This window comes from Miscanthus floridulus, chromosome 16, assembly GCF_019320115.1.
Source record: "Miscanthus floridulus cultivar M001 chromosome 16, ASM1932011v1, whole genome shotgun sequence".
Classification (NCBI taxonomy): Eukaryota; Viridiplantae; Streptophyta; class Magnoliopsida; order Poales; family Poaceae; genus Miscanthus; species Miscanthus floridulus.
Genome location: NC_089595.1, coordinates 30108179 through 30167130, shown reverse-complemented (window position 1 = coordinate 30167130; position 58952 = coordinate 30108179). Strand labels below are relative to the sequence as shown.

At 45.7% G+C, this 58952-nt stretch overlaps 4 protein-coding genes and 1 non-coding gene across 5 annotated transcripts; 2 read left to right on the top strand and 3 right to left on the bottom strand.

Annotated features, from left to right (window-relative positions):
- The first annotated feature begins 33063 nt into the window (after positions 1 to 33063).
- LOC136513168 (probable ethylene response sensor 2) lies at positions 33064 to 38389 on the top strand. The gene is made up of 6 exons (XM_066507157.1): positions 33064 to 33990; positions 35848 to 36216; positions 36301 to 36567; positions 37169 to 37296; positions 37401 to 38184; positions 38274 to 38389. Exons 1-5 carry the CDS (start codon positions 33085 to 33087, stop codon positions 37627 to 37629), a joined length of 1899 nt encoding a protein of 632 aa, XP_066363254.1. The 5' UTR covers positions 33064 to 33084; the 3' UTR covers positions 37630 to 38184; positions 38274 to 38389.
- A 19-nt stretch (positions 38390 to 38408) lies between these two features.
- LOC136513169 (large ribosomal subunit protein eL18x-like) lies at positions 38409 to 41314 on the bottom strand. Its single transcript, XM_066507158.1, has 5 exons — positions 41175 to 41314; positions 40995 to 41084; positions 40492 to 40620; positions 40068 to 40253; positions 38409 to 38720 (listed from the first exon to the last, which is right to left on the bottom strand). Exons 1-5 carry the CDS (start codon positions 41175 to 41177, stop codon positions 38562 to 38564), a joined length of 567 nt encoding a protein of 188 aa, XP_066363255.1. The 5' UTR covers positions 41178 to 41314; the 3' UTR covers positions 38409 to 38561.
- On the bottom strand, positions 39707 to 39792 carry LOC136514666 (small nucleolar RNA snoR53Y). The gene has a single exon (XR_010773808.1). It is a non-coding gene; the product is annotated as a small nucleolar RNA snoR53Y (small nucleolar RNA).
- A 3690-nt stretch (positions 41315 to 45004) lies between the features above and the next one.
- On the top strand, positions 45005 to 46800 carry LOC136513170 (mediator of RNA polymerase II transcription subunit 28-like). The gene is made up of 3 exons (XM_066507159.1): positions 45005 to 45251; positions 45700 to 45812; positions 46476 to 46800. Exons 1-3 carry the CDS (start codon positions 45062 to 45064, stop codon positions 46608 to 46610), a joined length of 438 nt encoding a protein of 145 aa, XP_066363256.1. The 5' UTR covers positions 45005 to 45061; the 3' UTR covers positions 46611 to 46800.
- A 621-nt stretch (positions 46801 to 47421) lies between these two features.
- On the bottom strand, positions 47422 to 54260 carry LOC136512372 (U1 small nuclear ribonucleoprotein A). Its single transcript, XM_066506336.1, has 5 exons — positions 53979 to 54260; positions 53220 to 53392; positions 52669 to 52762; positions 48457 to 48548; positions 47422 to 47949 (listed from the first exon to the last, which is right to left on the bottom strand). The coding sequence occupies exons 1-5, from the start codon at positions 54094 to 54096 to the stop codon at positions 47659 to 47661; spliced, it is 768 nt and encodes a 255-aa protein (XP_066362433.1). The 5' UTR covers positions 54097 to 54260; the 3' UTR covers positions 47422 to 47658.
- Between the last annotated feature and the right edge of the window lie 4692 nt (positions 54261 to 58952).

Here is a 58952-nt window from a genome sequence, read left to right as displayed (position 1 = left end):
GACTAGTCCTAAGTGTCGTTTGGTGTTGAAGAGACACTTAGAGTAGTTTAAGACTTTGTTTTTCCTTTGGCCGTACTATTAGGGGGGTATGGAGTAGCTTGACCTAGGTGAGTCTAGTGGGTTAGGTGTGGTGCACACTTATCAAATCTAGCACTAGGTAGCTCAGGAATAGCCCTAAGATCAATTGGAGCAAACTTTATTCACATATGATGTCGAGTTGGAAGTGAATGGAGGGTCAAATGACTGACCGGACGCTGGTCTGGTCGTGACCGGACGCTAAAGGGTGAGTCCGGTTAGTTCACTTGATCAACTGGAGCAGTCTAGTTGTGATCGGACGCTGAGTGAAAAGTGACCGGACGCTAGGTGCCAGAGTCCGGTCAACTCCAGAGAGGTTTCAGAGAGGGAAGTTCCTGATCGGACACATCCGGTCAGTGCTGATCGGACGCTGGTCAGGATTCGGTTACTGACCGGACGCTGAACAGCAAAGTGACCGGACTCTGGACGCCAACGTCTGGTCAACATCAGTAAGGTTCCAGAGAGCAGTTTCGTGACCGGACACGTCCGGTCAGTGCTGACCAGACACAGGTCAGAGTCCGGTCACAACTTAACGGCTCTATGGCGGGGATAACTGACCGGAGCATCCGGTCACCCCGCAAAGTGCTGACGCAACCTCCTAACGGTTTATTTTGAATGAGAGGGTATAAATACTTCCTCTATTCATCCAAGGGAGGTCTCTTGCCCATTTGTTCAGCTGAGAAACCCCCTTGAGAGTGCTAAGAAGAGCAAGAGCCTAGTGAGGTGATTGAGATTTGAGAATCCAAGATTAAGGCCTCATTAGTGCAAGGAGAGTAGCAAGTGTGCATCCACCCTTCTCATTAGGCTTGTTGTGGTCAAGTGAGAGTTCGTGCTTGTTACTCTTGGTGATCGCCATCACCTAGATGGCTTGGTGGTGATCGGGAGTTTGATGATCATCCGACGGAGCTTGTGGATGACCCAACTCAAGTTGTGAGCAGGTGTGGGCAGTTCACCGCGATGAACTATCGAAGAATCAGCCCATAAAGAGCACTTGATCCTTACACGGATCAAGGGGAGCTACATCCTTACGCGGGTGCTCCAACGAGGACTAGTGGGGAGTGGCGACTCTCCAATACCTCAGCAAAACATCGCCGTGTTCTTTCTCCTCTCTTTACTTTAAGCATTTATATTTGAGCAATTCAATTCTTGTCTTTACATTCTTAGAATTGCCATGCTAGAGTAGGATTGGAACCTAGGGTGCAAAACTTTTGTGCTGTAGATAAATAGGAACACATTCTAGGCACAAGGGGTGAAGTGGGCTAAGTGTAGGGTTTAATTATTGCAAAGAATTTTAGAATTAGCCCAATTCACCCCTCCCCTCTTGGGCATCTTGATCATTTCAATTGGTATCGGAGCCTCATACTGACGAATTTAGGCTTAACCGCCTAGAGAAAGATGTCCCATAGGGATGGACCTCCTCCTATCTTTGAGGGAGATGATTTTTCTTATTAGAAAATCTGCATGGAGGCTTATTTAGAAGCCTTAGATGTTGGAATACTTAGAGCCGCCTCACAAGGCTTTCCAAAACCTAAGGATCCCGCCAACCTTCAAGGCAATGAAGTGAATTACAAAAAATGGAATGCAAAGGCTAGAAACACCATCTTTAGAGGCCTTTGCAAAGATGCGTTTAATTATGTGCGGAACCACAAGGACGCCCATGCACTATGGTCGGACATTTATGCGCTCCATGAGGGAACAAAGAGTGAGCATGAGGAACACTATCATCTCATCATGAAAAAGCTTAATTCTATTGAGATGCTTACTAAAGAAAGTGCTAATGAGATGTACTCATGCTTAAATGTTCTTATAGAGGAAGTCAATGGGCTCAGACTTATATAAATGTAACCATCTGATGTTGTAAGAAAGATCTTGAGTGTCCTCCCCATTGACAAATATGGGCACATTGTGACCATGCTTCATCAAGGTGATCTTTCCACCGCTACACCAACTTAAATCTTAGGAAAGATCAATGCACATGAGATGTATATGCATATCACACCGCAAGATGGCTCTTCTTCCACCAAGAAGAAAGACTTGGCATTCAAGGCTAACCAAGAGAAGGGCAAAGCAAGAGTTGAATATGAGAGCTCAAGTGATGATGAAATTGATGATGCAAGTCTTGCTCTCATGGTGAGAAGAACCACCAAGATGCTTAAGAAGCTCAACAAGAACGGTGTCAAATTTGATGGCAAAAAGAAGTTCTTCACTAGCAATAGAAGTGAAGGGACCGTGACGCCTAAGAGGGGGGGTGAATTAGGCAACTTAAAATTCTAACTCCAAAACTATGGCCTCTTTTTCTAACTCTAGCAAAACCTATGCAATAAATGAACTATCTAAATGTGCAACTACGGTTTTGCTAGTGAGTTGCTATCTTTACCGCAAAACAAGTAATGTAAACAATGTAAATGCGGAAGCTAAAGAGCAAGGTAGAGATATGCAAACTCCCATCGATGACTCTGGTATTTTTACCGAGGTATCGAGAAGCGCGCAAGCTTCCCCCTAGTCCTCGTTGGAGCCCCTCGCAAGGAATCCCTTGCAAGGGCCAAGCTCCCAGTCGGGTAACTCTGTGGATAGCCTCAGGCCTTCCCCACACGCAAGTGGGTCTCCGACGTGCCTTCTGGCAAGCCTCTCCCGGATGCTCCCCACCGTCTTCACTATCAAGCTTCCGGCCGAAACATCGCGGGCCTTGTTCCCTCCGGTACACGGTGGCGGCCACACCACAAACGCGATTGGTGTGATCTCGCAAGACTTCAAGCCCCTCCGATGTACAACAATGGTGCTCGCAAGCACCGAGTGGTAAGAGATATGCAAACCTCACTAAACACTAGGCCTAAACCTAGAGCAAGCGCATGAGCGGTGGTCTAATCAACCTAAGCGCTTCGCAAAGTACCTACACTAATCACCTAATGAATCACTAAGCTCTATGCAAGTGGAGAACACTAAAATAGTATATCAACACCCTTGGTATGTTTCCTCAGCTCCCCTCGTTCCAAATGGCCAGTTGGGGGGTCTATTTATAAGCCCCACTGAAAAAGTAGTCGTTGGGGTTGAACGCGTCCGGACACTAAATCGTTGGTCGGTTCTGCTACTGACCGGACGCTGAATCGTCCTGACTGGACGCGTCCGGTCGTCCCGACTGTTGAGCCGGCAATGTACTGATCGGACGCTAGCCAGCGTCCGGTCGCCTACCACCAGACGCGTCTGGTCGCAGATTTGCCGCTCTGGAACCTCTCTGTACTCGATCGGACGCTGCTTCCCTACGTCCGGTCGGTTTCGCCTCCCGCATCCGGTCGTCCCGACTGCAGAGTCGGTCCAGTGTCCGGTCACCCCGACTGCAGAGTCACCGGTCCAGCGTCCGGTTGTCCCGACTACCGAGCCACCGGTCTAGCGTCTGGTCGTCCCGACTGTCGAGCCACAAGCGTCCGGTCCAGTGTCCGGTCGCCTCTGCGAGCTCGTTTCTTCGTGATCTTGCATACGGCTTGGTTCCAGTCATCATGCTTGGACTTTGCTTGATCTCTTAGGTCTTCTCTTGTGCTCCTAAGGTCTTGCTTGAGGTGTTGATCATCAGATCATCATGTCACCTTCGTCCAAGTTACGTCTTGCACCCTATTGAACTACAAAACAAACACTTGCAAATTCATTAGTCCAATTTGATTGTGTTAGTCATCAAACACCAAAATCCAAAGTAAATGGGCCAAGGGTCCATTTTCCTTACAATCTCCCCTTTTTTGGTGATTGATGCCAACACGACCAAAGCAAGTAAATAATAAGAATTTGGAAGTTAAAAACTACCTACTTGCTAGGATGCAAATGCAAAGGGCAAGTTTATTTGATACTTAAAGATACCAATTGAAATCATATATGATATTAAGGGATACCAATTGAAATCAATTGTAAAATATCAATTAAAACTAAATGAAAGGTTATCTTGCCCTTGCAAAAATCCCCATGTGGCATTATGGATTCCTACAAATTTTATCATTACTTAGACTAATCCATAATCCACTTTCCTCCCTTTTTCGGACCATTGCCACTTGTAGCATCAAATTTCGTGATCCTTTGTGTATAGAGTGAAATGGATCACAAAATTTGACTCTCACATTATATAGACTAAGCTCCCCCTAAATGTATGCATACATATGGTAGAAAGCAAAGCATATGCATAATTAGCAATTTATTACACAAGAGAGTTTAATCTATATAATGCATGGAGAAAGCATATAAATATGAAATGAAATCAACATGATGATGCCAATTGAAGAATGATGCTTAACTCCGGAGACTCCAATTTCCTTACAATGAGACTACTACACATGTGATAGGTTTGAAAAAATTGATACTATTTGAAAAAGTGTTAGTCTCAAAGCATCCAAGTTGTAGAATTACCCCCCCCTAAATATGTGCACACAAATGTAGAATGCTTTATAGAAATCATGCACATTGATTTTAGAATAAAAAATACCACTTGAAAGATGACATCTCATGAATGTGAGAATCATTTTCAAAATAGATATTCAGGAGATATTATCTTCAATTTGGACTTTGGCACATATTAGATGAACAATAGTAAGACAAGCTATGTGCCGTGCTTCTAAGCAATTTTAAACCATGTAGGTTTGCTCCAAGGGTTAAAAATGAGACCGAGCAAGCCTACCATAAGATATACCTAGTGTATGCATGATAAAAGATATAAGTTGCAAATGCAAACCTAGGCATGAAGAGTAACTAGATGCTTAAAGATACCAATTGTAGGAAGAACTAATTGCAAGATGTACCAATTGAGAAGTAATAACATCTAGTTACCTAACATGGGAAGGGGAATTTGGGTCCATAGTATTCACTAACCCACTTGGCAATGATTTTGTCCATCATGATGCACCCCATGAAATGCACCCACACTTTGCCAAGTCTCCAAATTCCCTGAAGTCTGACGGACTTCTCACTTCCCTTTCGGGATCCAAACTTTCTTGGTGCTCTTCATGTTTGAAATGGTTTCCTTTGGCACCTAAAAGCGTTTGACCCCATTGTTGGCTTGCTTGTTCACCTTGATGGCCACCACCTTGTCATTTTTCTTCTTCTTCAAGAGATAAGGTGTGGAGGCCTTCTTGTCCACCTTGTTGGTGTAGGTGTTGGAGAGCTTGCTTGTTTGCTTTTTCTCCTTCTTTGCTCCTCCCCCATTCTTCACCTTGTACTCATAGGACTTATGACCTTCCTTGTGGCACACATAACAAACCATGGTTTGTCCTTCATCAAGCTTCTTCACTCCCTTGACGGTGTTATCTTGATGAAGTTGGATTTGCTTCGCCTTGCCTTTCACTTGAGTCAAGTCCTTGGTGAGGCGAGCTACTTCTTGCTTGAGTTGTTCATTCTCCTTTGCAATCTCTTGTGTGCATGTATCTACAACAACTTTCTCAACACAAACTTAGTTGCACAAAGGTGAGTCTAAACATAAATCATTACAAGAAGTAGAGGCATCCTTTTTAGACATGTTAAAGATAGAACTTTTCTTTTTAGATGCCTTGGTGGGGGTTGTGCTAACGGCTTCAAGATTAGCAACTTTATTAGTTAGCTCATCACAATGTTTGCACATGGTTTCCATTTTAGCAAGCAAACTATTATATGCTTCTTGTGAGCTAGCTAACTTTTCTTTTAATTTTTCATTTTTCTTTAAGAGTTGCTCATCATTGATTGTGCATGCATTTGTTGTTGCACTAGTCTCAAGTTTCTCAATTTTAGTAGATAGTTCAATATTGAGATTAGCAAAGTTCTCATATTGTTCAAGCAAAGTTTTGTATGCTTTTTGTGAACTATCTAGCTTTTCTTTTAAACTTTTGAGATTCTTTTGTTGACTAGTGCAAGCTTTAGCATAATTAAGATTTTCTTGCACAAGTTCATGATAAGAAGGCATATCATCATCACTATCACTCTCACTAGAGGAAGAGCTTTTGTTACCTCGTGCCATAAGGCACACACAAGAAGAGCTTGATGATGAGTGCTTGCGGCCTCACCTCTTGTGATGGGGTTCTTCTTCACTTGAAGAATCATCCCATGATCTTATTGATGTGAGGGCATGGTTCTTGCATGCCTTCTTCTTTGTCTTGGGTGTGGGCTTGTTTGGACAAACTTCCACAAAGTGCCCCAACTCGCCGCATCCATAGCATCCTCTCTTTCTTTGATCTGTGAAAATGAAATCTTGAATTTGGATGGGCACACCCTTGACATTGAGCCTTTGGATCATCTTCTCCACCTTGTTGATCACTTTGATTGATTCTTCATCAAGATCGAAGGTGGAGGAGGAAGATTGATCATCACTTGAATCTTCATCATAATCATCATCGTCCTCTTCTTCTTCTTCTTCTTCACTTGAGGAACTTGAGCTTGAGCTTGTCTCAACTTGCTTTCCCTTCATCTTCTTTTTCTCGCTACAAACAAGAGCTTTGCCTTTGCTTGATGAAGAAGCTTCTTCTTGACCCATCTTACGTGACATTTCAAATGCCACTAACTTGCCAATGGCTATGCCCGGGGTCATGTAGCTCAAGTCTTCCATGTTGTGAAGGATGGTGATGATGCTTGCATATTTCTTTTATGTTAGCACGGAGATGATCTTCCTCATGATGTCCGCATCATCTAGCTTTAATAATCCTATAGAATGGAGCTCATTGATAATTAGATTTAAACGAGAATACATATCACGAACAAGCTCATCATCATTCATAGTAAAGGAATCATAGTTTTGCTTTGCTAGACAATGTTTTTGCTCACGGACATTGCTTGTGCCATCATGGAGCTCTTGGAGTTTTAACTAAATTTCATGTGTCGTATTTAAAGTGAATACTTGGTTAAAAACATCCATACTAAGTGATTCAAACAAGCAATTTTTAGCTCTAGCATTGAAGTGCATTTCTTTTTCATCACTCTTTGTGCGTTTTTCGGGATTCTTGATGGGTTTCATCCCGTCATGAGTGACTCTCCATACACCCAAATCAACCGCCTCAAGGTGGCAAGCCATTCTAGCTTTATAGTATAGGAAGTTAGTGCCACCAAAGTGCAGAGGCCTAGCGGTATCCATCCCAACCACTCTAAATGGCGTCGGCTCAACGGCGGTTAAGCCAAAGGTCCAAATTGAGCCAACCGGCTCTGATACCAATTGAAGGGACCGTGACGCCTAAGAGGGGGGGTGAATTAGGCAACTTAAAATTCTAACTCCAAAACTATGGCCTCTTTTTCTAACTCTAGCAAAACCTATACAATAGATGAACTATCTAAATGTGCAACTACGGTTTTGCTAGTGAGTTGCTATCTTTACCGCAAAACAAGTAATGTAAATAATGTAAATACGGAAGCTAAAGAGCAAGGTAGAGATATGCAAACTTCCATCGACGACTCTGGTATTTTTACTGAGGTATCGAGAAGCGCGCAAGCTTCCCCTTAGTCCTCGTTGGAGCCCCTCACAAGGAATCCCTCGCAAGGGCCAAGCTCTTGGGTAACTCCGTGGATAGCCTTAGGCCTTCCCCACACGCAAGTGGGTCTCCGACGTGCCTTCCAGCAAGCCTCTCCTAGATGCTTCCCGCCATCTTCACTATCAAGCTTCTGGCCAAAACGCCGCGGGCCTTGTTCCCTCCGGTACACGGTGGCGGCCACACCACAAACGCGGTTGGTGTGATCTCGCAAGACTTCAAGCCCCTTCGATGTACAACAATGGTGCTCGCAAGCACCGAGTGGTAAGAGGTATGCAAACCTCACTAAACACTAGGCCTAAACCTAGAACAAGCGCATGAGCGGTGGTCTAATCAACCTAAGCACTTCGCAAAGTACCTACGCTAATCACCTAATGAATCACTAAGCTCTATACAAGTGGAGAACACTAAAATAGTGTATCAACACCCTTGGTATGTTTCCTTAGCTCCCCTCATTCCAAATGGCCGGTTGGGGTCTATTTATAAGCCCCACTGAGAAAGTAGCCATTGGGGTCGAACTCCCGCAATTCTGCTACTGACCGGACGCTGAATCGTCCTGACCGGACGCGTCCGGTCATCCCGACCGTTGAGCCGGCAATGTGCTGATCGGACGTTGGCCAGCGTCCGGTCGCCTACCACTAGACGCGTCTAGTCGCAAATTTGCCGCTCTGGAACCTCTCTGTACTCGATCGAACGTTGCTTCCCTGCGTCCGGTCAGTTTTGCCATCCGCGTCCGGTCGTCCCGACTATAGAGTCGGTCCAGCATCCGGTCGCCCTGACTGCAGAGCCACCGGTCCAGCGTCCAGTTGTCCCGACCGCCGAGCCACCGGTCTAGCGTCCGGTCATCCCGACTGCCAAGCCACCAGCGTCCGGTCGCCTCTACGAGCTCATTTCTTCGCGATCTTGCATACGGCTTGGTTCCAGTCTTCATGCTTGGACTTTGCTTGATCTCTTAGGTCTTCTCTTGTGCTCCTAAGGTCTTGCTTGAGGTGTTGATCATCGGATCATCACGTCACCTTCATCCAAGTTACGTCTTGCACCCTATTGAACTACAAAATAAACACTAGCAAATTCATTAGTCCAATTTGGTTGTATTAGTCATCGAACACCAAAATCCAAAGTAAATGGCCCAAGGGTCCATTTTCCTTACAAGAAGGAAGCCAATCTCCGAGATGGATTGCTATAATTATGGAGAGCTTGGTCATCTAGCACATTAATGCCCCAAGCCAAAGAAAGACAAATACAAGAAGAAGAACAAGGGCAAGAAAGATGACTCAAGTGATGAAGATGAAGATGAGAAGAAGAAAAACAAGCCATACAAGAAGAAGGATGGCAAGAAGAAGGATTTCCACAAGAAGAAGAAAATGGCATGGAATACATCGTCGGTGATTGGCTCACGGATATTGATTCATCAAGTTGTTCATTTGATGATGATAGTGAGAATGAGAAGGTGGCCGCTATTGTGATTGACTCTTCATCATCTTCACCGACACCACCGCCACCATCCTCTACACATCTATACCTTATGGCTAAGGGTGAACGAAAGGTATCAAATGATGATGATGGTAGTGGTGATGATCATGCTAGCAATGATGATAGTGATAGTGATGATGAATTTGAATCATCTTCTTATGATGATCTTGTCAAGTTGCTTAACCAATATACTAAGATCATTAGAAAGACGAGCTAAAAATGAAAAGCTAGAACTTAAAAATGACTCTCTTTTAGCTAAATGCGACATGGCAGAAAAGGCTAGTGTTGAGCTTAGAGAAGCAAATGAAGTTATGTCATCTAAATTCAAGGAGCTCAAATCTTCTAAGAAAGAGCTTAAAGAAAAACATGATAAACTTGAGGGGATACATAATGAGCTCATCACTAGCTACAATATGCTAAAAGAAGAATATACAAATCTCAAGATCAATCATGATAATCTTGTTGTCTCTAATGACCTATTATCCAATGAGCCACATGATGCTACTAACCATATTGTTAAGATTGATATAGCTATATCATGTGATGATTTGATCATTGAGAGCATTGAGCAAGGTTCTAGTAGCAAAGGCAAGCAAGTGGTTGAGTCCAACAACTATGATGAGTATGTCAAGATCAAGAATGAGAATGAAAAGCTTAAGAAAGATCTTGAAAAGCTATCGACCACCAACACTATTGTGATAGAGAACCTTGATCATGATAGTGATCTAATTCTTGAGAATGAGAAGCTCAAAGAAGAGAATAAAAGACTCAAGAAAGAGAAAAATCATGATGAGCTCAAAGAAGAGAACAAGAAGCTCAAGTTAGAAAAAGAACATCTCAAGACCAGGTTGAGCAAATTCATAAGAGGCCAACATCTTCAAAGTGAGCTACTCATGAACACCGTCATGAAGATGAATAGAAGTGGAATTGGATACTTGGCACATCAAGAGAAGAAGGCTCAAGCTCAACACCAACAACAACATAAGCCAAAGCCAAAGACAAAGAGATGTTTTGAGTATGGACAAGAAGGTCACTTTACCCATGAGTGTCAAACTCCTCCACCACAACCCTTGCCCAAGCATGCTAGAACTTTTGCTTTCAATGCTCATTACATGCTTAGAAAGGATTCTAGTGGTAAAATGAAAGTCATGTTCTTAGGACCTCCCAACAAGAATAGGCCTAAGAAGATTTGGGTTGCAAAGTCACTTGTTGAGAAAGTCAAGGGCCCTCAACAAGTTTGGGTCCCTAAACAAGCTTGATCTCTTGTGTGTAGGTGAACTACAAGACCGGTGGAAGTCATTGTGTAATTGATAGTGGTTGCACTCAACATATGACCGGTGATCCTTGTATGTTCACCTCACTAGATGAAGAAGTTGATGGCCAAGAAAGGATAACATTTGGTGATAATTCAAAGGGCAAAGTGGCAATATCAAATGATCATTTAATCTCAAATGTCCTATATGTTGCCTCATTGAGCTTCAACTTGCTATCCGTTGGACAATTATGTGATCTTGGCTTCCAATGCTTGTTTACCGAGAAGAAAGTGGTTGTATCTAAGAAAGATGATGATCAAGTTATATTCAAGGGATTTAGATACAACAACCTATATCTAGTGGATTTTACCTCCGAAGATGCTACTTGAAGACATGCCTATTCACCAAAATATCACTTGGGTGGCTATGGCATAGAAGACTTGCTCATGCTGGGATGAGTTCACTCAAGAAGCTTATGAAGAATGAATTGGTGAGATGGTTGAAGGATGTAAAATTTGAAAAGGACAAGCTTTGTAGTGCATGTCAAGCCAGCAAACAAGTTGCAAACACTCATCCTACAAAAGCTTTCATGTCAACAACAAGAGTGCTAGAGCTCCTTCATATGAACTTATTTTGTGGTAGAACCACCCAATCTAATACCTCCCAGGAGTGCTTGTCTTCCATTAGACACTAAGCACCCAAGAGAACACACCAAATTACTCTGTTCCGCCAGGCACACCCTAGGGGAGAACCCAAAAATCCATATTTTTGCCATCAGGATCACAAATGAGAGAATAAAGCTTACATCATTCTTAACCATTTCTCACATCACTTTTAATACAACATCAGAGTATAACCTTTATTATTATAACAGCGGAATGTAATCATATTATCAGAGTTATGGACAATTTAATATAACAGCAAAATATAAACATGTGATCAGAATTACAGCGGAAATAAATATCTATTCATGACATGATAAGTATTGATATATAAACTACGACAACAGATTATGAAACCTTTATTTATAAAAGCATTTGGTGAGATTTATAAATAAAAACTACGATCACGGCGTAAAGGAAATCCTCTCCGAGCCCACCAGGAGGAATCCACACACAAGGTCAGCTCTAGCATACACCTGTCACCTGCAACAGGGGGAATAAAACCCTAAGTACTCAATTGTACTCAATAAGACTTACCCGATAGGAGGAAAGAAAAGACTCCAAGGATATGCAAGGCTATCTGGCTTATGGGTTTATTGCATCTGTAGGAAGGATTACTAAGCATACGTCCTTATATTTGATTTTTATTAATAGCCACATTGGTTCATTAACTAACCATTCTATGTAAGCACTTGTGCTACTTTCAAGTAGGTGGTAAGCAATCAAAATTTCCTTCTTCCATCTTTCATCTTTCAGTTATTACTATGGTGCTAGAGGTAAGACAAGTCGTACCGACTCGGCAGCGATTTGCGAACCAATGTGCCCAGCTGGGTGCCCCCGAAAACACACGCCCCACTTATACCCCAGGCACAAGCAGGACCAACCCATCACCCTCCTGTCCTAGGTGTCTAGGTCCCCATCCAAACTGAGACTCCAAGCCCCCGTCTCTGAGTCCCAGACTCAGTACGGTGCAAGGACCTCCTCCACCAAAACAAAACCCTGATAGTCAGTCCAGCAAGAGCCGGATCCACGACAAGAGAGCAACAAGTCTTCCAAGCGCCCATACCCAAGTATGTGCTCGGGACAATAGATCTGTGACTTGCCTCGCGTCCATTGCAACGGTCGGTCCTTAACCGACACAGACAGGGAAAGTAGTGTAACAAAGCCATGCCCCGCGTCCACGGCAACACAACTTCTTACACCCACCAATACCCAAACCATATCCCTACCCGGTCACCATTTTTCTTTCCACCATTTTTATATATTCCAAGTGATAATGATATAGTAACATATTTTCTATATCTCGCGAGTGACAGGCAATCACTCGACCTCTACCGGTTCCTGTAGCATAGCAATCTACACGATCCTGTCATACTAGTAAGACTCATAGGATAAAGATATATATATGCAAGTGGGTTTCATTCAACTCCTTAAAACTTAATGCACAAATATAATTTAAACTGTAGAAAAGTAGGGGTTATGCACCGGGGCTTGCCTGGGTAAGATATATATTAAAAAGTTAGTATCTGCATCTTTAGATCATCCACCATCATCTGAATAGAAAGCCCATTGCATCATCTCCTAGAGAGAATGCCATTACACCATCTTTGGATTCCCAATCATCCTTTAATTGATCCATTGAGCCATCATCGTACCTATATGATATGCATTGATGCAAATGCATAGATGTAAATAATCGACGACAGCCGAAATGCTTAGAAATCCGATTACGTCTCACAAGCTAACGAGATAGTTCTAACGCGCTAGTCTACGTATCCATATTGTCAAATAAGGCGTTACTTCCCAACCAAAGTTTTAGTTATACAAACCCAAGTTGTTTCTTTATTTTATTCTATCAATTTAATCATTATTTGGAATAGGGCATCATTATCTATCTAGTAAACTAATTATTCTAGTGCTACAGAAATTATCTTGAGCAGCTAATAATATTAGGAATCTACTGTAAAAATTTCAGATCCAACACTATTACCAATTTACCACAGAAATTCCTACAAGTTCTCTTTTTAACAATATTAAGTGCCTTAAATTAACTATATAGCTTCCAAGAATATTATCACACTATGTGAACAGAATATACGAACAGGTAGATCATGATTTTAGGAGACTAACAAAACTGGTTTCACCATTTTTGGACACCTACATAATTTTATATTGATTTTATGAATTTATTTTCAAAACTAATTTAACAAGTGCTCAGAAAACTAAAGGCCAGCGGCCTGGCTCGGCCTGCAGACATGCACGCGGCCCGCTGGCCAGACGTAGCCCAACGATGCGGCACCAGGCCTAGGCAGGCGACACAAGCCAGGCCACAGATCGGCCCAGCGCGAGGGTAGGCCAGCCTAGGCAGGGCGTGCGGCCAGCGGCCTAACAGGTTGGCTCACGCGCGGTGAGCGCGTCCCAACACGGCGGCGGTGGTAAATTTGCAAGAAGGCCCCCATGCTTTCCTTAAATTAATCTACGGTACTACGTACTATTTACATGAGTCTAGTATTTTGCAATAGGGACCCTGTATAAACTTTCTCCTTGGATTCATACCCTTTTCTACCTTCTCCAAAGCAGAACACAGCACAGAGGCATCGACCAGCAGCGGCGGCAATGGCGTGGTGGACCACCCACCGGTGAGCCACACGAGGAGGTGTGTGGACACGACCATGCTCGGCCTAGCCACGGTGCGGACCGGGGCGAAGCATGACACGGTGGCTTCTAGTGCAGATGACGGTAGACCCTTCGACACCGACGGACCCGGTGCGGATGATGGTGGGTGCGCCTGGGAGAAGTAGCGCCATGGAGCAGCCATACCAGCGCGTAGCGTGGAGCTCACACGCGTAGGAGGTGATGGCATGGATGCCAGGGGCAGAGCACAGACGCTAGGGTACCGAGCACGGAGGAAGAGCATGGATGAGCCAGCTGGCGAGGCACGGCTCCTCGGCGACGCAGACATGGCCGATGGTGGGCATGCCGGTGAGGCAGTGCGGAGGTCGGCACGAGACAAGCGTGAGCCTAGGGCGCACGGTGCCACCGGGGCGCAGGAAACAGGCCAAGGCAGCGCAGACGGCGCTCCCAATGATCCAACACAGCTCCGGCGAACCAAGCGAACAGGAAGAGGATGAGGGCGCAGGCGCGGGAGCCTCCCAGCTCGAGCCCATGGTCGTAGCAGAAGCAGCAGCTGGCGACCATGAGCATGACCTACGCGGCGATGAGGAGGAGCAGTACGTCGATGTCGTAGCCCATGGTGATGTCGGAGCCGTAGACGTGGTAGTCGTACCCTTGACGGCGTCCAGGGTGAGGGTGGCCTGGCTCCGGCGCTGCTCGGCGGCCATGCCCAAGCCGAAAGCGATGACGTCCAGGAGGATCACCATCGACCGCATGAGGACGAACGCCATCATGAGCTAGCGAGCTAGTTCGGCTTGCTCTTGTCGGTCGGTCTCTACTAGCACGCGGTTGAGCTGCTGGTTTGGGTTGGGCACTGCTGGGGTGAGCATGGCGAGCCGTGGCTTGGCTTCCTCAAAAAGCAGGGGTAGGAGGCAGCAGCAGTTCAGAGGACTTGCCTGCTTGCCTGGTAGAGCAAACAGTGGAGCAAAGACAAGCAGAGATAGACAAGACCAGCAAGGTCAGAGACAAGCAAGGCAGGCCAGGGTAGAGGCGTGTGAACTCGGTGAATTGGAGCTTTGCTCGCCAGCCACGGCAGACAACTAAGGCAGGCAAGGATGCGCAGAGGCTGATGCAGGTCAAAGTGATGGAACTGGTAGTGAAGGAGGGAAAGCAAGCAAAGCAGTACATGGTAGCAGTAGCCCGACCAACTTTCATTAATGCAGGAGCAGCATGGCAGCAGCAAGGACGGCACATGTTCCACGCGCTACGGCACGGTAATGGCGCCCCTACGCGCGGCCTATGCGCGAAGTAGTAGCGACATAGCTCTTTCTCAATAACGTGCACCAGGGTACGTACGTGAGGGAACACGCTGTAGTAGAACACGTGGACACCATGTGGCTCTATTGGCTGCATGCCTGCGCGTGATACGACGCGATGCGGGGGTGACAACGATACGTTGCTGACAACTATCAAAGAGCTAAATCCTATTGACTTTCACCAATAAACATCGCACGCGATATATCATACTCGTACCAAGCCATGGAACAAAATTTTAAGGCGTTATGTAATTAATTTGCGCAAAACAATTTGCCACAAACAATGCTTTAAAATATAATTTCCGATTTTTACCGTCGACGCGAAAAGTTGGCTTTTATATATATTTTTTAAATCCAAGAAAATCGTTTCGATAATTTTTCTTAGGCCTAAATCACAGTGCTAAACAAGATCATAACACTAGAGGTGTTACATATTTGGACCAACAACTTACAAGAGTTTGGGAGGAAATCTTTATTGTCTTGTGATTGTTGATGACTACTCTAGATATACATGGATGTTCTTCCTTCATGACAAGACCAAAGTTGCATCATATTTCATGAAGTTTGCCAAGAGAGCGCAAAATGAGTTTGAAGTGAAGCTCAAGAAGATAAGAAGTGATAATGGAAAAGAGTTTGACAACACAAACATTGAAGCTTATTGTGATGAAGTTGGGATCAAGCAGGAGGTCTCCGCAATATATACTCCTCAACAAAATAGTGTAGTTGAGAGAAAGAACCAGACACTTATCACACTTGCAAAAACAATGCTTGATGAGTATAACACACCCGAAGCTCTATGGGCGGAAAATATCAACACCGCATGTTATGCATCCAACCGCCTATTCCTTGAAAAGTTTCTTGGCAAGACACCTTATGAGTTGCTCAATGGAAAGAAGCCGGACGTCTCAATCTTCTGGGTGTTTGGTTGTAAATGCTACATCTACAAGAAGCGGCAACACCTAGGGAAGTTTCAAAAATGTTGTGATATTGGTTTTCTTGTTGCTTACTCATAAAAGTCCAAAGCATATCAAGTGTTTAATCATGCCATCTGCTTGGTTGAAGAAACATATGATGTGGAATTTGATGAATCTAACGGCTCCCAAGGAGCACATGAGAATCTTGATGATGTAGGTGATGAACCATTGAGGGAGGCTATGAAGAACATTCCGGTTGGAGACATCAAGCCTAAAGATGATGAAGATAATGTATAAGTGATTGATCCACCTTCTTCATCAAATATGCCACAAGCTGGTGATAAAGATGGGAGAGTAGAAAATAAAGATACTCATGTCTCTCATGATCAAATGATGGCACAAGCACAAGATGTTGATGCTTTACAACATCTCCCTCAAGTGGTTGATAGAAGAAATTCACCTCTACTACAAACTCATCCACAAGATCTCATCATAGGGAGTCCTTCAAAGGGTGTAATAACTCGATCTTAAAAACTTGCTTCATTTATTGAACATCACTCTTTTATCTCTTGTGTTGAACCTAAGAATGTAGAAGAAGCTCTTCAAGATTCCGATTGGATAAATGCCATGCATGAAGAGTTGAACAACTTCACCCGCAATAAAGTTTGGACTCTTGAAGAGCAACCACAAGGTGCAAGAGTCATTGAAACAAAGTGGGTGTTCTGCAACAAGCAAGATGATCAAGGCATAGTAGTGAGGAACATGGCAAGACTAGTTGCAAAGGGGTTCTCTCAAGTTGAAGGATTAGATTTTGGAGAGACCTTTGCACCGGTTGCAAGACTTGAAGCCATTCGTATCCTCCGTGCATATGCATCGCATCATGAAATGAAATTATATCAAATGGATGTTAAAAGTGCATTTTTAAATGGCTTCATAAATGAACTAGTCTATGTTGATCAACCTCCTAGGTTTGAAGACCCTAGATATCATAATCATGTTTATAGGTTGTCCAAGGCGCTATATAGGCTTAAGCAAGCCCCAAGAGCTTGGTATGAACACCTTCAGGATTTCCTTATTGAGAAGGGCTTCACCATTGGGAAGGTCGACACTACACTATTCACCAAGAAGCTTGATGGAGAAATCTTCATTTGTCAAGTATATGTTGATGATATCATCTTCGGATCATCAAATGAAGATTATTGCAAAGAGTTTGGTGAATTGATGTCGAAGGAGTTTGAGATGTCTATGATTGGAGAGCTTACATTCTTTCTTTGTTTTCAAGTCAAGCAAATGAGAGAAGAGATTTTCATCTCTCAAGAAAAATATACCAAGGATCTTATCAAGAGGTTAAATATGGATGAATGTAAGCCAATCAAGACACCAATGCCATCTAATGGACATCTCGACCTAGTTGAGGGAGGTAAAACGGTTGATCAAACTCTCAACCGCTCTATAATTGGTATCTTGTTATATTTAACCGCATCTAGGCCCGACATCATGTTTAGTGTGTGTATGTGTGCTAAATTTCAAGCTAATCCTAAGGAAGCTCATTTGGTAGCCGTTAAAAGAATCCTTAGGTACCTTAAGCACACACCAAGCATTGGTCTTTGGTATCCCAAAGGAGCTAGATTTCAATTAGTTGGCTATTCCAATTCAGATTATGCCAGTTGCAAAGTTGATAGGCAAAGCACATCCGGAGGGTGCTATTTTCTTGGTAGATCACTTGTGTCTTGGTCATCCAAGAAGCAAAATAGTGTGGCTTTGTCCACCGCCGAAGCGGAATACATTACCGCGGGTGCTTGTTGTGCACAAATACTTTACATGAAGCAAACTTTGCTAGACTATGGTGTAGTTCTAGAAAAAAGTACCTCTTTTGTGTGACAAAGAGAGTGCGGTAAAACTTGCTAATATTCTGGTTCAACATTCTCGCACCAAGCACATAGATATCCGCCATCACTTTCTTAGAGATCATGTTGCTAAAAATGATATATCACTAGAAGGTGTAAGGGCCGAGGATCAATTGGCGGATAGCTTCACTAAACCGCTAGATGAGGCAACCTTTTGTCGGTTGAGGAATGAGCTCAATGTGCTTGATTTTAGTAACTTCACTAAAAATGAGCTTGTGTTGTCCCTTGTATTGCATTGTAATATACAACATGTTTAATTTTTGGTAATGCATTTAGGGCTTGTCTAACATGGTTAAAATAACCACCGAAAAGCGTGTGAAGAAGCTTAACCATGGATCAAACTTGACAAGCAACTAGAATTACTTTCAAGTATTGCATTGCATATGAATATATGTTGTTTTGTTGTTTCCTTTCGATTACCCTTTTATTGCCTATTTTCTTAAAAAGAATTATAGCCTCAGGTAAAATACTTTAAAATTTTTGAGGGTTTGAGAGAGGTCACTCACATCAGTCCTAATTGGTGTTTATTTGGGCCTTATTGAAGTTGGGACTTGATTGGGAACAGGCAGCGTGAAGGAACATTGAAGATTTGCTGAAAAAGGGCGACCAGACGCTGCACCGAACTTTGAATTCTAGTGTCCGGTCAGTTCACAGGAGGTGAACAGAAGTGCAAAGGAGTGACCGAACGCTGAAACAGTGTTCTTCCTATGTTCGGTCAGAAGGTGGTCCTACGTCCGGTCAAGCGAAGAAGGTGTACACAGGACCGATTGGACTCTGGCTACGTCCGGTCAAGGGCAACTAGGCACGTCTAGTCATGACTTGAGGGGATTTGGACCTCTCTGTAGTCGACCAGACTCTAGGTGGCAGCGTCCGATCGTTGCCACCGGAGCATTTGGTCAGTAGAAATCATGTGGGTCTCCAACTCTTTATCCTTTCCTTATCCGTCACGTGGGGGCCACCATATAACGTCGCCGCGGTTTGACCTAATCCTCACCAAGCAACCGCGCCTACGCTAACTTCGCCGGTTCCCTAGCCACTGCGCTGTATCCGCTCTGCCCCAGCCATCACATGAGCCCATGCCCTAGCCGCACCACCGTAGTCGTGCACTGCTCGTGCCCTGCCCGCGCTGGCTACCTGCACCGCCAGCCCTAGTCGCTATGCCGTCTCACTCGCGCCACGCCTTGCTCCACGTCACCGCGTCACGTAGCAGCGCCAAGCGCCCGTGCCCTAGTGCCTCTACCTCACTGTGCCATCATAGTGCCGCCGCCAGCAGCATCTCCATTGCCACGCCTACATCTCCATGGTCCATCTAGCGCCGCATTGCCTCGCCAAACCCTAACCCTAGCTTTTGCTGATTTCGGTGGTGCCCCACGGTTCTTTCCTCTGCTGATTCGTCGCCAGGTCATCTAGGTTCGATAGGTAGCAAGCCATCGCCTCTAAATTCGTATCTAATGCTTGCTTCTTAGGGTTTCACATCTCTAGATGTATTTTGTAATTATTCATATATCCTATCTATTCTATCGTGTAGCGAGTCGGTGCCTTTGTGGTATTCTTTGTAGTTGTCAGTGAACTCGGGGCCAAGCCCACGAGTATGGATCGAGGCCAAGCCTCACGAGTGTCAGTGACAGTTGATTCTTGTCCATGACAGCAGTTCGTTTTAGCTCCAACAATGGCACGTGTCAAGAATGCCGAAGGTGGTCCAGGTGATGAGGATCCGAGACCTTCGCCTCGCTTGACTGCTCAGGAGAAAGGCAAGGCTAAGAAGACCACAACAAAAAAGCGGAAGCTTATTGATGTTGAGGCTAAGAGAGCAGCAGCAGTTGTAGCTGCCGCAGAGCATGCAGAGAGAGGAGGAGCTCGGAGTGGTGTCTGTATTGCAGATTAGCTTTCTCCAGCATAGAGGGCCACCATCGAGAGGGTTGAGAGTCTTCATGGTAGTCCAGTTGGGACTGTCATGCTTGGAGGACGGCGTGTTGCTATAGATGAGAGTCAACCTTAGGGGGAGACTATTAAGCAGCAGGCACAGTCAGTAGAGCAGTCAGAGGGTACCTAGCAGATAGAGCAGACTCAGGAGGCAAAGCAGACTGAGGAGACAGCGCAGGCACCTTAGCCACAGTTATGACACTCTGGTTGTACTCGTACTCAGGTGACACCGAGGCCTGAGACATAGAGGAGGGGTTCTTGTCTGCCTCCCAGACCACATGGTCCGCCCCTAGTGACTCACCTTGACCTAAGGGCAGCCACAGCCAAGTAGGTGCAGCAGCTTAGGTTTGTGCAGTTCGAGGACTGGTTTCCATCGAGGTAGGATGAGCGTGCTTCATAGCACTTCTACACACCACTACAGGAGGATTTCTATCAGGCATATCTTAACAGTGGGGTTGCTATCAGATCATAGAGAGTGTGTTCTATTAAGGCACTTGTAGCAGTAGTAGGAGAGCAGATTCATCCCCACCTATCTTATCTACTAGGGTTGACTGATCTACTTGGATGGACTGGCCGATATGTTCCATCATGGGTCCGTGAGTTCTACTCGTCACTTTGGATTGACCCAGGGCATAGGTTCATACACTTTGCATTTAGAGGCCATGACTACAGGCTATAGAGCTCGAGGGTCAGAGAGATCCTCAAGATTCTAGAGTCACCCATCCACCTTCACGAGCTTTGCTATGGTTAGATAGAGCCTCCCATATGCTCTCACGATGGTCTTATGCCTCCTATAGATCTAGTCCGACCTTGCTTCACAGAGCCTTTTGGTGAGGGATCGAGCAGGACACCTAGAGACCTTACTCCTATAGCTAGGCTGCTTGATGCTATCATGAGGAGGACTTTGCTCCCGATGATGGGTTATCACGAGGGATTGACTCACATCCAGTTGTGGCTAGTGAACTCTCTGATACAGCAGACAGTGTTTGATATTTGGAATGTCATACTATCAGAGATGGAAGACACTCTTGTAGTGGGGTTCAGAGGTCATAGACAGTTGTCTTATGCTCATTGGATAACATTCTTGATTCACAAGGCAGTTACAGTGAAGTCCCTAGAGACGATGGGAGAGTATACTGGTGCCACTACAGAGTTCCCTCCTTATAACATGTCCCAGATGCTCCATCATAGCCATGCGAGGACGCCTAGCTAGCCACACCGTCGCCCAGAGGTGCTAGAGACTACAACCCAGCAGGATGAGATCATCAGGGGTGTAGTAGCGATAGAGGAGGAGGAGCTAGATGCTCAGTAGGAGGGTATGGTTGAGAGTGACCCTAGTGACAGTTCAGATGATGATTATCAGGCTATCCCTCAGATGCCTCCTAGACAACATGACAGTGAGGTCGGTGGCTCCAGCTCAGCTCCACCACATCCACCATAGACATACCCTGCTCTTCTTGCTATTCTTGAGCGAATGAGGCAGGATCAGGCACGCCAGGCCTAGGAGACCATAGCAGCCCTAGCACAGGTTCAGGCCAGACAGGATGAGTTCTAGAGACAGCAGCATGCCATATAGCAGCAACAGCAGGCCATGCAGCAGCAGCAGTTACTTGGATTTATGCAGCATGTTGTCACTACTATTGGGGTTGCTCCACCACCGTCTACACCTCAGCTCGGCCAGCCTACCACTACTTTAGTAATTCCATCTATACAGCCCAGTGGTCTTCAGAGTCAGGGACAGCCAGCTACATAGTTTGCTTCACCGATAGAGCAGGTGTCCCAATGGTTTGCTTCCTCAGTGACAGCTCAGGGTCTTTCCTTCACACCTATTATCACAGGCTTCACACAGGCTCAGAGTTCCTCCGTGCTTATGACTGACACCCCAGTTTCTAGGAGCCTCGGTGCTACTTTCAGTGAGTTAACAGGGCAGCCTACACCACCAGAGCTTCATGTCCCTGCTCCCACTACAGTCGCTCCAGTTACTAGGACTATAGAGACGCTCCCATCATCCGTTGCATCATCAGAGCCAGCTGCTATAGTGATACCTACCGAGTCACAGGCCGTGCCAGTCTGAGAGCAGACCCAGATCGCTTCAACTTCACTTCCAGCGATAGAGGGTCAGACAGCTCAGAGCTTCAGATCAGAGGATGATGCTACACAATTTCAGATCGCTCACCGCACCTCAGTGCCCGACTCGTCTGCTCCTACCCCACCGACCGACCCTTAGGTTTTGGTGCTTGACGCCAAAGGGAGAGAGGGATCGAGTATGTTAGATCTAGGGGGAGCGCTATATCTAGGGGAGCTTATTTATTACTTTTGGCTTTTTATGTGTGATACATCACTATGCATTCATGTTTACTTTCATGCATTGAACTACATATGTGTGATTGTGATATGTGTGGTACTTATGTGATATATGACATGTGTGCTCTCTACTTTGATCTTTATATATGTCATGTCACTTCATTATGCTCATTTGGTTTGCTTCCGCATTTTACTCTGATTCAAATGGGCTTTATTTCTTGTACTCATGCTTATTTCATATCTATTGAGTACATTATGTTGGCTTGGGTCATATAAGCATGCCTAACTCTTTTGTTCTTATTGTCAAAAGCTTATATGAACCAAGCATGTTGAAAACCTCATCTCTTTTACATACTCGATGTTGTATTGTCATCAATCACCAAAAAGAGGGAGATTGAAAGCATCTAGGCCCCTAGTTGGGTTTCGGTGATTAAATGACAATACGTGATTACTATGACTAACGTATGTTTTGCAGAGGCAATTAAGTTAGGTCATGGTAATGGCAATTGATTGGGCAATCATGGTTGTCATGTCCCTACGATGGAAATCATTTTGGTTTTCAAAGGATGGACGATAAGGTTAAGGATGGACTAGTTCTAAGTGTCGTTTGGTGTTGAAGAGACACTTAGAGTAGTTTAGAACTTTGTTTTTCCTTTGGCCATACTATTAAGGAGGCGTATGGACTAGTAGCTTGACCTAGGTGAGTATAGTGGGTTAGGTGTGGTGCACACTTGTCAAATCTAGCACTAGGTAGCTCAGGAGTAGCCCTAAGATCAATTGGAGCAAACTTCATTCACATATGATGTCGAGTTGGAAGTGAATGGAGGGTCAAATGACTGACCGGACGCTGATCTAGTTGTGACCAGACGCTGAAGGGTGAGTCCGGTTAGTTGATTTGATCAACTGGAGCTGTCTGGTTGCGACCGAACGCTGAGTGAAAAGTGACCGAACGCTGGGTGCCAGAGTCCGGTCAACTCCAAAGAGGTTCCAGAGAGGGAAATTCCTGATCGGATGCGTCCGGTCAGTGCTGACCGGACGCTGGTCAGGATTTGGTTACTGACCGGACGCTGAACAGCGAAGTGATCGGACTCTGGGCGCCAGCGTCCGGTCAACATCAGTAAGGTTCTAGAGAGCAGTTTTTGTGACCGGACGCGTCCGGTCAGTACTGACCGGACGTAGGTCAGAGTCTGGTCACAACTTAATGGCTCTATGGTGAGGATAACTGACCGGAGCGTCCGGTCACCTTGACCGGAGCGTCCGGTCACCTTGACCGGAGCGTCCGGTCACCCCACAGAGTGCTGACGCAACCTCCTAACGGTTCGTTTTGAATGAGAGGGTATAAATACTTCCTCTATTCATCCAAGGGAGGTCTCTTGCCCATTTGTTTAGCTGAGAAACACCCTTAGGAGTGCTAAGGAGAGCAAGAGCCTAGTGAGGTGATTGAGATTTGAGAATCCAAGATTAAGGCCTCATTAGTGCAAGGAGAGTAGCAAGTGTGCATCCACCATTCTCATTAGGCTTGTTGTGGTCAAGTGAGAGTTCGTGCTTGTTACTCTTGGTGATCGCCATCACCTAGGCGGCTTGGTGGTGATCGAAAGTTTGGTGATCATCCGGCGGAGCTTGTGGATGAACAGCTCAAGTTGTGAGCAGGTGTGGGCGATTCACCGTAATGAAGTGTCGAAGAATCAGCCTGTAGAGAGCACTTGATCCTTGCGCGGATCAAGGGGGAGCTACACCCTTGCGCGGGTGCTCCAACGAGGACTAGTGGAGAGTGACGACTCTCTGATACCTCGGCAAAACATTGCCGCGTTCCTTCTCCTCTCTTTACTTTAAGCATTTATATTTGAGCAATTCAATTCTTTTCTTTATATTCTTAGAATTCTCATGCTAGAGTAGGATTGGAACATAAGGTGCAAAACTTTTATACGGTAGATCAATAGGAACATATTCTAGGCACAAGGGGTGAAGTGAGCTAAGTGTAGGGTTTAATTATTGCAAAGATTTTTAGAATTTGCGGACATCTTGATCCTTTCAATAGTGTTTACATAATTTCTACGCAATTTATGGTGAAAAATAAGGCTTGCATACCATTCAATGTTTTCAGAGTCTTAGCTTGTCACCTGCTCTGCAGATTCTAGGGGGAAAATAAAAATACTATTATCAACAATATTTTATATATTATACATAGAGTTAAATATATACTAGAGACTTATAAACTTATCATGATGTGTCATTTAAGTCCATAAACTCTAAGAGCATATTTATAGGTTATTAATCTGTCTAATGGCACTGTGGGTCCATATTAACATCCGACAGCCTCTACTGTTTACTTCTTCCGTCTTAAAATATAAGGTACCTAAACATTCAAAATTTGTCCTAAATTATAAGAAATTATAGGTGAACTTACCCTTCGTCTCACTTTAAAAAGACAACATTCACATGCATATAGCTGTCATTAGTTTCTTTTACTAACTCAAATGTGGCAAATAAGTTTGCCACATAATGTCTTCGAATTCGTAGGATACTTATATTCTAGGATAGAGGAAGTATTTTGAAAAGAGGAAATAACTAGATTTTTTACACTACTATTGTCAAAAAAAAAAAGAAAAAGAATGGAACCTTGCATTCTTGGTTAATATGTATAAAGTTTGACCAAATATATAGGTAAAAATATTAATATTTGTGACACCAAATAAGTATAGTATGAAAATATATCTCATGACAAAACTAATGATATTTATTTGCATTATAAATATTAATATTTTTATATATAGTTAGTCAAACTTTAGATACTTTAACTTGTTATTGTGTTAGAATTGCATTATTTTCTGGACAGAGGGGGTAGAAAGAGAGAGAAATCAAAGCACGTGGATCTCTTTGAAACCCACATGAAAAACTACCCCTTTGTTAGCACGTGTGTGCTGGTATCCGGACGCATAGCACAATTTTGTTTCTCTCTCCTATTGTTCATCTTGCTTAACTGATCATCTTCTTCAATGAACCACGTCAGCCCATGACCGCCTCCGGCCTCTACATCGTCGGTCACACCGTCAGCTGCCCACCCCTAAATCCAATCGGAGAAGAAAAGTTTGCCACATCGCTCCCTCCTACGGTACTTATGAGTTTGAATCAGAAAAGAAAAACAAAAATACCGCCGCTGGATTTTCATCTTCACCACACTCTTCTCTTTTTAAGCCCGCTCGCCATAGAGGACTCTCTGGAAATCCAAACCCTAACCCTAAATACTACTGCCACTGCTGCCGGCCTCCTTCCTCTTCTGATTTTTGCCAGCGTCCTCACGCTTGTGTCACTTACGAGTAGGGACGCACACGTACCAAAAATAAAGATTGCTCGCTGCACGGCCCTTGGATTCAGTGACGTGGAATACATTTATCATCAATTGGCACGAAAAAGGATGGTTAGAGCCGCGTAGACGGTTGACATCACACACATGGGCAGGGTCAAAAGAAAAAGGGCATTCGCTGTCGCTGCCGGCCCTTCCTGGCCAAGTCTAAATAACCCACAGCTCCAAAGGTCCCCTTCCCAAATGTCAGATCTCTCATCATCTCCCATACATTAAGCAGGTGCAATGAATCCAGTCCCCCCTGTCGCTGTCACCAAGGATTGCCCTAATCCACCCACTAAAAAATAATCTGTTCCATAATTATTTATTCCCTACGGCAGATGGTATCTTAGTTCACCGGTAAGGCTGGAGATGATTTTGTTTTTTTAAAAAAAAAAATGAGTTGTCCAAAATTTAGAGTCTACATCATGTGGCCAAATAATAAACCGGTAGAAAGTTCTTCTAGATTGTCTGTATTATAGATTTGCAGTCTTTAGACTCTAGGCCACCATTTTTTTTTTGATTAAAACTCTAGTCCACCATTGAAATGCTGGAATCGTATATATATAGTAATAGCAATGGGCTCCATTTCTATACCCTTCGTGAAAACAGAAATCCTTAAAGAAGGCCCTTAGTCATATAACAAGGTTTATGCTTGAGTTTTAATATTTTAGGAAAAAAAGGTTTAGAAAGTGTAGAATGATGAAAAAAAGGATCAAAAGCAAACTGTTACAAATAAATTATCTACAAGAACGCTTTTCTAGCTTAAAGATATAAGTAAAAGTAATGTCACCGCCATCTATAAACTTAAGCATTTTTGTTCTCCAAATTTTGTCAATAATAAATATATCTTATCCATCCCACTTTTTCATTATTAATTAATGTACCATAGGTAATTTGGTATCAACAATCTAAACAGGCATACTCCCTCCTTCACATATTATTTGTCGTTTTAACTACATGAGAATTAATGAGTAGTAGGAAACAAGAAGTAGAGAGATAGAGAGAGACATATTGAGAAAAAGACAAATGAGAATGACAAATAATCTTAGACAACTATAGAAGGCTAAAATAACTCTTATTATGAGACGTAGAGAGTATGTTAATTAGATCACTATATTCTTTGAGGTTATTGAGGGGCATCGAAGCCATTTCTTCCCCCTTGGTTTTGTTTTATAAAAAAACTATAAATACTTACATTTGTGGTTACTACTCTTTTCGTTCTTAATTATATGTTATTTTAGCTTTCCTAGACACATGGTATTGGTTATGTATTTTTGACATAGCATATGTTTAGGTATACAACTAGAAAAAAAAAACAAAATGACTTATAATTTAGAACGGATAGTGTAAATATTTAATGAAAGCATTTTTTTCTGAAAAAAATGGCTATAGTAGTTGACAACAATAGCATAGCACAATTAACCAAACCTACACAGCTAACACATGCGACGGAATTCATAAGTTACATTATTATCAAGGCAGGTCCGTGTTCGACGTATCTAACCGCAACTTGGAATAGAGCAGAATGGGGTCCCCGTGTTGCTTGTAGTATTTTATATGATCATTTCTGGCGCCTTCCCAACGCCGTTTTTTACTGGTAGTTCTACGTGCAATTTAGGACCGCATAAAAAAAGTAAGTGCTTTATATTTGTCATAATGACTTATAGAAGCTATATATTATTAGAGAGAAAATATGATCTATGCTAAAAAAAAAAGAGCGAGAGGAAATAAATATGAGGTATGATAAAAGAAAAAAGTTTTTTTTTATAAACCATAAGTAATGATAAGTTTGTATTGTGTAAATAGTAATCTTAATATTTTCTGGTCTAAAAAGATTATTTTATTTATACTAGAACCACCGATAGTGGTACGGTGCACTGAACAAAAGGCAGCAGCAGCGTGTAATTAGCAGTCCCTGCTTCCAATTAGCGGCGGAGTTTCTCGTCCGGGCTTTCACATCCAAGTATCCAACCATCACCGAAAGGACGCCCTTTTTTTCCTAGTCACTTGACTTGCAGCCACCACGCTTTCGCATCTCCATCTTCTTCCTCCTCCGCTGCTCCACGCCGATCCAACACGGAGGCCGGAGTCCCCAGACTCCCTCGAATCGTAGAAGCTGCTGCTGCTGTGGGCCTGTAGCAGAGCTCGGCCGTTGGTTCAAGTCAACTCCCGGGGTATTGCCTCAATTTGCGGGCGAAAGCACGCGTTTTTTTGGTGGTTTCTGGCGCCGAGCGGTTCTTGATTCCGGCGCTGGTTCTGGTGCGACTCAGGAGGAGGAGCTTTTCTTTCGATTGGAGGGGTAAAAGTTGCCGCCTTTCTTGCATTCCGCTCTGTTCCTGGACTGGATTCCTTCTCCCTGCACGAACTCGAGCTCGAGCTCGAGCTCGAGCTCGGCTCGGGCTGCTCCAACGCGTAGTCTCGTCTGGTCTTCTTACAGGTTATTAAGCTTGTTTTTGCAAGCCTTCGGTAATTTCACTTCAAGCCATCGTCCCCAGTTTCAGACAAGTTAAGTAGTAAATCTGAGTATATATGGTGCTATGTTCTCGCAGGTGGCATTGTCATGTACGGCAGGACCTACGCACGTACACGACGCGCAAGGGACGTGCGCAGGGCCGCAGCTCGCGAAGCGACCGGAGGAGCGGAGCAAGCGGACGGGCAGCAGGCGCACGACCAGATCAGTGGCTGATCTTCCAAGAGATATTTACCATTTACTATTTATTAGTTTCCTTCATTTTCATCCTTAATTCTAGGAGCCTGTTGCTCCCGTTAGTTTGGACCGATGGCCATATATGCTGTAAACCGTGGGATGAAGAATTCAAGCAGTGATTAAACCCTAAACTCTCTTCCCCTCTATCATTCTCAAGCCCGAGCCGCCGTGAGGGGCATAACCTCCGCGATCGGAAGACAACGGCAGGAGACTACGAACTCCGTAGTCGAGGGCCGCCTACCCTAGATCACTACGCCCTTGACAACCTGGTATCGCGATCCAATCGATCCTCGTCGTCATCCGCCGCCGCGCCGCCATCTCCGACCTCTTCAAACCCTCCAGCCACCATCCCATCACCGACGCCACCCGCAGCCGCCCCCTCCACCTCGCGCACCATGGCCGAGCCAACCCTAGCGGAGATCATGGATATGCTAAAAACCATGAACTCCAAGATCACCACCGTGGAGTCCGACATGGCCGCCATGAAGGACAAGACGGAGTCATCCTCCGGTGCGGGCGACGACCGCCGCCACGAAGGAGGGCGCGGCCAAGAGTTCCACCCCAAGCACAAGAAGTGGGACTTCCCCCGCTATGATGGCTCGACGGACCCCATGCTCTTCCTCAACAAGTGCGACGCGTACTTCCGTCAGCACCGCACCACGGGGGACGACAAAGTGAACATCGCCTCGTACCACCTGGACGAGGTCGCGCAGCTCTGGTTCCATCAGATCCAAGAGGAGGACGGCACTCCGAACTGGACACACTTCAAGGAGCTACTGAACGTGAGATTCGGCCCACCGCTCCGTTCCGCGCCGATGTTTGAGCTTGCCGAGTGCCGGCGCACCGGGACCGTGGAGGAATATGCCAACCGGTTCCAGGCGCTGCTACCGCGCGCGGGCCGCCTCGAGGAGGCGCAGCGTGTTCAGCTCTTCACCGGGGGACTCCTGCCACCGCTCAGCCATGCCGTCCGCCTCCACCACCCCGCAACCCTCGCGGAGGCGATGAGCCTGGCTCGTCAAGTTGAGCTGATGGAGTCTGCACGCCCAGCACCGCCACCTCCTCGCGCCCTACCGCGCGGACCCCCTCCTCCAGCGCCCCGGGCCGCGCTTCCGGCGCCCCCACCGGTGCTGGCGCTTCCCGCCCCACCGGTCGCCGCAGCGCAGCAGGGCCGCGCCGACAACCGTCCACCGCGTCGCCTCACGCCGGACGAGATGGCCGAACGGCGTCGCCTAGGTTTGTGTTTCAACTGCAATGAGCCTTTTACTCGGGGCCACAACCGTTTTTGCAGACGCATTTTCTTCGTGGACGGCGTCGAGATCGACGAGGCCGCCGAGGGCGCCGCGGTCGCCGAGGACACCAAGGAAGCCCCCCTGTTCTCACTTCACGCGGTCGCAGGCGTGGCTGTGGGCGCCCCCATCCTGCTGCGGGTCACCCTAGGATCCACCACGCTCGTCGCCCTGGTGGACACAGGGTCCACGCATAACTTCATCGGCGACACGGCGGCGCACCGCACGGGGCTTCCCATCCACCCTCGCCCACGACTCACGGCCACCGTCGCCAACGGCGAAAAGGTGACCTGCCCCGGTGTCCTCAAGCGGGCAGCGATCTCCATCGAGGGCATGACGTTCGACGTCGACTTATACGTCATGCCCCTCGCCGGCTACGACATGGTGCTGGGCACCCAGTGGATGGCGGCCCTGGGGACTATATCCTGGGATGTCGTCACCCACACCCTGTCCTTCCGTCACGAGGGGCGGAACGTGTGCTGGTCAGGGGTGGCGTGCACCGAGACGCCGCTCGCCCATGCCGTGACCACCGACGCGTCCCTCCTGGAGGGCCTTCTGGACTCGTTCGGCGACGTCTTCGCGGAGCCGTCCGGGCTGCCACCACCACGCAGCCGCGACCACTCCATCGTCCTCAAGCCCGGCGCGGCCCCGGTGGCGGTCCGGCCCTATCGCTACCCAGTGGCTCACAAGGATGAGCTCGAGCGACAATGTGCATCGATGATTGAGCAAGGCATTGTTCGTCGCAGCGACTCCGCGTTCTCGTCCCCGGCCCTCCTCGTCAAGAAATCCGACGGCACGTGGAGGTTCTGCATCGACTACCGCGCGCTGAACGCGCTCACCGTCAAGGATGCTTTCCCAATTCCGGTGGTCGAGGAGCTGCTCGACGAGCTCCAAGGGGCTCGCTTCTTCACCAAACTGGACCTCCGTTCCGGCTACCACCAAGTTCGCATGAAGCCGGAGGACATCCACAAGACTGCGTTCCGCACACACGATGGCTTATATGAATTTCTCGTCATGCCGTTCGGATTGTGCAACGCGCCGGCGACATTCCAGTCCCTGATGAACGATGTGCTGCGCGCCTTCCTTCGCCGGTTCGTGCTCGTTTTCTTTGATGACATTCTCATTTACAGCAGCTCTTGGGCGGACCACCTGCGCCACCTCCGCGCCGTCTTGACCGAGCTTCGCCGCCATCGTCTCTTCATCAAGCGCTCCAAATGCGCTTTCGGCGTCGGCTCGGTCTCCTACCTCGGCCACATCATCTCCGAGCAGGGCGTGGCCATGGACCCGGCCAAGGTACAGGCCGTCCTTGACTGGCCGACCCCACGTTCCCCACGCGCGGTCCGCGGCTTCCTCGGCCTCGCGGGCTACTACCGCCGCTTCGTCCTCAACTACGGCGCCATCGCCGCCCCGCTGACGGCACTCCTGAAGAAGGACGGGTTCTCCTGGACGGAGGAGGCCGCCGCGGCGTTCGCCGCCCTCAAGACCGCCGTAACAACGGCGCCGGTTCTCGCGCTGCCCGATTTCAATCGGCCGTTCATCGTCGAGTGTGATGCCTCCACTCTCGGTTTCGGCGCCGTGCTCCTCCAAGACAAACATCCCCTGGCGTACTTCAGCAAGACCATGGCGCCCCGCCACCGATCCCTCGCCGCATACGAGCGCGAGCTGATTGGCCTGGTGCACGCCGTCCGCCATTGGCGGCCGTATCTATGGGGCCGGCGATTCACAGTCAAGACCGACCATTACAGCCTCAAGTATCTTCTCGACCAGCGCCTCGCAACGATCCCCCAACATCACTGGGTGGGCAAACTCCTCGGCTTCGATTTCGCGGTGGAGTACAAGCCGGGCGCCCAGAACACCGTCGCCGACGCTCTCTCCCGCCGGGACACGGACTGCGACGCGGAGGCCGGCGCGGTTCTCGCTCTCTCTGCCCCGCGGTTTGACTTCTTTGACAAGCTACGCCGCGCACAGCAGAGCGCGCCCGCCCTCGTGGCCCTCCGGGACGAGGTCACCAGCGGCAAACGAGGTGAGCCGTGGGCCCTGCGGGACGGGCTCCTCACCTACGGCGGTCGCATCTACCTCGACTCCGGCTCCCCGCTGATTCAGGAGCTTCTCAGCGCGGTACACGACGACGGACACGAAGGCGTCCAACGCACCTTACACCGGCTGCGCCGCGATGTCCACTTCCCAGGCATGCGCACCGTCGTCCAGGACTTCGTACGCGCGTGCGGCACGTGTCAGCGCAACAAGGCCGAGCATCTCCACCCTGCCGGGTTGCTGCTTCCTCTCCCGGTGCCCTCGGCAGTCTGGAGTGACATCGGCCTCGACTTCGTGGAGGCCCTTCCCAAGGTGAAAGGCAAATCTGTCATCCTCACGGTGGTGGATCGATTGAGCAAATACGCCCACTTCATTCCGCTTGCTCATCCATATTCCGCGGAGTCAGTGGCCCAAGCTTTCTTCGCCGAGATTGTTCGTCTCCATGGCATGCCCCAGTCGATGGTCTCGGACCGAGATCCGGTGTTCACCTCCAAGTTCTGGACTGAGCTGATGCGACTCATGGGGGCGAAGCTGCATATGACGACGGCTTTTCACCCCCAGTCCGACGGTCAGACGGAGGCCGCTAATCGTGTCATTACTATGTATTTGAGATGTTTTACAGGAGATCGTCCTCGCCAATGGCTCCGGTGGCTTCCATGGGCGGAGTTCGTCTACAATACGGCGTATCAGTCCTCCCTGCGTGACACGCCGTTTCGCATCGTCTATGGCCGCGACCCCCCCACCATCCGGTCGTATGACCCCGGGGAGACGCGCGTCGCTGCCGTCGCCAAGTCCATGGCGGAACGAGAAGAGTTCCTGCAGGACGTGCGCTACCGCCTCGAGCAGGCGCAAGCTACACAGAAACGCCACTACGACAAGATGCACCGCGCCGTCTCCTACAAGCTGGGCGACTGGGTGCTCCTCCGACTGCGCCACCGCCCGGTCGCCTCGCTCGACGTCGCCGCCACAGGGAAGCTCAAGCCGCGCTACTTCGGCCCCTACCGCATCGTCGAGGTGATCAACGAAGTGGCCGTTCGCCTGGAACTGCCCCCTCGCGCCCGTCTGCATGACGTGTTCCACGTGGGCCTCCTCAAGCCGTGGGTGGGCGACCCGCCATCCTCGCCACCGCCACTACCCGTCGTCCATCATGGGGCAACGGTGCCGGAGCCCGAGCGCGTCGTCAAAGCTCGGCTCGCCCGTGGCGTGCGTCAGGTCTTGGTGCACTGGAAACATGAGCCAGTGGCCTCAGCTACATGGGAAGATCGGGACTCCTTCGTCGAGCGCTTTCCACACTTCCAGCTCGCGGACGAGCTGACTCTCGAGGAGGGGAGAGATGTCATGTACGGCAGGACCTACGCACGTACACGACGCGCAAGGGACGTGCGCAGGGCCGCAGCTCGCGAAGCGACCGGAGGAGCGGAGCAAGCGGACGGGCAGCAGGCGCACGACCAGATCAGTGGCTGATCTTCCAAGAGATATTTACCATTTACTATTTATTAGTTTCCTTCATTTTCATCCTTAATTCTAGGAGCCTGTTGCTCCCGTTAGTTTGGACCGATGGCCATATATGCTGTAAACCGTGGGATGAAGAATTCAAGCAGTGATTAAACCCTAAACTCTCTTCCCCTCTATCATTCTCAAGCCCGAGCCGCCGTGAGGGGCATAACCTCCGCGATCGGAAGACAACGGCAGGAGACTACGAACTCCGTAGTCGAGGGCCGCCTACCCTAGATCACTACGCCCTTGACAGGCATTTTGGTGGTTGCTTCTTTCAAGAACTGCAGCATCTCGATTAGTGCTTTAACTCTTTGCGGATGGATGGATGCGATTGTATTGAGCCACTCTGGCAGGCCGATGATCTGCTAATGAAGTACCAGTACATATCTGACTTCTTTATCGCACTTGCATACTTCTCAATCCCTTTGGAGCTGATATACTTCGTTCAGAAGTCAGCTTTCTTCCCGTACCGATGGGTGCTCATACAGTTTGGTGCGTTCATCGTTCTGTGTGGGGCGACCCACCTGATAAACATGTGGACTTTCACTACACATACCAAGACCATAGCCGTGGTACTGACGGTGGCAAAAGCGGCGACAGCAGTTGTGTCATGCATAACAGCTCTGATGCTTGTTCATATAATCCCTGATTTGTTGAGTGTGAAATTGAGGGAGAGGTTCCTGAAAGCGAAGGCTGAGGAGCTTGATAGGGAGATGGGGATAATAAGGACACAAGAGGAGACGGGAAGGCATGTGCACATGCTCACACACGAGATAAGGAGTACGCTTGACAGGCATACCATTCTGAGAACTACACTTGTTGAAATGGGGAGAACTCTTGGTTTAGCAGAGTGTGCTGTGTGGATGCCGTCCCGCTCTGGAACAACCCTTCAGCTCTCACATGCGCTCCATAGCAGTGCTCCGCTTGGATCAGTTGTTCCTATCAATCTTCCGATTATAGCTACCATTTTTAATAGTAATCGTGCTGAGCGAATACCACATACTTCCCCATTAGCTTCAGTGAAGACTCAGAAAAGCAAGTACGTCCCACCAGAGGTCGTTGCTGTGCGTGTTCCGCTCCTGCAGCTTACAAATTTCCAAATAAATGATTGGCCTGAGCTATCTGCAAAAGCCTTTGCATTGATGGTTTTGATGCTTCCTCCAGACAGTGCACGGAAATGGCGACCCCATGAACTGGAGCTTGTTGAAGTCGTTGCCGATCAGGTAATTATCAATTTTGTCTTTGATGCGCATTCATGTATGCATTCCATTTATATCTGGTATGATTGTCTAGTACACTCCCACATTGGTACTAGTGTGCCTTACCAGCATAAGTTTTAAAGAAACAAAAATCCATAGGAAGAGAACATTACTAGGAGTGGATCTTAATTTGGGTTCACCCTCTGTGGAAAGGACAAGGATTGGAGCTTAAGTTTACCTCTTGAATCATTTAGTTTTGGCCCCAAAATACTGTCTTAAAAATCATTTATTTTGTTTCTTAATAAGATGTTTTTCTTTACAACTGTAATTTTTATTCCCAGATGCTCTTTAATAGCCTTTCAGCACTTTTCAGTTTGCGGTCGAGTTTTGAATATTGTAGGACTTCAGTTACTAATTTGCTTTAAATGACATTTTTTTTATTGTTATTAAAGAAATATTTCTGTCATACTCGGCTAACTGCTGTATGCTGTCATAAACTGTGTTAACATGGTCAACTCTATTTGGTGATATAATGTCTCCTATTTGTTTTATACTCCCTCAGTCCCCCAAAAAAAAAGATGCAATCCTCGTTTTTTGATTAGTATTATGATGCGTAATAAGTATCATTAGATTAATCATGGATAGATTTCATAATAAACATATTTTGAGATACAAATGTTAATATTATTTTCTATAAACCTAGTCAAACTTAAGAAAAATTTGATTTAGTCCAAACCTAGGATTACATTCTTTTTGGACGGAGGTAGTAGTATTTACCTTGGTAGGCCTTCTAGAAATGGTCATTCTTTTTGTTCTCATTTTGTTTGAAGAAAAAGTCTACTTAACCCCCCCTATCAACCATGGTCTATTTCACCCTCCAAACTATAAAACCGTCTATTTTACCCCCCGGGCGGTTTTCGACGGTGGGTTTGCTACAGCAACAGTGGTTTTGCTACAGTGATGGTGGTTTTGTCTTTTCCTTTTTTATTTATTTCTGGTGAATCTTTAAAAAATCATAGTAAATCACAGAAAAATTATAAAATGAAAAATCTAATTTTGTTGGACTCCACGTGAGTAGATCTACACAATGAACATATAATATGATATGCTTTAGTACAAAATTTTTTGCTGTAGTTTTAGATTAATTGGAAAATCCAATTTTGTCTGTAATTAATTGGAACAATTCATAGCTGCAGCTTTTGTGGTCCAATTATGGTGAAATTTTTATGGTAGACTAATTATTGTATGCTTGAACTATAGTAAAAATTTCGTACTCATTGGACCATGTATAACTTAGTTATAGATAAATTCCAATTAATTACAGACAAAATTAGATTTTCCAATTAATCTAAAGGTACAGCAAAATCTTTGTACTAAAGCATACCACATTATATGTTAACTATGTAGATCTACTCATGTGGAGCCCAACAAAATTGGATTTTCTATTTTATGATTTTTCTATGATTTACTATGATTTTTCAAAGATTCAGCGAAAATAAATAAAAAAAAGAAAAAGACAAAATCACCATAACTGTAGCAAAACCACAGTTACTGTAGCAAGGCACCGTCGAAATCCACCCGGGGGGGTGAAATAGACGGTTTTGAAAAGTTCAGGGGGTAAAATAGACGGTTTTATAGTTTGGGGGGTGAAGTAGACCATGGTTGATAGGTGGGGGGGTTAAGTAGACTTTTTCCTTTTGTTTGAGTAGCGTGGCCTCTCTCTGCACTTACAATAAGCAATTCTTGCTGATGCTGAGCTTGTCTGTCATCACATAGCATATTGATGAGGCTTTCCCTGAAGTATTTTGCACTGCTTGTGTTGTCATATATTCTTAATTCATTATAAATATCATAGCTAAATGATCCCATTTTCTCATTTAGGTGGCAGTTGCACTGTCCCATGCTGCCGTTTTGGAAGAGTCCATGCGAGCCCGTGATTTGCTAATGGAGCAGAATATTGCTCTGGACGCAGCACGCCGAGAGGCGGAAATGGCTATATGTGCTCGGAATGATTTTCTTGCTGTCATGAATCATGAAATGCGGACTCCTATGCGAGCAATCATTTCTTTATCATCCCTCCTGTTAGAAACAAAACTTACTGCAGAACAGCGCATGATGATTGAGACTATACTAAAGAGTAGCGATCTTCTAGAGACTCTTTCAAATGATGTTTTAGATATCTCCAAGCTTGGGGATGGCAGTCTTGAGCTGGAAATTGCACCTTTTAATCTACATGCCACCTTTACAGATGTAAGTGCCCTTTCTGCACTTTTATGCTTTACTATTATGTAATCCACAAGGGAAATTGGTTTAACTTACTCATTCATCTTGTAGGTGGTTGATTTAATTAAGCCAGTAGCTGCATTGAAAAGGCTATCGGTAATGGTTCACTTGTCTCCAGAATTGCCCACCTGTGCAATTGGTGATCGAAAGAGGTTGATGCAGATAATACTAAATGTTGCTGGGAACTCCGTTAAGTTTACAAAGGAGGGTCATGTTTCAATTTCAGCATCTATCGCTAGGTCAGATTCTCTGAGGGACCCATATGCTCCTGACTTCCATCCAGTTCTCTCCGATGGGTCTTTTTACTTGGCTGTGCAGGTTAGTTGATGAACATTTACTACGTTGGTTTAATTCCTTAATCTTCTTAGTATACTGAACTGCCTATCAATGTGTGTGTTCATAGGTTGAAGTAATGGCCAGTAGATTTCTAACTACTGTTTGTCATGCCCAGATAGCTAGTACAATACTGCAGTAGTCGAATGCCTTACAGACTTGTTAGTTGTGTTCCCTGGCATATAAATTAACCATCTATTATCCATAATGTGCAACACGGTACCTTGAATTAAAAGAGGGTATTTGGAGTTGATTGGTAGCCCTTGATATTATATTATAGGTCTAGGTATGCTTATGCAGCCATATTATAATTTTCATATTTTAGGAGAAACGGGCCGTTCATCTAGATGAACAGTTTTATTTAGAAAGGAAGACCCAAATTTATCAGAGATTTTCCACATGAGGGCTTTCTCAATCCATGTGTGTTAGGGACCTGAGTTTAGGTTATTGTCTTCGTTTCAAAAAAGTTTAGGTTATTATCTGCTAGTCTGCAGGAATTCCATTGGTCAAGCATGCCACAACATTGATCTGCTTCTTATACTTTGTACAATATGTACAGAAAATCTGATGCCAAATAATGGTGCAGGTAAAAGACACCGGCTGTGGAATTAGCCCACAAGATATGCCTCACACCTTCACAAAATTTGCACACCCGCAAAATGCTATAAACAAATTGGATAATGGCAACGGATTGGGTCTGGCCCTTTCCAGAAGGTATCCTAGTAAAGTTTTTTTTTTTCCCCAAATGCATTTCCCCTTGAAAACATTTGATTTCCGACGCTAATAAAGTATATATATGCTCTCTCTGGTGCCTTCAGATTTGTTGCCCTTATGCAAGGGAACATCTGGCTCGAAAGCGAAGGCGTAGGGAAGGGCTGTACCGCAACGTTCTTTGTGAAGCTAGGACTATCTGATAAACCAAATGCAAATCTCCGGAGAATCGTGCCTCCTGTCCAGCCAAAACAAGGAACTGCAGATCCAGATGCATCATCGATAATCAATGGCGACATGGCAATTCTTCCGCATCGTTACCAGTCGATGATATGACAATAACCTGGAGGCAACCTCATCCAATGGGAGGCGGGCCACGAGCCTGATTTTGTGATATCATGATTTGAAGTTGGATTCATGGGGTTAAGGATGTTGTGTGTTAGAGATTGCTCTCCCTTTTTTTTCCCAGAGCTGTCGCACTCTTGCTAAGCTTGCTTCTGAAATACTGCAGCTGCGAGTGCGATCGGGCGAGTCCAAAATAGTGCCTCGCCTCTAGGGAATTGACAGGGCAAGGAGAGCGGTGTGGTGTTTTAAGTTGTTACAGGTGTGGTGTTTGTTAGAGGTGATTTAGGGGTTCTCTAGTGTAGTATAGTCTTGGTAGAGAGAAGCAGAAAGAAGCTGATCTGTACATGAGGCAGACAAGTGAACCACAATGAAAAGCTAATGGCTACTTCTAATTAGATTAGAGCATGAAAACATTGGTCCGACAAATGATTTCTTTTTGGAAGAAGAGATGATTTAAGAAGTAATTTCACTTTGGAAGAAGCGTGAATTTTAGCTCTCAAAACAAGAGATGATTGACGAGGCGTGCATTTTAGCTCGAAGTGATGAGTAAGCAATTTTCATTTTCATCAGATCCCAAAAGGGGCGTGTAATTTAGCTTGATGAGATGAGTAAGCAATTTTCATTTTCATTTTCAGATCCCGAAAGGACCAAGCCACCTTCCAGCTGATGCCGTAGACTACACACTTCAAATCACAAAACATAAGATGCAAGGATCTGATAAGAGGTGCAACAGAACATTGTCTTCTTGCTCAACCAGTAACCAGTAGATAGGGAGACGAAATCCTTCAAATATCTTTCAAAATTCAAACAAGGACAACAAATTGTGCTACTACTCTCGGTAGAAAGTGATTACTAGTTACTGTCGATTCATCAAACAGAACGGTTGCACTATGCTGATGGCAACACGCACAAGGACAACTTTTTTAAACCTTGAACCCACGGCTGTTCCTCCTGCCACGAGCCTTCTCGAACTTCCTTCCCTTGGAGCGCACATATGGCTTGGTGTGGCTGTGCGGCACGCCAGGAGCCTTGCCAAAGTGCCTCACTGCCTCACGGGCATTCTTGGGGCCCCTCAAGAGGACCTGCAGTATGGTAAAGCCACAACATGGCCAGAACATTAGTTCATGTAGAGCAGGATAGGGTTTATTTCACAATGAATAATTTTGACTACCTTTCTAAAGTGTAAACTAATATTTGCAGTACAGGACTACTAATATTTACACTACAGGACTGGACACAGTGTACATTTGTTGTACAAACCTAATTAATCATTTTTATACAAATGCTGCTTAAATAACAAATGCATATGCTTGCTCAGATACTAGAAAACATTATGATCCCAGACAACCCACAAAGGTAAGTCTCATTGAGCTGAGATTAGAGTATCTTATCATCATTGCAGAACAAATCAGGCTATGCCCGCTGTACAAATGACTAAATAGATGGGTAGAATCACACAGCTTGATAAGAAAATAGTGAACGCCAAATGACTCAATAAAATTCTTGAATGAGCTCAGATACAAAGGAAAAGCACATATCATGACAACCCACAGAGGGAAATCTCATAATGAGCTGGGTAAAAAGAGTATCATCATTGCAAATGTCATTCAAGAGAATAAGCTGCTACACAACCCTTTTTAAAAAGATCACGAACAAAACAAAACCATATGCATGCTCAGATAGAAAGCAATTTTTGTGATCCCAGACAACCCACAAAGGGAAGTCTCATCGAGCTGGGATTAGAAATCCTATCATCATTGCAAAAGTATGTCTTTTTACTGAACCAACTACATGAACAAAATAGTACAGCTTGGCAAGAAAAATTAATACCAAATAACTCAAGATAAAATTCTTGAATGAGCTCAGATGCAATGGAAAAAGCACATATCATGACAGCCCACAGAGGGAAGTCTCATAATGAGCTGGGTAGAAAGATTATCATCATCGCAAAAATCATTCAAGACTACATAATTGCTCAAAAATTCAACTAGCAGAACCAAAAAAGTTAAGAAGCTCACAAGTATGAAGAACTCAATGTTCTAGGTGAGTCAAATAAATTTTAACAGAAAGCTCCCTCAGCATTGTTATAATCGTCAAAAGACATCAGTATTAGCATGGTTCATATATATATATATACATACCATCACTGGGAACCAGAAAACAAGACCAAACAACAAATGGAAATAGCTTAAAACACAGTTGAAATCCTTGCTTTCGTAAGGAATCTTAAAAACTGCCAAACGACAAGAGAAATGTCAGTACTAGCATGACTAACAATAACACTTCATGATTGTTAGGCCCATAAGGCTGACATCTGTTGAGAATTACTATGGCTTAAGACGTGCAGACTAATGTTCACTCAACTTGTACCATTAAAAACATGTGCAGATAAAATAGACAAACTTTCAAACATCAAAAACAAAACATACCGTGTTCTCGCCAAGTGGAGCACGGAGAGCAAGCTGGTCAAATGTGAGGCACTCCCCACCAGCATTGACAATCCTGGCCCTTGCTGTCTCGGTGAACCTCAGGGCAGTAACCTTCATTGCTGGAACCTCCTGGATCCTCTTGTCATCTGTGACTGTGCCAACAATCACAGCAATGTTCTTCTCCTCCTATTAACATATTATACACTATTTCAGCACCATATTCATGGTCAGTATACCCAATGTACCAACCTAAATGTGAAGAAGCTAGATTAACCATTTTGCTATTCAGCAATTTTTCATCCACTACTATTAACATACATAAAAACAACCTGACAAGGACATAGCAGGTGCACAAAAAGAGACCAGCACGGTACATTACATTTTGGAATAACAGACTGTTCTCAAGTGGGTGCCAACTGCATACCTTTCCTTCCATGAACTTGACGAGGCGGCGCAGGGAGATTGGTGGGCGATTGGTTTTGCTCATGAAGAGCCTCTTGAGGATGACAGCGTTGAAGTTGCTCTTGGTCCTCCTGACCAAGAAACGGTAGAGCTGCACCCCATCATAACACAGGTCAAATCACGGCATACATACAAACCTAGAACGACACGACGACACTTTTGATAAAGGGCAAGCAGATACCCACAAAAAGTATCGTACATCTATCTACGAAACAAAATGAATAGAAAACGAATCCTTTTATCTTCCAAAAAAAGTCTCGTCAAGCTGATGAAGCTTACAGGATTACTACACCTGCACAACAAGCAAATCCTCACGAAATTGATGCTATTGCTATTATAACAGTACGAAACTACAAATCACAAGCATTTTCAGAACCAAACAACTCGACCACGGATAGATCTACCGAAGCCAGCATCGCCGCCTCGCTCGGGAATGTTAGAAAACCACTAAACGAGGCCGCTTACCTTGACGAGAAGCTTGAGGTAGACGTCGTCGGACTTGGGCGCGGTGCGCTTGGTCTTCTTGTTCCTCCCGCCGGCGACGAGGTCGATACCCTAAGACACAGCGCGCGCGACATCAGCGTCAGGAAACAGCGTAGAAATCCTCTGGAAAGGGAGGTTGCAAGGAAACGAACGGGTGCTCACCATGGCTGCGGATGCGGCGGCGCTAGGGTTCCTGCTGCTGCTGCTTACCTTGACCGCCTCCTGCTCGGGAAGGAGGGTGGCGGCGGCGCAACGGAGGAGCTTTATAGTGTGGGGGAGAGGAAGTCGGGGGCTGCTGCTAGGGTTTTGAGTTAGTGGGCTATTGGGCTGCATATGTGGGCCTTGACGGGACATGGAAATAGAAATTTATGGCCCGTTTACTAATTAAGTTAGTTTGGTCTTAGCTCGTTGAAGTCCATTTTGGGTCTTCATATCATGTGGCGTAGACGACTTGCCAGATCGAACGATAAGCCCTCTTTGGCAGTTCCAAAGGGCTTAAGGCCCTTCCATGGTCTAAAGTTTAGCCACTAAACTAAAGACCATTTTAGTTCTTGTTAACAGAAAGGTTAAAATGATGTTTAAAGATTAGTCAATTTCACAAAAAAACTTTAGACTACATAAGTAAGCTAAAGTTTTAGTCCTTAACTTTAGTCTGCTAAACTTTAGACTACAGGAACATGTCCTAAGCACCTTGGATGAAGCCTTATCAAATACTGGCTAAATAAAACTACTCTGTGAGAGAAGTTTGAGGCAAGAAACCATTTTTTTACTAGAAGAGTGAAGCCACCTAACCATGACTTCTCTCATTTCTCTGGCTTCTTAGGTGAAACCATTTGTACAGAAGCCATACCAAACAAGACCCAACTGTGGTAGTCGCCAAGCACATTGTAATAACCAGCGACGGAGCATGAAGCTAAACAAGGGGGGCAACTACAACTCTCACATAGCACTTCATCTACGTCGTAGTTAGCTCACCTTACTTCTGCATGTCAAACACAGGCGCCCTGTTCGTTTGGGCTGGTTTGGTTTATAAGCCATGGCTAAAAGTCCTGTTGGCTAGTTTGGTGTGAGAGAAAAATATTGTTCGTTGGCTAATAAGCCATGGCTTATAAGCCAGATACGAGCAAGTGAACAGGCTGAGGACCTTTAGTGCTTAGTGCATGGAGAAAGGAGGGCAAGCGCCCAACTTTGCCTCTAGTGCCCTTCGCTAGTGGTAATGCCCTATTAGTGATCTCTAACTATTTCATTCAGTATGCGTCATCCTTATAAGTTGCTCTTTAAGTGTCAATTTAGAATTGCTTTCTGTTGGATGAAGAAGATGTGCTATTTTTGTCATGGTATAACACATAGGCATACCAGCTTACATTAATATGCGAAGAAACAATGTTTCACATGCCACCGTCCCCTGGGCTCTAGTCTTCTTCTCGCTATGATATCTCCCTTCTTTGAGTTTTCTCGCCAAGAACGCAATGTCTATTCCTCGTGTGTCCTTAGTGTGTTCAGGAAAATGTTATCGAGTCCTATCTTTCATCTCCACAGGCACGTGGAACTAGTGCTCGCCCTTATCTCTACGAAGTTGCCCTCGTTCGTGCTCTCAAGATTGCTCATCTAGTAACCATTCCTCACGGCAGCTACCATCCTCCACCATGATTCTAATATCATCAGCATGAACCAGTGGCATACATATGTGTTACTCCATCTAGGGAAAATTGGACAGAAAATTAACAAATCTTCTAGCTCCAGCGGTAAAAAAAAACAATTCTAAATGTGGAGGAATGTTTTATGTCCCATTGTGGCATTGCACACACAGCAGATGCCTTGAGTTTGCAAGTTTCCTTGCCTCCTTAGGTGAGTAACATTCAAATGCATATATCATCATAACCTCAATGTTGCCTTTTACACCAAGAAACCGGACTCAAGGTTATACCATTTAGTCTTGATCTTCTCATACTTATATATTAAAAATAGGCTTTATTAGCTTATATATTATTGGTAGCGAATTGAATGGGGTTTTTTGAAGGTTGAGACAAAGATACTACAAGATTTTCCCCCCATTTTTTGGGTAAACGAAAGAATTGCTTGGTGGTGTGTAAAATTTGCAAGGATGACTATGAGTCCATGACCGATCCATATTACCATATACTATTCGATAATGCTTCTATCCGAAAGTCCGTTCGTGACTCTACGTCCATACGTGGCTCCCCGGAGCGGGCCCCAAACAAAAAACAAATCCCCATTCATACGGACGCCTCCCTCTGCTCACTCCCACACCCAAAAATCTTATCCCTCAATTCCTCCTCCCCATCCTTCTGCGCTCGCGCCCTGCCCTACCCCGACGCACGGTCATGGCTGCTTCCCCGGCCGACGGCAGCGCCCTCACCGACCCAGGTGTGCACTCTCCCCCACCCCAGCGTGCACCCTCCCCCATCCGGCGTCCTCCTTCCCCCACCCCGATGGCGCCCCTCCCCCCACCCCAGCATTCTCACCCACCGGGAGCGCCCAACGCCCATGGATTTGGTGGTCGTCTCCCCCACCCCGGCAAGATCCATGGAGCACGAGCGAGATCCATGGTGGTGGCATGGTGGTGTTGCAGGGGAGTCGACGGCTCTCCCCAACCCCGACGCGGGTCCCTCTCACCCCGGCGGCCATGGCACTCCCCGTCCCCATCCCCCACGGTCGTCGCCCCTAGTGCCATTAGCGGTGGTGGTGGTGGTGCTCGTGCGCACCGCTGGTGCTGGTGTTGGCGCTAGGTGGTGCTCACGTGCAGCCGCTCGCCGTCGGCTCCCACCTCGTCGACCGGCCCAAACCTCTCCCCCCTATGTTGCAAATGTATGTTTTAATTGTTTCAGACGTTTCAAATGTATGTTGTGATCATTTCATATGGATGTTGCAAAAGTAGATCGGGGGGATTGCACATGTTACATATGTTCCAAGTGTTTCTGATGCATGTTGCAATCGTTTATTCAAATTGTTTCATCTGTTTCCAGACGTATGTTGAAAGCGTTTTGATCTGGATGTTGTGTATTTTTTCACACATGCATATGTTGCAACAGTATGTTACAAAATATTTCATCTATTTTAGTCTTCTGTTGCAGCAAGTGTTATCATGCATGTTGCAAGTTGCAAGTGTTCTATCTGAATGTTGCATATGTTTTCACACATATGTTGCAAGTGTATGTTTCAAATGTTTCAGCTGTTTTAAACGTATGTTGCAAGTGTTTTTATCTGGATGTTTCATATGTTGCAGTAATGCAGTGTCTATACACATATGTTGCAAGCGTATGTTGTAAATATTTCATCTACTTTGGACGTATGTGTGCAACAAATGCTTTTTACGTTCCAAGTGTTTCATCAGTAGGTGCGGCTAGGGGGCACAGGCAGAGGTGGTCCCCTCATGTGCAGTGGTCCCCGCATGCACAAAGCTAGGCGTGGAGCACGAAGCTGCATGCATGTTGGGCATGGAGCACAAAGTTGCATGCATGCTCGACAACTCTCTCTCTCTCCCTCCCTCTTTATTCTAGCTAGATACGGTCATTCAGCAGCAGCAGCACGCGGGCAGCAGAAGTGCGCAGCCAGGCGTGGGGCCCATCACTGCTCCTCCTAATGGCAGCGGGCGCGATAAATCCCCCCACAAGTGGTTAAATCGAGACCTAGCGACGGAGGCACAGGGAAGGAGCACGTGTGGGCGCTACGCGAGAAAGCCGGACACAGGGTGGGCAGCAGGCGCGGGGCGTCCGAACGCATTGCTGGCGTCGGATGTCCGGGAGCTAGACGTCCCGTATACTATTTTTTTATACTATTAAAGAAATTATCTAAAAAATACTATCAAAGAAAAGGAAAAAATATATTTCAGAAAATTGTCAGCCTGAACAAACTATGCTTTCCTTCAGCCACACAGCCTCGGCCCATCCAGGCCCAGAACACGCCCTCTGTAAACCAATCCTAGGCTCCTAGCCGTCCGTCCTCAAACCAACGGTAGTTTCCTTGTCAAAAGCAAATCGGAGGCCCAAAGCGCTCCAAATCTCTCTCGGCCCCTCTCCCTCTCCGGCATGGCTGACCCGACGCCGTCGCAGTCGCCGGCGCAGACGCCTCCCCCGCCACCGGCGCAGCAGGCTCCGGCGGCGGGCGGACGCGAGGACATGCTGGCGTGCGTGGCGGCGCTGGAGGCCGCGCTGCTGCCGTGCCTCCCCGCGCGCGAGCTCCAGGCCGTCGACCGCTCCCTCCAGTCGTCCCACCAGAGTACGGACCGCCGACCCCCCCATCGCTTCCTCCCTCTCCTCCTATCGACTTTGATCTGCACTGCTGCGGCACCGGCCAAGCCTCGTGGTGTTCGTTCGGTCCACGGCGCCGTCGCGCGCCAGGTGTTCGTTGTTTTGTTGCCTACGAGAATACGAGATGGATAAGGGGGTCTTGCTCCTTCTAGTCTAGAGGAAGATTTTGGATCTTTCTTGTGCCCTGGAAATTGTGTAGTGATTGGTTGATTAGGTCCTCAGACTGAGGAGAACTAAACTTGTATCAACTGTTCAGATCACATTGCAATCAGGGAGTACCAAGATAATCCCATTTTTTAGATACCGACTTAAATAGTGCACAATGGTTATTTAGTTAGAGAAGTTAAATTGCATTTTGTCATTTGTTCCTGCCAAACAGGATATTTAAGTGTTGCAGTTTCTACTGAATTGAACAGTTGATGTTGAGAGGCACGCCAGGGATTTCATGGAAGCTGCCAAGAAGCTCCAGTCTTATTTCATCAGCCTGCAGCGTGAGGATCAGCCAACTCCAGAAGAGATGCTTCGGAAGGTATATTTCACTTCATCTTCTTATATAGTTATAAGAGTGCATTAAGGAGGGTGGTTAAATTGAAGTGGGGACTGGTTACGGAGAATTACTACAAGTTTTCATTGGTAGGAGTATTCACCTTTCACATGTTTCGATGAGCCCAAATAATCTTTTGTGGTTGGTGCTATCCTTAGGAAAGCTCACTCTAAATCTCACCTATCGCTACTTGCTACAGGCAGTTTGTTACATTCAGTATAAACTTTATTACAAAGGCTCCTTGATCCTATTCTCGCATCACCTCTTTTTGTTACATAAAGATAACTATGTAACCCAGCAAAATTTGACACTGAATGTAGTGGAAATTGGAATATTTTTGTTATTTTCTGATTAACTTGTGTACTGAATAGGATGTCTTTTAACTCGAAATTAAAGTGTTTATTATTGAAAGAACTGATAGCCTGGCTGAATCCTCACTTCTAGAAAACAATGTTCCCAATGGAATTTTCAAGTACATTCATACACCTTCTGTGCACATGAAATTTTCATGCAATCGTTTCTGTAAAAATGCCTTGGTAGTAGTTGAGACTGAGAGAATCACATGTGCATAGTTGCCGGTCTTAATTAGGATACCTACCCACCCAATATCTCTCATCTTGTTGACATGTTTGGTTTTGCACTGCACAGGAGATTACGACAATGGAGGAAGAACTGAAGACCAAGTCTGAGCTTATTGCCAAGCACGAGAAGTTGATTGAAGGGTGGCGAAAAGAACTGAAGGAGCAGCTGGGCAAGCACATCACCGAGCTTGAAAGGGTGTGAGGAGTGTGATTCTACAGTTTACCTTGTAGTGACCATGAACCTCTAGGTGACCAAATGTTATGTTATGCCCTATAAAACTGTGTACATGTTTTTTATGATCTGACACGTCAAGGGAACAAGCAATTGCCTTTTAGTTTTTACATGGTCTGAAGACATGAACGAAGACCCCTAATCGATGTTTGATTGTGCATTTTTTTGTTGCCCCCCCCCCCCCCCCCCCCCCCCCCCATATAATACTCCATCCGCTACAAACTATAAGACGTTTTAGCTTTTTCTAGGTACATTGCTTTATTACGTATCTAGACATAAGATATATCTAACTATATAGTAAAATCATATCATGTATCTAGAAAAACCAAAATTTCTTATAATTTGGAAAAGATGGGGTATATATTTTTGATAAAAAAGACCTCATTTGGTCCTTGTCGACATTCATACAGAGCTAAGCAGCCTGGGTGTTCCAAATCAAAGTCATAAAACTCTGTTACCTGATTGTTGTGAAGAAGTATGTTGGATTGTTTAACATCTCCACGAAGAAACGCATGCACAGGAGAGCTTGCATGCATCGAAGGCAATCCGTAAGCATACGTTTGGTAGGACTGGACGTTGCACTCTGCCAGATCAAAGGGTCAGAGGTTCCCGTTGAGGACGAACTCCGTCAGCAAAATCATTGTCTGCCGCTGTACAATGACATAGTATTGATTCTTACGGGGTTTCTGTGCCAACGCTCCATGATCGCCACGATCGCAGGTTCATTTCTATCTTTACTCTGGATCAGGTTGAATAGAATCTTCTCCAAACAAATACCCAATTTAGAAGAAATACCCAATATAGTGGAGCAGTTGCAACGTGTGAATACATGAGGGAGCGAAAAAAATAACAGTTTGCATTTCATCTCCGTTCCTGAAGTGCACATAGCTGCAGCTAAGCGAGGTACAAGTAACATGTTCAGGATGCTGTCTACCTAAATATGAAGGAAATCTACCAGTTGTGCAAAAACTCGGAATACAATATTTCACAGATCAGGTCAACACAGCTCGGGAGCTCGTTACTTCTTCGCGTATGTGATGACCATCTGGTTTTCTTTTGTAATCTTGAAGCTTTGAAGGTTGTTCATGGCAGCAGTGGCCTGCCCCTCGTCCCCATACTCCACGAAAGCAATCCCAGGCTTCGCCTCGATCATCCGAACCTCCTTGAAGCCAGGGTACTGGCAGAAGAGCATCTGGAGCATCATGGGTGTCGTCTCGTGTGGCAGGTTTTGGACGAACAGGATATTGTTTGGTACGATAATCTCTGGCATCATGACCCTCTGTCCTCCAGCTATAGGTATCTGGGTGAGCTGGTACAGAAAAACAAGTCAGGTAATGTAAGTTAGAAAAACAAGTCAAGTAATGTAAGTTGAGGGAATCATATCAAGTGATGGAGGAATGCAGTCAAATGTGAAAGCAGTTAACAGCATCAACTACGGAGCTTTCCTATCATAACACTAATCACTAAAACTCAAGCTATGACATTATCAGCTTAAAACCCAAGCTATATTGCATGCCAGATCAATGTTCAATACTTTTACATCAAAAGTCTTCCACTAACATGATTACGCAATCAGAAACTGGATCATGAACAGCCATGGAAAATTTACTTGTCATAAAGAATTATAAAATTATGAGGAACTAAGATGAGTGGATATTGGTGCCCGTGGTGAAGCAATATGCAATACATGGTCAGGGCTCAGAACACAAGCCCTCACCTCCTAAAGAGAAAGACAAAGGGTCTACTCTTACATGCCACATGCACAATATTTTGCATGAAAAAGACAAAAAAAGCAATGAAGCAGAATATAACTCACCTGTGGAGCCCCATAAACACCAGGGTAAGCATTTACACCCATGCCAATTTGACTAGCATCATAGTGGTGCTCGCGCTTCTGCTTCTTTTCAGCTGGCAATATTCAAGAGCAGGGAAATTAATGATGCTTGTGCTCCAAAAAGAAAAAAAAGAATGTGAACAAAGTTTCATAAGCCCATAGCTTTAAGCATGAGTTCTTCCTAACAAATTGCAACTCTTTCTTCAGAGTTTATGTGTAGCGTGCAGAACAGATAACTAATTTTCTGGTTGGGAGAGAGCCTCCTCATTGACCTAAATACTTCTATAAGTTCTATTCAATTTAGTAATCACATCCTAATAAAAGAAACAAAAACGTATGTTGGACCACACAAAATGCATTTTCCACAAAGAAAAATAGCCAATCCATAATCCAAAATTATTTTCTAGTAATAGGGAAATGCTGATCTCAACTCCGCCTATGCTGGGGCGCCTTTGGTGTCCCAGCATAGCAGATCCCAAGCCCTAGTAAAGGAGGAGGGTTGTGTTAGGCACGACGAGCCAATATAAAAACTTAGCCACTTTTATGGAGATGAAACACAAAAGAATACTGTTGGGGCGTAACCCTCTTAGCGACGCGCCATGTCAGAACCCGGGTATGGTGTTAAATGAGCAAGGGCCGGGTCGTCACCCCCGTGACGCACCATGTCGCGATCTAGGCACGGTGTCAAGTGAGCAAGGATCGGGTCGTCGCATCCTTAGTGGCGCGCCACATCGACGCCCGGGTGTGGTGCAAAATGAACAAGGGTCTTCACACCTACCTCGGCGGATGCGAAGGGTAAGGAAGCTAGTCGAGCCAACTAGGATCCGTTTAGGTAGTTGGAATGTAGGGTCCCTTACGGGTAAGTTAAGAGAGTTAGTGGACACAGCGGTTAGGAGGCGTGTAAATATCTTATGCGTCCAAGAGACTAAATGGAAGGGGCAGAAGGCGAAGGAGGTGGACAATACCGGCTTCAAGCTCTGGTACACAGGGACAACTTCAAATAAAAATGGAGTAGGAGTTTTGATTGATAAGAGCCTCAAGGATGGTGTGATGGAGGTGAGAAGGCAAGGGAATAGGATCATCTTAGTTAAACTTTTCATTAGTGATATGTTCTTAAACGTAATTAGTGCGTATGCCCCCCCAAGTAGGCCATGATGAGTGCGCTAAACGGCTTTTCTGGGAAGACTTAGATTGCTTGGTTAGAGCTGTCCCTAATAGCGAGAAGCTCGTTATAGGAGATGATCTTAATGGCCATGTAGGTACATCAAGTGCAGGTTTCGAGGAGGTTCATGGGGGTTTCGGATATGGTAGTAGGAACCAGGAGGGAGAGGAAGTCTGAGACTTCGCTATAGCTTTTGATCTGATGATAGCTAACACTTTCTTTCGTAAGAGACAATCCCATTTAGTGACCTTTAATAGCGGCCAGTACTTTAGTCAAATCGACTTTGTCCTTACAAGGAGGGATAAACGAACATGCGTGGACTGTAAAGTGATACCTGGAGAATGTGTGGTCGCTCAACATAAACAGGTGATGGCTGACTTCCGCTTTCTGGTGCAAGCTCGTGGGAACAAACAAGCTAGGGTTGCTAGAACGAAGTGGAAATTAGAAGGGGAGGCATCAAAGGTCTTTAAGGAAAAGGTCATTGAAGAGGGCCCTTGGAAGGATGAAGGCGATGCAAACAGCATGTGGGAGAAGATGGCAACATGCGTTCGGAAGGTTGCTTCAGAGGTGCTTGGAGTGACCGAAGGGAGCGGATGCAATTAGAAAGACACTCGGTGGTGGAATGAAGATGTGCAAAAGGCTATTAAGGAAAAGAAGGAGTGCTATAAGCTCTAGTATCATGACAGGTGTGCAGACAACATAGAGAAGTACAAGGTGGCAAAGAAGACTGCAAAACGAGCGGTGAGTGAGGCAAAAGGGCGGGCCTATGAGGACCTTTACCAACGTTTGAGTACGAACGAAGGAGAGAAGGATATTTATAGGATGACTAGGGCTCGCGATAGGAAGACAAGAGACTTCAACCAAGTCAAGCGCATAAAGGATGAGAGGGAGCAGCTCTTGGTGAAGGAGGATGAGATCAGACATAGATGGCAAGAGTATTTTGATAAATTGTTCAATGATGAGAACGAGAACACTGTTCAGCTGGACGACTCGTTTGATGACACTAATAGGCACTTTGTGCGGAGGATTCAAGAATCGGAGGTCAGAGAAGCCTTGAAAAGAATGAAAGGGGCAAAGCGATAGGCCCTGATGGTATCCCAATCAAATGGTGTAGAGATGTCTCGGGGATATAGCTATAGTATGGCTAACCAAGATGTTCAACAATATCTTTCGATCGAACAAGATGCCTGAGGAGTGGAGAATAAGCATAGTGGTACCAATCTAAAAGAACAAGGGAGATATCCAAAGTTATACTAATTATCGGGGAATTAAGTTGATGAGCCACACTATGAAGCTATGGGAGAGTCATCGAGCAACGCCTGCGAGGAACGACACAGATATCAACAAACCAATTTGGTTTCATGTCCGGAAGGTCAACCACAGAAGCAATCTTCTTAATAAGACAAGTTATGGAGCGGTTTAGAGAGCAGAAGAAGGACCTCCACATGGTTTTCATTGAGTTGGAGAAGGCTTATGACAAGATACCAAGAAATATTATATGGTGGGCTTTGGACAAACATAAAGTCCCATCAAAGTACGTGACCCTCATCAAGTACATGTACAACAATGTTATGACTAGTGTTCGAACAAACGACGGTGACACAAATTACTTCCCGATTAAAATTAGACTTCATCAAGGGTCAGCCTTAAGCCCGTATCTCTTTGCCTTGGTAATGGATGAGGTTACCAAGTACATACAAGGCGATATCCCTTGGTGTATGTTGTTCGCTGATGATGTAGTGTTAGTGGACGAAAGCCAGGCGGGAGTAAATAAGAAACTAGAGTTATGGCGGCAGACCCTTGAGTCTAAAGGTTTTAAATTGAGCAGAACTAAAACCGAATACATGACTTTGACGGAGCTACACAGGAAGAGGGAGATGTGAGTTTGGAAGGTCAAGTAGTGCCTAAGAAGGATACCTTTCGGTATCTGGGATCGATGCTACAGAGGGATGGAGATATTGATGCGGATGTTAGCCATAGAATCAAAGCAGGGTGGATCAAGTGGCGACAAGCTTCTAGCATTCTCTGTGACAAGAGGGTACCACAAAAGCTAAAAGGCAAGTTTTACAGAACGACAATTAGACCGGCTATGTTGTATGGAGCAGAATGCTGGCCTACAAAGATTCGACATGTTCAACAACTGAGTGTTGCAGGAATACGTATGTTGCGATGGATTTGTGGTCACACAAGAATGGACCGAGTTCGGAACGATGATATACGTGATCGCCTAGGGGTAACACCAATTGAAGAAAAGCTTGTCCAACATCGGTTAAGGTGGTTTGGCCATATCCAAAAGAGACCTCCAGAGGCACCAGTGCATTGTGGAGTCCTAAGCCAAGCTAATAATTTGAGGAGAGATAGAGGAAGACCGAAATTGACATGCGGTAGGCAATAAAAAGAGATTTGAAAGCTTGGGATATACCCAGAGATCTATGTTTGAATAGGAGTGCTTGGAAAGCAGCTATTGAAGTGCCTGAACCGTGATTTGAGGCTCTTGATGGGTTTCAACTCTAGCCTACCCCAACTTGCTTGGGATTGAAAGGCTATGTTGTTGTTGTAGGGAAATGCTGATCTTGGTTTAAAAATATGCATTCATAATAGCTTCCTGTTACAAAGCTCGAGAATTGTTGCCAATTACCATTACATACTGATTAAAGCTTCATATTCAATGAGTGGACCACAAGAACATGTTGATACCCCAGTTAATTGATTAATTCCGAGTATTTGTAACACTACGTGCCATATCATTTCTCCAGCAACAAAGAGAAACCATGAAAGAGACATTAGAATTCTTGTGACTCGTATTTAGTCCACTTTCAGAAGACATGTCAATCGGTCTTATGAAGTACACTGGGAAGCATTGAACTGTTAATATGTAATTGATTAAACTAAGCTAAATTATATTGTCTCCCAGTAAAAGTAAGCAGTGAACATCAATTTAGTCTAGAAGAGCTAAAGCATTGACACATAAGGGCACATCATTACATCAGTTAAACAAGAAATGTAGAAGGGTGTTTTAGCCAGCATCTTACGTTTTTCATCGACCCTCTTTCTTCTTTCTCGAGGCACAAAGGTGCCATCGGCCTTTGCTACAATATCTGACTTGGTCTTGGCATATTGAATTCTCTGAATTCAAACAATAAAGGTTTCAGGAGTAAATAATGCAATAGAAAATATAATGGTGAGTCGGTGACACAGTTTGATGGAACCTAAATGCAATGCAGCCACGCAGACGAAAATACACTTGCAGACCATAACGAGTTGAATGCTTACAACATGGCATAGTTTGATTTAGTTTAGAATCATCTCAAAAGAAGCGTTAATGTACCTACAGCACGTAACCCTAACAAACTAATTTATTAATCACAGGTCTTAAAATTGGCACGGGTAAATACAACATAAGGTGGCCTTAAGATTGCCAATACGCTTTTGCTGGTTTCCTGAAGCCATAAAAGAATGACAGAAAGGAGAACAATACATGTTCTTTTCTCAACATGTATTTCACAAAACCCAATAAACCTGCCCATTAGGCCAAAGACAGCAGCATATTGCAGGGCAGTTGCATTGAGGCGATGAAACTCACCATAGGTTTGTCATAGAAGGGAAAGCCCTGCATCCTCTTCAGAGCCTCAGTCGCTGATGTGACATCTTCGAAGACAACCCAAGCTTGGCCTTTATGCTTCAATGTCTTGAAAGCGACAACATCAAGAATCTTCCCAAACTGGGAAAAAACGGCGGTTAGGGACTTCTTAAGTTCTGCAAGGATTTAATCAAATTACTATCAGCTATAACAAAATCATCGGATAAAATTAAGAACGAACATAAACACCAACATTAGTGCAAGTCTTCTTGAGGTTCTAATTTCAAACAGATATTTCAATTCCAGCAGCAAGTATATAAAAAAAGAATATTGCCATGACAAAGAGTGTGTGATATAGCCGCCTAAGCAAAAAACTTAAGCATCAAACTAAGCACAACCTCACTTATATCTAACACAATTTCGATAGTACAAAAAGGAGCCCCACAAAATCCGCACCCCAAATGCAGCAACAGCATCCGCGCCTATCAATTGCAAATACCTGAAGCACACCATGACCATCACACAGAACAGGCTGGTCGGGCACAATACACTCACACATACACGATCCATGGACCAACAGCAGCCCACACCACATCCACTAAAAACGCCAGAGAGATCTCCATTGCCCAGCGCCCAGGGCACGGCACCCAAATCGACCTTCTAAGGTGCAAGTCTCCCGACGGAGGCGCAAAAACTAAGGAAGAAATCGAGATAAATCCCTAGGGTTTAGAAGGAGAGGAGAGGGAGGGGGGAAGAGGAGACCTTCGAGCTTGATCTTCTCATTGAGGTTGTTGATGTAGATGGTGACGTTCGGCGGGATCCCGTTCGCCTCTCCTTCGCCTCCTCCGCCGCCGCCCACGGCTGCCGCCTCGCCGCTCATCTCCCTTCTCTCTCCTCGCGCGGCGCTCGTCGAGCTCGAGAACTTTCTCTCTCCTTGCCTCGCCTCGCCTCGCCTCGCCTCTTCGCGTCCCCTCTCTCCTCTGCTCGTTGACGGGTTGGGCTTCGCTTTGTTTAGGCTTTTTCTCTTTTGATGAGAGGAGAGCTTGCTTGGGCTTTGGTCACCCTGTTCGGTTGGCATGAAACGGTTTGCTGGCGCTGGATGTGCTCGTGCTTATCAGCCCAGCCGTTAGGCAGTCTAGCTCAGCTGGACAAAAAGTGATGTCTCAGGCATTGTGTGCCACTCCCTCCCTCCTCTTTTCCCCTTCGCTTTGTGGGGCTAGGGTTCCGCTGTAGTCTCGTCGCTCGTCCGTGTCTCTGCGCGCGAGTCTCGGCGGTCGTGACCGCCGCGTCGCCGGGCCCCATCGTTGGTCAGCGGATCGGTCCCCGCCCGCCTCTGTGCGCTGTGACGCCGAGTCTCGCCGTCGACAGCCTCGTTGACATTGAGCTCCGCCTCCCTCCCCGAACCCGCCTCCATCGACGCCGACTGCCTCCAGCAAGGTACCTCCCGGATCCCACGCCGTCGCCGTCTCATCCGGCCGGATCTAAGCCCCACAGCCTCGTCTTGTAGGTTTCCCCCGCGCCCCACCCCCATCACCGCCACGACCCGGTCGACGACAGCTCCTTCCAAGTGTTTCTGATCCGCCCACTGAGAAGGTTCGTATTTCAGATCTACGTTGAACATAACTTTGTTGATCATACATAACTTATTGTTGACGTGTTCCGTCCTGTGTTGCCTCCGAATTGTGCAGGATGACGAAGCTGGTGCAGTCCTAAATTGGTGATCAGTGTTGTAGTACGTTCTTGTACAATTCCAAACAAGACAAGACTTTGTTAATTGGTGTTCTAGGTTCAGCTCGACCTGTAGAAGGTTAGTAATTCATGCGTCCTTTAGTAAACTACTTATTGCCAGTTTGTGTTCTTGGATCCTGAGAACACTGGTTGTCTTGGATACATGCATCACAAGAGCTCGATAGTAAATATCCTGCATTGTACGATGCTAGTTGGTTTTGCAATCATCTTTCCTATTGTAATAGTTTGGCCTCTTGTCCTTCCTGTGCTTAAGAAAGGGCGTTGTTTCCTTTGATTTGAGCTATCTTTGAAATATGCTACCATTAGTGGTGAGTTTGGCTTACTCCTCCTCTCTAATTGTTATATTTGTTTTAACTTAACTGTTGTAATTGCTTTCTTGAGTTTGTACCCCATTTGTATTTTGATAGCGTCCTATTTCTATGTGTATATCTGTTGGCGGCTACAAATTTGAGTTCATATGTGCTTACTGCCTAGTTCACAAATAATAATCTTGTATGGTTTATAATGTTCATATGCACAACTTGCTAGACGATTTTAAGAGTACTATCGCCTGCTGTTCATGCATTATGTTTTGTTGAACCTAAACATTATGCTCTATGTTTACGCTCCAGAGAATTTAGGGATGTTTCATCCGCTGGAGCTCAACGCTGCCCACACTAGCAGCGTCGTCGACTTCGTCGTGCTCTCCACCTGCAGCCAGGCAGTACAACCTCCATTCAAAACGCCGCAAGCGTTTTGGAAAGGCAAGTTCCCTTTTCCTTCGCCCAATCCCTTCTTTGCGTAATGCTAGGAACATCTTTTTTTCCATTTCCATATCATCCATGTACATAATACATCGGAATGTTGAACATTGCATCAGATGAATCGAGATCGTGCTAGCTGGGATGACAGAGCCTGCTCATTGTTTCTTGAGCTAATCACTCAGCAGAAAAACCTATGTCACTGGGGCAACAATACCCCAACCCCTATCGGGTGGACAAATGTCCACCATGCCTTTAACGAGGCCACATGGCTCGGGTACAACAAGAAACAGCTCCAGAACAAGTACAACAAGCTAAAAAAGAGCGTATTTCAATTGGCGTGATGGTGAGATCCATACTGGGCTAGGCCATGACCCGCATACTGGAGAGGTGACAGCTGACCCCGGTTGGTATGCCGCCGGCACCGGGGTACTAACTACACCATTTTCGTTAACTCTTTTTTAGCATTTAGGTTCACACTAACTGACTACTAACATGGCCATCCCTGGATCACGTGCAGGAAAGTAGTCAAACTGCTCGTGAGAGGTTTAGACGTCCACAATGCTATGAGCAACTAATCTTAATTTTGGGACGCACCCCACGTGATAGGGGCGAGTTGGTATCCGCAGGGGGACATCAACCTGACCGTACACCCAGTAGTGTAAGCCCTCAGACTCCTCAAGGCTTGTCCGACGAGCCCGTACAACCACGTAGTGTTGGTCAGTCCTCCAAGAGAGTCACTAGGGACCATTCCGTTAACGGTCCTCGTAGTAAGAAGAGTAGCAGGACTCCAACCCTTGATGACTGCCTTGATGACCTGAGCGACATTATCAGGGATACTAGGGCGCATAAGGCCCGTCAAGCCACTGATGCCAAGGAGATGGCCCAAGTCAATTAGATTCTGAAGCAAGATGGTTGCAACGAGAGTGATGTAGTCTTTCCCCAAGCCCTTAATCTTTGCAACAACAGGCTCCGTCGTTGGGCTTTTCTTGATTTGGAAACAAAAGAGGGCCGGCTAAACTGGGTGAATGTCTCGTGGGACTTTGTTTTCTCCAAGTCCAAGTGATCAACAGCATACTTCCTCCTGCGGCTTCTTTAGTTGTTTTAGTTTTCCAGCATGAGCATGTTGAGTTATTTATGCACCTTGTCAGCGTTATGTTCTTTTTGTTCTTTGTAATAAAGACCGTTGTCGAGAACTATGTTCACTTGGATGTGTGGCGTATTGTGAGCATTCTAGTTGAAGCGCCATCTGCATTCAATTTGATGTCAATTTTTTTATTTGAGCATGTTTAGTAAACTTTGGCAGCAGGAGATGGTGGGTCCCAGAAATTACATTAATTGATTGGTCGTGCTACACGTGTATTGAGGTAATTGAAAGTGATTATTTTTTATTATTACTGGCATGATACCCTGGCTGCATGACTTTCTTACATAGAAATAATTCTGCAAGTCCAAATGTCTTGTGATCCTTTGCTCTCAGACCTTGCATCAGTGCCGGTCAAAAATTAAGCAATGATTTTGTACTGTTTTGTAGAAACTCCGGGACATCACTTATGAGCACATGTTTGTTTGCCAATATATGCTGTCATATCTTATTGGTTTGTGTCCATTTCAATCTTGCAGCATGAGCAGCAATGAGGAGTCGTCCAATAGCGACACTTCCAGTGAAGGACCGGGCATGGTGAACTTGGCGAAGGTAGCTGTCGTGCTGAGAAGGTTGAAAGGCCTGCTGGCGCAGCAAAGTCCTACGGTAAATCCTCCTTGTCCCATACCCAAACCCACCGGCGCGCAATGGATGAAACTTACTCTTGACGATCCAACAAAATGCATAGACAATTTGCGTATGTCCCGTGATACCTTCATGCATTTGCATAACATGTTGCTTCCGTTTGAGCTGCCATCTACAGACGAGTGTAATTCTGTTGATGCTTTAGGCATGTATGTCTGGACTTATGCCCACCAGTCTGCTAGTAGAGAATACAAAGATAGATTTGAAAGATCGTTAGATACGGTTAGTAGGAAGGTAACTGCACTAGCAGAATTTATGTATAGGTGGGCACAGACTATACTAGTTCCAGCAGATAGGAACTACCCACTAGTTAGCCAGAAACTTGCTGAATATGCAGCATGGTTTGATGGATGCATAGGTGCTATAGATGGCACCCACATAAAGGTTGAGGTTAATCAGAAAGCCAAAGCTGACTTCTTCTATAGGAAAGGAGAAATTTTAATTAATGTTTGCGCACATTGTGGATATGGATGGCCGCTTCACCTATGTGGGTGCCGGGAAGGCGGGGGCATGTCACGCTACTAGAGAACAGACTTTAGAACGATGTCCCAATTTGGCATTAGCCTCGGTATTTGTTTGCCCCCGGGACTAGAAGGCCTTTAGTCCCGGTCGGTGTCTCCAACCGAGACTAAAGGTCTCTGCCCAACGGCTAAACCGGGACTAAAAGTCCTCCAACCTTTAGTCTCGATTGGTAACACCAACGGGGACTAAAGGTCCCCGGATGGGTTAGTTCAAAAGGAAAGTATCCCATCCATTGTTAGATGTGTTGTGTAGGTAGGGTGGTAAGCTACGCGTGAGACAGTGCATGAGGTCTTGGATTCGAATCTCATAGGGCGCAGCGGTGGGAGGCATTATTTTTTTTAAAGTTGGGAGGATCTTTAGTCCCGGTTGTGGCAAACCGGGACTAAAGAACAACACCTTTAGCCCCGGATTGCTAGTTCCGGTTGGGAAACCGGGAGTAAAGCTGGTTCCCAACCGGGACTAAATCTCATATCTGTAGTAGTGTCATGACATGACGGTCCTAAAAGACTGTCAGGCCGACGAATGGTTCCCGCATCCACCAGTAGGTTCGTGATGACTTACAAATATAATTGATGAGGTAGTTGGCAGGACATTGTTGGCACTTGGTCCCGTTTGAGCCTCCGACAGATAATGAGCCCAAGAACCACGTCCCTGGTCTCCGCTTCTTCTTCCTCGCTGGCGTTATCACCGCCGCTGTCCCCACCCTGCGCAGCCGCTCTATGCTCGATGCTCACCGGTCACCGCCGGCCGCCGTCGGCTGCCGGCGTAGAGCAGTGCCTGCCACTCCCAGCTCGTCACGTCGGCTGACTAACAAAATGGGAGTCCCTCTTGGGTTGGGCCTGAATAATGTTCCTGAATTGCATTGCCAACTCGTCTTTTCATTGTTTCCAGGATCCGGTGGATAATTGAAGGCATGGCAACGCTAGTTGCAAATTA

What these genes read in the sequence shown, in the direction of transcription:
- LOC136513168 (XM_066507157.1), top strand. Translation starts at nt 33,085, where the DNA reads ATGGATGGATGCGATTGTATTGAGCCACTCTGGCAGGCCGATGATCTG. An exon ending in TTGAAGTCGTTGCCGATCAG is followed by an intron (nt 33,991 to 35,847) that starts GTAATTATCAAT and finishes TTTCTCATTTAG; the next exon opens with GTGGCAGTTGCACTGTCCCA. An exon ending in TACATGCCACCTTTACAGAT is followed by an intron (nt 36,217 to 36,300) that starts GTAAGTGCCCTT and finishes TTCATCTTGTAG; the next exon opens with GTGGTTGATTTAATTAAGCC.
- LOC136513169 (XM_066507158.1), bottom strand. An exon ending in TCAAGTTCATGGAAGGAAAG is followed by an intron (nt 40,254 to 40,491) that starts GTATGCAGTTGG and finishes ATATGTTAATAG; the next exon opens with GAGGAGAAGAACATTGCTGT. An exon ending in CTCCACTTGGCGAGAACACG is followed by an intron (nt 38,721 to 40,067) that starts GTATGTTTTGTT and finishes ACCATACTGCAG; the next exon opens with GTCCTCTTGAGGGGCCCCAA.
- LOC136513170 (XM_066507159.1), top strand. Translation starts at nt 45,062, where the DNA reads ATGGCTGACCCGACGCCGTCGCAGTCGCCGGCGCAGACGCCTCCCCCG. An exon ending in CCTCCAGTCGTCCCACCAGA is followed by an intron (nt 45,252 to 45,699) that starts GTACGGACCGCC and finishes TGAATTGAACAG; the next exon opens with TTGATGTTGAGAGGCACGCC. An exon ending in CAGAAGAGATGCTTCGGAAG is followed by an intron (nt 45,813 to 46,475) that starts GTATATTTCACT and finishes TGCACTGCACAG; the next exon opens with GAGATTACGACAATGGAGGA.
- LOC136512372 (XM_066506336.1), bottom strand. Translation starts at nt 54,096, where the DNA reads ATGAGCGGCGAGGCGGCAGCCGTGGGCGGCGGCGGAGGAGGCGAAGGA. An exon ending in TGAGAAGATCAAGCTCGAAG is followed by an intron (nt 53,393 to 53,978) that starts GTCTCCTCTTCC and finishes AAATCCTTGCAG; the next exon opens with AACTTAAGAAGTCCCTAACC. An exon ending in AAAGAGGGTCGATGAAAAAC is followed by an intron (nt 48,549 to 52,668) that starts GTAAGATGCTGG and finishes GAATATTGCCAG; the next exon opens with CTGAAAAGAAGCAGAAGCGC.